The sequence below is a fragment of the Hevea brasiliensis genome, chromosome 2 (genome assembly GCF_030052815.1).
Source record: "Hevea brasiliensis isolate MT/VB/25A 57/8 chromosome 2, ASM3005281v1, whole genome shotgun sequence".
In the NCBI taxonomy this organism is placed as follows: Eukaryota; Viridiplantae; Streptophyta; class Magnoliopsida; order Malpighiales; family Euphorbiaceae; genus Hevea; species Hevea brasiliensis.
This window is the reverse complement of record NC_079494.1, coordinates 102,996,955-103,068,730: the sequence shown is the minus strand read 5'-3', so window position 1 is coordinate 103,068,730 and position 71,776 is coordinate 102,996,955. Positions and strand designations below refer to the sequence as shown.

The 71,776-nt window shown below is 35.5% G+C and overlaps 6 protein-coding genes across 12 annotated transcripts; 4 read left to right on the top strand and 2 right to left on the bottom strand.

The window, feature by feature from the left end:
- Nucleotides 1-13,414: 13,414 nt before the first annotated feature.
- On the top strand, nt 13,415-16,326 carry LOC110646862 (uncharacterized). Of its 2 annotated transcripts, none has more exons than XM_021800437.2 (4): nt 13,415-13,813; nt 13,969-14,090; nt 15,294-15,455; nt 15,909-16,326. In XM_021800437.2, exons 1-4 carry the CDS (start codon nt 13,586-13,588, stop codon nt 15,979-15,981), a joined length of 585 nt encoding a protein of 194 aa, XP_021656129.2. In that variant the 5' UTR covers nt 13,415-13,585; the 3' UTR covers nt 15,982-16,326. The 2 variants fall into 2 exon arrangements, with proteins under 2 accessions (XP_021656129.2, XP_021656128.2); XM_021800436.2 differs by having other exon boundaries at nt 13,442-13,813; nt 15,862-16,322.
- Nucleotides 16,327-16,328: 2 nt separating this feature from the next.
- Nucleotides 16,329-20,285, bottom strand: LOC110646865 (protein YELLOW LEAF 1, choloroplastic). Of its 2 annotated transcripts, none has more exons than XM_058136901.1 (5): nt 20,139-20,285; nt 19,837-19,917; nt 18,674-18,891; nt 17,903-17,981; nt 16,329-17,015 (listed from the first exon to the last, which is right to left on the bottom strand). In XM_058136901.1, the coding sequence occupies exons 2-5, from the start codon at nt 19,886-19,888 to the stop codon at nt 16,822-16,824; spliced, it is 543 nt and encodes a 180-aa protein (XP_057992884.1). In that variant the 5' UTR covers nt 19,889-19,917; nt 20,139-20,285; the 3' UTR covers nt 16,329-16,821. The 2 variants fall into 2 exon arrangements, with proteins under 2 accessions (XP_057992884.1, XP_057992886.1); XM_058136903.1 differs by having other exon boundaries at nt 18,674-18,882.
- Nucleotides 20,286-20,790: 505 nt separating this feature from the next.
- LOC110646860 (putative AC transposase) lies at nt 20,791-24,767 on the top strand. 2 transcript variants are annotated; one of them, XM_058136879.1, is made up of 6 exons: nt 20,791-21,361; nt 21,439-21,539; nt 21,645-21,713; nt 22,064-22,282; nt 22,534-23,402; nt 23,548-24,767. In XM_058136879.1, exons 3-6 carry the CDS (start codon nt 21,674-21,676, stop codon nt 24,460-24,462), a joined length of 2,043 nt encoding a protein of 680 aa, XP_057992862.1. In that variant the 5' UTR covers nt 20,791-21,361; nt 21,439-21,539; nt 21,645-21,673; the 3' UTR covers nt 24,463-24,767. The 2 variants fall into 2 exon arrangements, with proteins under 2 accessions (XP_057992862.1, XP_021656125.1); XM_021800433.2 differs by having other exon boundaries at nt 21,641-21,713.
- A 955-nt stretch (nt 24,768-25,722) lies between these two features.
- Nucleotides 25,723-35,169, bottom strand: LOC110646861 (uncharacterized). 4 transcript variants are annotated; one of them, XR_009144295.1, is made up of 8 exons: nt 34,364-35,169; nt 32,774-32,923; nt 32,202-32,566; nt 30,551-31,295; nt 30,348-30,444; nt 30,186-30,240; nt 26,603-28,388; nt 25,723-26,164 (listed from the first exon to the last, which is right to left on the bottom strand). XR_009144295.1 is itself a non-coding variant. In XM_021800435.2 (7 exons), exons 1-7 carry the CDS (start codon nt 34,875-34,877, stop codon nt 26,102-26,104), a joined length of 1,989 nt encoding a protein of 662 aa, XP_021656127.2. In that variant the 5' UTR covers nt 34,878-35,167; the 3' UTR covers nt 25,723-26,101. The 4 variants fall into 4 exon arrangements, 2 of the variants coding, with proteins under 2 accessions (XP_021656127.2, XP_057992869.1); XR_009144296.1 differs by having other exon boundaries at nt 32,774-32,908; nt 34,364-35,168; XM_021800435.2 differs by lacking the exon at nt 26,603-28,388 and having other exon boundaries at nt 34,364-35,167.
- A 1,147-nt stretch (nt 35,170-36,316) lies between these two features.
- LOC110646866 (protein CHUP1, chloroplastic) lies at nt 36,317-37,965 on the top strand. Its single transcript, XM_021800439.2, has 2 exons — nt 36,317-36,915; nt 37,139-37,965. The coding sequence occupies exons 1-2, from the start codon at nt 36,424-36,426 to the stop codon at nt 37,502-37,504; spliced, it is 858 nt and encodes a 285-aa protein (XP_021656131.2). The 5' UTR covers nt 36,317-36,423; the 3' UTR covers nt 37,505-37,965.
- Nucleotides 37,966-38,283: 318 nt separating this feature from the next.
- LOC131168740 (oleosin G-like) lies at nt 38,284-38,989 on the top strand. Its single transcript, XM_058136906.1, has one exon. It carries the CDS (start codon nt 38,328-38,330, stop codon nt 38,808-38,810), a length of 483 nt encoding a protein of 160 aa, XP_057992889.1. The 5' UTR covers nt 38,284-38,327; the 3' UTR covers nt 38,811-38,989.
- Nucleotides 38,990-71,776: the final 32,787 nt, after the last annotated feature.

The following is a 71,776-nucleotide window of genomic DNA, read 5'->3' as shown; positions in this document are numbered from 1 at the left end:
TTAAATGTACTCAATGTCACGACCCAACCTATGGGCCGGACCGGCACTAGGACCTGGGCCAGCTTAAAGCCCCCGAGGCCCGTAGTAAGCCTAACTATTCCTCAAATCCATAACCAGGCCCACAATTTAGACCCAATATGCATATAAGATAATTTAAATTAAACTGTTATAATTTCATTTTGGACCCACTTAGCCCAGAACTTTTCAGAAAACTAAAATCAGGGGAGCCCAGCTCAACCCTATTACCTCATTTATAACCATTTAAAACTCATAAAAAATTTTTTCTTTTCATTTATTAATATGAAAACTTGAATTCATACAGTCTCTGATAGGCTTAATGCTACTACTAGCACATGCGGAGTCCTAAATTACAAATTTAGAGAATAATAATACAATTAAGTAATCTTTTCATAACTTTGAGAGGAAAGGGACAGTTATTCGAAAAATGTCTCCTCCTGTAGTTTGGAAAATATGGTGAACAGGAGTGAGCGTTCGACTCGAGAGTAAAATATCAATTTTAACCATAATCTCTATAACTATCTAAAACTAATGCACCTGTAGAGTGAAATGCAACATCAACATCATTTTCACATCATAACATCAAAAGGTAATTTGGAGCACTCACACACCTGTAGTATCAATCATAACATATGGGAGCCGATCCCTATACGACTCTCTTAAATCCAACTGGTGCCGAATTACTCAAGCTCGGACTTCCACTTAATAACCAAATCGAGGTCAGTAATTACTCAAGCCGTGACTACCCCTCGAAGGATCGGGTCCCATGAATTACTCAAGCGTGACTACCGTCCTATCCATAGTCCACACCACATCACACGCACGCCAACGCACGCGCTGCTGCTCCAAATTACCACAACAACATCCATGGCACATCAGATTATGAATGCAACATAAATCGTGCCTAGAGTTTAACTACATAAATATATGCATATAAGTGATGCATGGGCATGCTTGAACATATAATAATATCGAAATTACAATTAAAATTAATATTCTACTCACGATTACACGATGACTATTGTGGCTGGATGCGAGAAAATAGTGACCTCGATCACCTAATAATTAAATTATAAATTTATTAGTACTAAGTTAAGATAAAACTCTAAAGAGGCAATAGACAACCTAATTCATACCGAAAATCCGGCAGAGTCTCCCCTATACCTGGGACCTACCCAACCTGCAAAAATGCTCAAATAACACTTCTAAATTCTCAATTCCCACAATCACATCTCATCAATATCACATGGCCCCTCCCAGGCCCTCCAAATCGACAATACTCAAAATCTTAAAAATTACGTTTTAGTCCCTATAATTGACATTTTTCAAAAATCCACTCAAACAAGCTCTAAAAATTCTAAAATTTTGCCCCGCGGTCCTTAATAATATTATAAGGCTATTGCAAAATGAATTGTAATTTTCTAGTCACCCATGAATATTTTATTCAAGAATCTTACTCAATTCCATAAGTTTCCAACAGCTAACATATTATTAATTCAACCCAATTTAATATTCACATATTTAAACCTCTATCCTCAAGCTTCAACCAATCATATAAAATTTAAACATCTTAATTTCAAACAATCTTATATGCCTATATGCTAAAAATTTAACTAAAATCCATCCATATTTCTCAAAAATATTCTACGATCACCCAAAAATTCAACTAACACCATAGAATATCTCCAAATAATTTTACTTTCATCATATATTTTTCTTAGAATTTTTCTCCAATTTTTCCTGTTTAAGAAACACTGTATTTATGCTCTCTGAGACAGAGAAATAATAAAAATTGTCTTACCCGAAGTTTATCTGTGTCTCAAAAATTCCGAAAATTTATGAGGAAGCCTCTGGAAGTTGAACCATCTCCATAGCTCACCGGAGCCACCGCCGGCACCACCGCGCACGGTGGCCGGCCGCCGGTCGCCGGCGACATTTGCCGGGTCTGATCATACCACCATGTTCCTCTCCTCTTCCTCAGTCCATATGTGGTCTCGGATCGTCGATCCAACGGTCGGATCGTCGTAGATCTGACGAAAAAGCTTGAAAAACCCGAAACTTCTCTCCTCCATATCTCACTCATCCGACCTCCATTTGCTTCAAAATTGGTATCAAAAGAAAGCTCTCGGAACAAGCTTTCCAACGCCACCGGAATCGCCTCGATCGGACGTCGGATGAAGCCGAAATCGCGCCGGAAAGCCGCTGCCCACTGTGCGCGCGTTTTCTCTCTCCTCTCCCTCTCTTGCCGCCGTTTCTGGTGGTCCTGGACGTCGCCGGCCGGTGGGGAGCTGCTTGGGATGTCGCCGGCCGGTCACCGGAGAAAGGAAGAAGAAGAAGGGAGGGAAGGAGAGGGAGAGAAGAGAAATGGGGGGGGGGGGGTTTCCTCCCGTTTTTCTTTTGAATTTTTTTTTTAAAAAAAATAAAAAATAAAAAGGCTGCTGTGACAGTGGGAAACCCACTGTCACACGCCAATCCCATTCTTCAAAATTTTTTTTTTTTTTTTTTAATTTTCTGGGTTGTTACATTCTTCCCCCCTTAAGAAAAATTCGTCCTCGAATTTTCGAATAAACAAGAGATATGGAAAAGAATATTATCGAAATAAGTGCAATCATTACTCCTCCAGCTATGCAGATATTGGTAAAACATTTATTCTTCGAACTCTTCGTATATTATATATGACATTCTACTGTTCTCTGATTCTACTATAGTGTCCTATTTGTCATCATCTCTTTCTAGAGATGCTCCTATCTCTTGGCTATTCATTGACTATTTTTCTGACATCTCAAGTATTCATTATAACTCCACTGCTCTTGACTTGATATCTAATAACTTTAATCGACTTTGGCGCTTATCTCACTTTTATTACGTCCTAACATGTCTCTTGGTGACTTTAGTCCTCATTCCTTTGTTTCGATAATCTCTGTTTTCCCAAAACATAACTTATGTTCCTTATTCCATGGTATCCTATGAGTAGCTTTCCTGTAACACCTAATCTAGGCATCTTATTCGAGATCTTCACTCTTCTTATGACCTCAGTGGTTAATACCTATAAATCTTCTCACTCCCATGATACTTTAAATTTTTAATCTCTTTTGTGTCATTACTAAGGTACTTAGACCAACCTCTGTCCATCTTATGTAACTAGTCAGGTAGAGTCTCCTCTCTTATATGACAAACGTGTTTATTTTCCTGACAACTCAATCCATGCAACTTTATCAATTCCCACTCCTTCTCTGGAATGGAAATATCTAGACTTCTTCCTATAGCTTCTTAGTATGTGGCCTACTTCTGACACATTGGCACTCAGATCGAGGCTCCACTACTCTTTTAATCTATCATCTCATAATAACTTATTTTAAACATCCCTTAGTGTGTTCCTAGCATAACTATTCCTCCTTATCCTCATTATTATAACTGGCTCTATCGAGCTCTTTTTCTGTTCTTTGCATCTTATCCACTTCCCTTTTCCTATTTTTTATTTTTTATTTATTTTTTTTTTTGGTATTGTTGATATCTTTTCAACCTGCTGTACTTATTCCTTAATTTTAGTCCTATCTCATCCTTACACCTTTTCCTTCAAAGATGTCTATCCCATCATCAACTTTAACTTTCATTTTGTTTCTTAGTCTTATCTTGATTACTAGTTCTATTACTTCAGGAATTCTAACCTTACCATTTACTCCTACCAGCACATTCTTCACCTTATGTAACACTTGTAATTAACCATAGAAAATTTTTCCTTGTATCCCTCTTTTCCCAACTTAACTATCAGAACATTATCGTTCCCTACCTCTCTTAGTAGGAAATTACACATCCTAAATGGATATGAGCCCTTGAAACTATAAGTTCCATCTGAACTAACACGGCTATGGGAAATGTGTGCCATGCCTTAATTCTAAACAAAATACTTCATGTGTTCATTCTCTTTAATATAATCACATATACTGCCTATAGCTTTCTAAACTTCAACCTCAAATTATCCATCAGCAACAATTTCATCTATTGAAACTCATCCATAAATAGTATTTCCTCTAGCTCATAGTTTAAAACAGTTGCAAGCCTTAGTAGCTAACTCAATTTAACTCTTGTCATTATTCTGATCATCCTTTCATACTTAACACTAGGTATGCACTTACTGTCATTCTCATATCAGGAAATTGTATATGAATTGGTGCCTACCAAACTCTCAAATAACTAGGTCTCCTTGACTCAGTCTCTGTTCCTTATATAACCTTCTAAAACCAAAAGCACAAGCTAAACTTGAAAAGAAAGAAAAATATCCTCTTATATTCAACTACGTCAATTGTCCATATAATAATGTTTAATCTATGTTTCTTGGTCTTTCTCTTCAAATTTCATCATCTCTTAGCACAATTGTGCTCTACCTATAAGGTATCATCTGCATGAACCCTTTACCGTACCATTGTCCTTCCTGACATAATATTTTATAATTTATTAACTTTACTTATACTCGACCTCTGATTCATATCTATCATCGTTTATATTGTGCCCTTAACTTTTGTTGAATTCTGAAAAATTTCTCTCACTAATAGATTCTTCCAACACTAATTCCACCCTTATATATGGTCATTAATTTGATCCTTGAACTTTCTAGTGATTTATTACCACCTATACTTGTCACTTTTCGTTCTACCCTTACTGTTGTTCTGTCGTTATTGCTTCACTGCAAAGTGATTATGTTGATCACACTAAAAATGTTTGCCTGACATTCATAACGAACCTCTAATTACCTTCTCACTATCTCAAAAGTCTAACCTAAAACCTATGTGTCATTATCTATCATTCTTTTCCTCTCATCATACCTATTTGATCCCTTAGATTAACTTTTATTCAACTTACTATTTACTAACTTCTTTTTCTCTACCTAATTAGGTAGTCCGCAATACCATCGCACACCTTCTAGCATTTACTCATTATTATGTTATTCCATACCTCCATCACTATTCTCACTAATGTGGTCCCATTTTGGGTTTTCCATCCTTGTCATGCACCTTGCCAAGAATAACACTTAGCCTACCCTATATCTTCACTTTGTTCTTTTTATTATGCGCTCTTCAGGTTGTCCTTCCGTTTATCTCCTTTGTCTTATCCAAAATAGAACTTGACTATTCTACCCCTGGTTCCATTCTTCTTCCTAACATGACAACTGTACCTGCAAACTATATCTTTCAGAGTTTCTACCACGTTATCACATGTCTATGCTACTCAGATTTGGTCCTTTGACCATTCTAGCTAGTACTTCCACTAGCATTTAGATTATATTGCATCTGCAATCAATTGTCCAAACTTTCATTCTGCACTTTCTCTATCCATTGGCCTTCTATAATTTATCTTTGCTAATTTATTACTCTTGACACTATTATAAGTAGATTATACTATTGTTTTGAACGATATGAAGTTAGAAAGGAACTCAGGAAATTGCAGTCATACCTTTATCGTATGATTTCTATTCTTATCCTTTAGTTTACATAATACCCTTACTACCTCGAGAACTGATTCTGCAGTAATTTTATTTATTTGTTATTATTATTATTATTATTATTATTATTATTATTATTATTATTTTCCATATTTACTCAATTAGCCAAAACTTAAGATTCCGGGCACCCAAACCCGTCATCCAATTCAAAGGATTTACATCCATCGTGATCTGATTATATATAATTCCTATAATGAAACTTGTATCCTCTGCGGGATACCCGAGCCAACTACTCTCTACCACACTCTCTACGGTCCATCTGGGTACTATTTGGTTGGTCACCATTATTAGTAATAACTTTCGATCCCTTCTGAAAAGATAGGACTACACCCTAACTTGCTGCAACAAAGGTACTACATTTACCACCTTGCCCAAACCATGTCAAATTAATGTCTCTCTCATCATATCATAGCTCTGTAAATCATCAATTCATAGTTTCGACCTTCTCTAGGTAGTAGGGTTGTACTTTATTCCATACTGATACACACAAGGTATACTATTCTCACTAAGTTCTAAGCAAAACGTCTATCGTTCTGCAAAAACCATCCAAAATTCCATACCAAAGACTAGACGGTCTCACTCTATAGGTGTCACCTTTACTTTGCAACTAGTCCGAAACCTCTGGTCTGATGGCAACTTTTACTGTAACTCTAGCTCATGCTGGGGTAACTGAGTCACTGACTCTAGTTATCACCCAACTGTGACCTTTCAATATTCTAACTCTAGACCCCTAATCAAGAGTTTCCAACTCCTTTGCAGATATAGAACTCTGTTCTGGTATTACTATATCAAAACAGAGACTGCCTGCAACATCCTCATCATAAGCACTACAGGGAAGTACGCAGCTCTACACAATAATCCCATGTCGGTACTGTAATCTGCAGCTTACAGAACATATATCGAGAACATTGTATAGTTACCACGATACGTCCTCACAGACTAGGTCTCCCAATTTCTTATCTCTCTTGAATCTTCTATTATTAAAAACTTATTCTGACTGGGTCATCTACTGATGATTGCCAGCAGTGGTATCCTCATCCTTATCTAGGGCAACTGTACTTTCAGGACTTACTTTTATGTACTCGTGCCTTGCACGAAATGGGCACACTATTTAAAGCCATACAGACAGAAACATAGCATTTCTTGGAGTACGTATCTTCATGATAGACCTCACATGTCTACTAACTCTATTTCACATTTCTATGTACTCCACGAAAATCAAGACGCTAAATGAGGAACTTTTATATTTCCCGAGATATAACGCAGAATCTAGAAACAAAGAATTACAGAAAAAGACGAAACAGAATCCTATACTCCGCATGTAACATCCTAACAAGACTCCTTTTAAACTCCCAAGTATATTCTTTCCCATGAATCTAGAGCCTAAGCTCTGATACCAACTTTGTCACGACCCAACCTATGGGCCGGACCGGCACTAGGACCTGGGCCAGCTTAAAGCCCCCGAGGCCCATAGTAAGCCTAACTATTCCTCAAATCCATAACCAAGCCCACAATTTAGACCCAATATGCATATAAGATAATTTAAATTAAACTGTTATAATTTCATTTTGGACCAACTTAGCCCAGAACTTTTCAGAAAACTAAAATCAGGGGAGCCCAGCTCAACCCTATTACCTCATTTATAACCATTTAAAACTCATAAAATTTTTTTTCTTTTCATTTATTAATATGAAAACTTGAATTCATACAGTCTCTGATAGGCTTAATGCTACTACTAGCACATGCGGAGTTCTAAACTACAAATTTAGAGAAAATAATACAATTAAGTAATCTTTTCATAACCTGAGAGGAAAGGGACAGGTTATTCTGAAAAATGTCTCCTCCTGTAGCCTGGAAAAATATGGTGAACAGGAGTGAGCGTTCGACTCAGAGAGTAAAATATCAATTTTAACCGTAATCTCTATAACTATCTAAAACTAATGCACCCTGTAGAGTGAAATGCAACATCAACATCATTTTCACATCATAACATCAAAAAGGTAATTTGGAGCACTCACACACCTGTAGTATCAATCATAACATATGGGAGCCGATCCCTATCTGACTCTCTTAAATCCAACTGGTGCCGGTAATTACTCAAGCTCGGACTTCCACTTAATAACCAAATCGAGGGTCCCGAATTACTCAAGCCGTGACTACCCCTCGAAGGATCGGGTCCCATGAATTACTCAAGCCGTGACTACCGTCCTATCCATAGTCCACACCACATCACCACGCCAACGCACGCCACGCTGCTGCTCCAAATTACCACAACAACATCCATGGCACATCAACAGTTATGAATGCAACATAAATCGTGCCTAGAGTTTAACTACATAAATATATGCATATAAGTGATGCATGGGCATGCTTGAACATATAATAATATCGAAATTACAATTAAAATTAATATTCTACTCACAGTACACCGATGACTATTGTGGTCTTTGGATGCGAAAATAATGACCTTGATCACCTAATAATTAAATTATAAATTTATTAGTACTAAGTTAAGATAAAACTCTAAAGAGGCAATAGACAACCTAATTCATGCCGAAAATCCGGCAGAGTCTCCCCTATACCTGGGACCTACCCAACCTGCAAAAATGCTCAAATAACACTTCTAAATTCTCAATTCCCACAATCACATCTCATCAATATCACATGACCCCTCCTGGGCCCTCCAAATCAGACAATACTCAAAATCTTAAAAATTACGTTTTAGTCCCTATAATTGACATTTTTCAAAAATCCACTTAAACAAGCTCTAAAAATTCTAAAATTTTGCCCCGCGGTCCTTAATAATATTATAAGGCTATTGCAAAATGAATTGTAATTTTCTAGTCACCCATGAATATTTTATTCAAGAATCTTACTCAATTCCATAAGTTTCCAACAGCTAACATATTATTAATTCAACCCAATTTAATATTCACATATTTAAACCTCTATCCTCAAGCTTCAACCAATCATATAAAATTTAAACATCTTAATTTCAAACAATCTTATATGCCTATATGCTAAAAATTTAACTAAAATCCATCCATATTTCTCAAAAATATTCTACGATCACCCAAAAATTCAACTAACACCATAGAATATCTCCAAATAATTTTACTTTCATCATATATTTTTCTTAGAATTTTTCTCCAATTTTTCCTGTTTAAGAAACACTGTATTTATGCTCTACAGACAGAGAAATAATAAAAATTGTCTTACCCGAAGTTTATCTGTGTCTCAAAAATTCCGAAAATTTATGAGGAAGCCTCTGGAAGTTGAACCATCTCCATAGCTCACCGGAGCCACCGCCGGCACCACCACGCACGGTGGCCGGTCGCCGGTCGCCGACGACATTTGCCGGGTCTGATCATACAACCATGTTCCTCTCCTCTTCCTCAGTCCATATGTGGTCTCGGATCGTCGATCCAACGGTCGGATCGTCGTAGATCTGACGAAAAAGCTTGAAAAACCCGAAACTTCTCTCCTCCATATCTCACTCATCCGACCTCCATTTGCTTCAAAATTGGTATCAAAAGAAAGTTCTCGGAACAAGCTTTCCAACGCCACCGGAATCGCCTCGATCGGACGTCGGATGAAGCCGGAATCGCGCCGGAAAGCCGCTGCCCACTGTGCGCGCGTTTTCTCTCTCCTCTCCCTCTCTTGCCGCCATTTCTGGTGGTCCTGGACGTCGCCGAAGGGTCGCCGGCCGGTGGGGAGCTGCTTGGGACGTCGCCGGCCTGTCACCGGAGAAAGGAAGAAGAAGAAGGGAGGTGTAACACCCCAAATTTTATTATTTATGAGTATTTTTGATATTTTAATTTTATTTAAATTTTAGGAATTTTTTTGAGATTTTTCGGATTTTAAAAATCGGGTTCGATTTTCCGAAAATATAAACTTTGATGATTTTTAAAAATTAATTTAAAGACCACGTGGCAAAACTAAAAATATATTTGGAGTCCACGTATTTTTCTGAGTTTTACGGAATTTTTTCGGAATTTTTGGACCTCGTTTTCGGTCCCGAGGCAGAGTAAAAATTCAAAATTTTGTATTTCGAATTGAACCGGCCGAATCGAATCGGACCGGATCGGACCGATCAAATCGAACCGGCTCCCTTTCCTTTTTCTTCTCCCGCGCGCGTCGTCCCTCTCTTTTCTCTTTCTTTTCTCTCTCCTCCCCTCCCCTGCGCGCGCGCGTCGCTCCAGTTTCTCCGGCCAAATCCGGCCGATCCGGCCACCGATTGGACCGGGTCTTGTGTCTAAAATCATCTACTCGGCGAGAGCTTTCCATAGACACCAAGAACGCCGAAATCCATCGAGCGGTTTGTCCGATTTTTGCTCGGGAAGATTTTAGCCCATTTCGACTTTTGGGCTAGATTTCTCGAAAACCGTGAATCCCACGAGGAAACCGAGGCCACCAGCACGCTCCATTCGTCGAGAGCCTTAGCGACATAAATTTCAAATTTTTCCGACACCGTTTTTCGGTGGGTCCCACGAAACTTCGCAGTGTAATTTCGAGCATTAAATGAGCTTAGAAAATTCTGAAAAATTTATGTGCTAACCCCCGTGTTATGGGCTTCGTGTAGGTATCCTCAATTCGCGGAAATTCGACAATTGACCAGTGCGCAAATTTTGGGCGAACGGACCGTGGCCGGAAAAGTCTCGAATTGGGCCGAGGTTTTGGCTAGCCCCATTGTCGACGTCGGCGCGTTTCAAGTCGGAATCGGCAAAGGTAAACCCGAACCTAGTTTTTACGTAATTTTCTATGCTTAAATAGGATTAAAAATCCATAAAATATTCGTGGTAGCTTAGAAAATTACGATTCTTTTGCAATAGCTTAGTAATATTGCTAAGGACCATGAGCAAAGTTTTATAATTTTTAGAGCTTGTTTGGGCGTTTTGCAAAAATGATCAATAATAAGGACTAAATTGAAATTTTGCGTATTGTGATGGATGATTGATTTGATGGGCCCGGGAGAGGGCTGTGTGATATGATTGAACTGTTGATGTATTGATTGTGAGTATAGAAGAGCGTTTTTATCCCTTTTGCAGGTTTGGTAGGTCCTAGGTATAGGGGAGACTCTGCCTGATTTTCGTTACGACTTAGGACGTAATTGGTCTTTTTCTTTATATGTATTGAGTCGATTGTATTAAATAAATGTAATATGATTGTCAGTGAGCCGATGACCTTCTTCCTCCGCCCACTACCACAAGAATTTGTCGTCAAGTCCTGTGAGTAAAATATTAATTTTAATTATAATTTCGATATTATTATATGTTCAAGATGCCCATGCATCACTTATATGCATATATTTATGTAGTTAAACTCTAGGCACGATTTATGTTGCATTCATAATCGTTGATGTACCATGGATGTTGTTGTGGTAATTTGGAGCGGTGTCGTGCGTTGGCGTGCGTGTGATGTGGTGTGGACTATGGATAGGACGGGGTAGTCACGGCTTGAGTAATTGGGGACCCGTTCCTTCGAGGGGTAGTCACGGCTTGAGTAATTCGGGACCCTCGATTTGGTTATTAAGTGGAAGTCCGAGCTTGAGTAATTCGGCACGGGTTGGATTTAAGAGAGTCAGATAGGGATCGGCTCCCATATGTTATGATTGATACTACAGTGTGTGAGTGCTCCAAATTACCTTTTGATGTTATGATGTGAAAATGTTGTGTATGTTGCATTTCACTCTACAGTTGCATTAGTTTGAGATAGTTATAGAGATTATAGTTAAGATTGATATTTTACTCTCTCGAGTCGAACGCTCACTCTGTTCAAAAATTTTAACAGGCCACAGGACGATATTTTGTTCTGGGATAACCTGCCTGTTTACCTCGCAGGGTGTTTATCAATATTGTATAATTTTAATTACTCCTAGAATTTCCGCATGTGTTAGCAGTAATTATTTGAAATTGGTCTGTAATATTATATTCATGTTGGACCTGTAAACTTAATATTTTAAGTCTGTTTGATGGATTGGATGAGGGAGCTGAGCTCCCATTTATTATTATGTTGATGAGTATGTGGAGGGTGAGCTGAGCTCCCCAATGGATTGTTTATTGTGTTTACAGGTCGGGTGAGTCGAAAACTCCCCGTTGGAAAGTCCATTTTATGGCCGGACTCTGTCCGTTTGTTTTCTTGATATTGGGCCCAAATGGGCCTTAGAGTTGGGTTAATGAATAGTTAAGGCTTACTACGGGCCTCGGGGGCTTTAGGCTGGCCCAGGTCCTAGTGCCGGTCCGGCCCATAGGTTGGGTCGTGACAGGAGGGAAGGAGAGGGAGAGAAGAGAAATGGGGGGGGGGGGGTTTCCTCCTGTTTTTCTTTTGAAAATATATATATATATATTTTTTTTTAAATAAAAAGGCTGCTGTGATAGTGGGAAACCCACTGTCACACGCCAATCCCATTCTTCAATTTTTTTTTTTTTTTTTTTTAATTTTCTGGGTTGTTACACTCAATTACTAGAGTGAGTTGGCCTAATATAATTAATTAAATTGATGCCATTTTCAATCATTTTCATTCTCAAAAAATAAAAAGATAGCAAAATAAATGCATATTGGAAGCCAGATTTAATTAGATATCGATTGGTAGGTTGATATATATATATATAAAATAATTTTGAGTGAATAAATTTTTAGATCTATCTTTAGTGATAGACTTTGAGTTTTTGTAGAGATTTTTTTTTTAATTGAGTTTTTATGTGTTTTTGTTGTTTAATTTTTTTTTTTTTAAGAAAAATGTAATTTATTTTTTCAATAGATTATTTAAATTTGGAGATTATCTGATAAGGCTTTTAAAAAAATCATAAAGTCGAAGAGGCACACACAGTCTATTTATTGGTCAATCTACATACTTTATCAATATTATTATATTTTTAAAATTTTTTATATTATATTTTTATATGAGCGTTAGTTTCATTTATGTAAAAATATAAATGTTGACTTGTATTTTTCTCTTGTATATTATTTCTAATTAATGAAATATTTTTTCATTTAAAAAATATATATTTTTTATTTTTATTAAATTATAAGATTATGAATTCTTATAAAAAAAAGCATATAAATATATTTAAATTATTTTTTTTCAAGAAAGCTTTATTGAAATTGATCTTTTAATTATCAATGTGCATCATAAAAGTTTTTCAATAAGATTTTTTAAAATTTGCACATATTAATATATAGTTGAAATTAACACAAGCAGCCTTGTGATTTGGAAAATAATAATAATAAAGCTTTAATTTAATTTCTTTTGTATTTTTCCCCTAAAAAATAAGTTATTTTCAAATTCACATATTATGAAACTATATGTTGTTTTTTTGTTGACAAGTTGACCATAATTTAATTGGATACCAAATCTTTCAAAGGATAGTGTTTGTATTTAGCCTTCCACAAGAACAATTGATGTCAAACAAGACCATACCTCCTATACAAAAACATAAAATTAGTATGTTAGATAATAAAAATAATTTATTTTTTTAATAATTTTTCTTTTTTAAACTGTTATAAATAATTGAAAAGTGTTTAATTTAAAATTAATTTGAAGATTTTAAAAATTTTTAAGTCAATTTAATTCGATTTAATTTGAATTAAATTAACTGATAATGATAGAGATTCAAATAAACTTGTTATGATATCTTGTGTAAATATATAAATAGAAAGATGATTTGAGAAATTAAAAAACAACTCAAAATGGTTCTTGTATTTTGATCGTTATTATAATTTGGTCCTTATATAGGTCAAGTCCTTCTATCTAATATTGTATTACTTCAAATAGAAAGATAAATACGTATTTTATTCAATTAAAAAAAATTACTATTTGATTTTTGAATTTTGATTGATATTATAATTTAGCCCTTATATTTTAAAATTTTTTAAGTCAATTTAATTCGTTTGGATATATCTTGTGTAAATATAAATAGAAAGATGTAAGATTTGCATGACTAGAGAAATGAAAAACAACTCAAAACACTTTTTTAAAACTTTTCTCAGAGAGAACTTGTTCAAGGCAAGGCGTAGGCTCCCCACACATTCACTGTCACAAGAGAGAGATCAAAGGTGAAAAAAGGAATGGATGTGAGAAAAATAGTAGTGGTAGTAGAAGATGTAGAGGTAGCAAGAACAGCTCTTGAATGGGCTCTCCACAATCTCCTTCGCTATGGAGATTTGATAACTCTTCTCCATGTGTTTTCATCTCCCTCAAATTCAACAAGCAAGAAGAAGATGAGGCTGCTTCGTCTCAAAGGCTTCCAGTTGGCTCTCTCCTTCAAAGATATATGTAACAGCAGCTTCTTTAATGTAATCTTGTAATAGATGCAATACAACTATTCTATATATATATATATATATATATATATAGAGAGAGAGAGAGAGAGAGAGAGAGAGAGAGAGAGAGAGAGGATTTGAAAATGATGATTTAGTTTATTCACAGAATTTCTGCTTGTTTGGCACAGACAAATGTTGAGATTATAGTAACAAAAGGGGATCAAGAAGGAGGGACAATTGCAGATTTGGTGAGAGAGATGGGTGCCTTTGCTCTTGTTGTTGGACTCCATGATCAGAGCTTTCTCTACAAGTAAGTTTGTGTTTAATTTTTCAATTGTGTAAAAACTCAAATTCTGCAATGTTAGTTAAGGCTATAGATTTTCTTTTCCCTGTCTGTTATTGGGAGGTCTAGTACTAATAGCTAGTCCCAGATTGAACAATGAGGAGTAATTATCCCATTTCACTTTTAATGATTCCATTCAATATTTTGATGGGTAGAAGTATTCAAAGACTGATGAAAAACCCTACTACTCATCAAAATCAGAATGATGATTGGATTATTCAACTGAATTGGAGTTAATGAGCTTCCAATAGATGTGGAGGTTAAGAAGTTCAACTGGCAGCTGGTGTTTAGGTAGTTTCCCAATCAAGTGTAAATGTAGCATAGCAGCAGCAAGATTGCTCTCCTATTAAGTATTGGGGTTTTGCCCATTTACAATGCCCTAGACATTTATGATTATGAACTATTGTACTTTTTATCCTAGGAACAGCTGTTGCCTGAGAGTGAGGGCTAGTGGCCTGGCCTGGCCAGGCCAGACTACTGACCTAGGAGCCATAAACCATCAGAGCGACAGCACATGACATGTCCATTGTAATGAAAGCGCCGTCATTAATGTTGGTGAAGAGCGACTGTGAATCCTCCCTGAGTCTATTACTTTAAAAAGACATTTTACACCAGAAGGTTCCCCTTGTCTTCATCTAAATTTCTTAAATTGGGCTCAAAATTTCCAACATTTGATTCCCCTCGTAGATGCCTTAGCATGATTAGCAAATTTTTAAGCCCTAAGAAAGCAAATTGCGGATCTGGTGTCTCATCTGAATGGCTGTCGTTGTTTGAAAGCAAATTCTTTCTTGCACCAAGGGCTTAAAAGGAAGACTATTCAGGTTCTTCAATTCCTAGATGAGGATTTAATGGCTTGAAGCCTATCAAATCTTAACTCTTGAACTCTAAAATGCCACAAGATAACCCATCCATAGCAAAATCAATCCTGAAAGAGCTAAGAAAACTCTTTATCATGAGGATAAGCCGACATTTGACAGTGGATATCACTCATCAAACTACACATTCCAAAAAGAAAATTCAATCCCATTAGGCACGCATTATTACCAATCCTGGGAATAATATGTGAAAATAATGAATGCATTGGTCCTTGTAAACTAGTCTGTATTGTATTATAAAATAGGCCAATGAAAGAACTCATAGCAGTGTTTTTTATTTCCCATTGCCGTATAGGTTGGCAATGGCCCACAGCAATATTGCAAGCAACTTTAACTGCAAAATACTAGCCATCAAACAACCAGCTGCAATACCATCACTGATAACCATGGCGACGCCTATGGTACTCAACAGTTTAACCAACATGGACTTGTCAAAGATCGAGATTACTACATTAGAGTAAGATTCTCATCATTTTCTCACATTTTAATGCATTATTTACCTGCTCCCTATTAGTTAAATTTTGTCTTTTATTATTATTATTTTTTCTTCCCAACAATTAGCCATTCCAGCATTCTCATACAGTATTTACCTGCCCCAAAACAACTTGTTCATGGATTGCATAAGCTCATCTTTTAATGGGTATTCTGGTCATTCGGCAAGCAAGAGAAAGGAATGGATCAAGTTGCAATTTTAAATTATATATATATATATATATATATATATATATATATATATATTCATCTTATTTTGTAATTAGGATGACAACGAGTTAAAATATTATTGAATATCCAGTCCCAATATGAAATGAGATTTAGAATAAGTTCAAATTTAATAATAACTTGAAGCTTGAGAGTTTTTCCAGGGTTCCCGACATGCCTTCACCTAAAGTTACATATAAAATCTGTCCAGATCCATATGCAATAATTTGGAGATGGAGGAAGTCCAGGAGGAAGAGCAGCTTCTAAAGGGTGGCCTGGTTTGAAATCATCTCAAATGCACAATTTCTGCTGTTCTTAGCTACAGCCTACAGTAATTTTTGGACTTGTCAAGGGCTATGGTTTCTAGCTCTTCAGGCTTGTCTCACATAGTACATGTCTTGGACTATGATCTCTAGCTCTTTTAAGACTTGTATCACACATCACATCACAGCATACGCATGAATAGTTGAATTGACAACAAATGGTTGATTCTGCTTACAATATTCCAAGTATTGAAAGATTTTTATCTTGTCATGGTCTTTGCACAGGAAGCAATGAAAGCTATCGCAATAAACGAAATCACATGTTTAGTAATGAAGTATCAGTGTCTATCTCATAATGTCGTAATACAGAAGATCAAAAGTTCTATCTCCTAAAAATATATTTGATATACCAAAAATAATTTTTTTTCCGATGCAGGGATGAATATTTATATCATGCCAGTCAAAAGTGGAGAGGCTTAAAAACCAAACATAACAATTACAAGTTTAAAATTGCTTCCCAGGCGACAAAATGGGGTCAGCAAATCCTATACCAGGATTTGCTTTTAGCAACCTTTCTTTTTCTTTTACAGCACAGAAATGATAGTAGTAAAGATTCAAGCTGGGGGATTGCAATGTGCAGTTGTGTACCATACTTGATAGTTTCCAAAGTTGATGTTTATCTCACCAATCAAGAAACATCTAATGCTTTTAACTACTTCAACCAGAGCTAGTGATGCACAGAAGATAAATGAGTTGATCAGTAGTCTATCTCATTCAAGCACTAAGCTATGAATCAATCAAAAAGAATATAGCAGAACGTAAGAATCAAGGCATCAAAAACAAAATTGATTTCAAGTGTTTTTATCTTCTCCTACTATCCCGGTAGTCCTCACTCTCTTTATCTTTTAAAAAGCCTAGAAATGCAAGAAAACCGAAAAGGAAGAATCCACCTGACCAGTTTCCTCCCCCACCACCCCCGCCATCTCCACCACCATCATCACCACCAGGTGGGAGTCCAGGTCCACCATCATCAAGTTTTGGCGTCTTGGTTGGTTCTGAAATGCAAATGACCATTGTTACCCATCTTAAAAAAGGCATGAATTTACACAAACAAATGGGCTTATATAAAATAAACTATTCACACAACCACAAAAAACCTAAAACTAGGGGAAATTGGATTTTATATTTATAACTCAAAATGAAATTCAAAACAATAATAATGGTGCTCTTTTTTTGCCTTGTATAATGGAAGGTCCACACAGCTTAAGCTAATACAATAAAATAAATCATCATCCAACCTAATCCCCATCCCATTCAAGATTTAAGTAGAACATCACTACTTGTCCATAAGAGAGTTGTTTCTTTGAGGAGCTGGTCTTAGATTTTCATGCTATTAAATTTTATCATACACAAAAAAAAAGGTTGTGAGATAGCTTTTAAATGGATATGGACCCTTAAGCACATCTATGCAGAATTCAAAAGAACCCTCCACAGGAAGTGGCCATAGCACACACTCCAACTTGAGAAGTAAAAATTTACATGTTTGCTACAATGCCTTAAAAGAAATCCGGAGAATTTGTATACTTAGCTAACTGCTATGAGTTAATGCCAGATGGTTGGAGTCAAAAGCTCTAGTTAGTCAAAAGGTTGCCCATGCTAAACTATGCGATTGTCAGCTTAATTATACACATGCAAGTGGCTACTACCTGATGCAGGAACCTTTGTTATTGTTAGCTTAACCCACAAACTGACCTATGGCAGAAGGCTGCAGCCAGGAATTCCAGTTGGGATATAGTTGGTAACGCTACATCAGTTAGTTATTATGCAAATAACTATTACTCTGCCTAGAAGCTTGCCTCAAATGACAAGTGGCTTATGCTAAAGCCGCAAGGCTACCATGCTACAGCGTGCGTTTTGTCAATTTATTAATACATTAAATCACCTCGTACAGGAGCCTTGGTGATTGTTGGTGCCTCACGGGTTATGGTTTGAGTTTGGCCTGAAGCAGAGCATCTTGCATTCTGCAGGAGAGAGACGGAGAGTTCAGACATAAGAATACCAAGTTTCTCAATACACTGAATCTAAAGATCTTGAAGTTGGGTAAAAAAATGGATTATTACTATGTATGTATATAGCTTTGCATATTTTGCTTGTATACTTCATGGCTTTTCCAAAATAAGCAGTTCTTTTTTTTTTTTAATACAGTTCCTTGCTTACCAAGATTTCTCTTCCAAACTAATAACATAAATGAAATACATGATTGCCTGATAAACTTCAGAAATTGTATGGTGAACAGGCTCAACTCCAGGCCAACTCATCAACATGGTGGAAATTGTAAAATTCCTTCATTTTTGTCCAAATTTACACATCCCAATAAAATAGATCAACAAAAACGTGCAAATTTCATAAAGAATAGCAATAACAAAACGTAAAAGCTTCTTGCGTTAGGAAGATCAAAGCATGGCTATGTCCCATCACTCTTTTTTATAAAAGCAAGCAGAAGAAAACAAAACAACCTATATAAAATGTCACAATTATTACTGCTTGCATAACTAATAACTATTAAAAACCATTACATGCAAAAATGTCAATCATTTTCAGAAAACTGCAACTTCACATATTCAACATATAATAAAAATGGACAAAGAAACAAATCTACTACTTGGCAACTTGGCATAGAAACATGTAAACAAGTATGGATATATAATCTTACCAAAGCAGCAGAACACATAATAGAAGCAGATTGTTTTCTATTGCCATGTTTCCTTCCATAAATAGGACGTAATTGCGTCCCAATCCATATTGAACTCAGAGCAAAATTATTAAACCCACTTTGGTGATCATAAGGTTGAAGTTGAGTGGAAACACTAATTGGACTATAGCTTGTTTCCTTTTGACCCTTGCATCCACTCCTAGTTTTAACTGCATAAACTAAAATTTAAAATCAACACAGAGAAATTAATCCATTTGACCCTTACATCCACTCCTAGTTTTAACTACATAAATTAATATTTAAAATCAATAAAGAGAAATTAATCTGTGAACCTAATAAAATTGACACCCATTGAACCCCAGCACAAAACTGTCACAGATGAGGTTGGGTAGAACATGACCCGTAACACCTAGAATACAAAGTATTACATCAAAAGCCCTATTCAACCCAAGACTTAATTATAACATATAATTGAAATTTATTGATGAGTTGAATGTTTCAAGGAAGATAAGCCTCTATGAACCATTAGAAACAGAAATGATATTAAACCAAGCCAGAGTCTAGAAAAGTCACAATTTTGAAAATAATAATTAAAAAAATAATCCTTTTATTATAACTCATTCAAGAAACTTCCATATATTAATTTACGCTTTACACTCAAGCTTCAGGACTTCATAATTGGCACTAACCAATGCAAACTTTCCTAGCTTATAATGCTCGTGAAGCACACTCATAACTATGCACCTGATCAAGTCCAAAACTACAAACAAGTTTTTACCATCAAACCTGCTCACAAATGTAAGATTAAGGCTTCCTTTGAAATAAATTATTTGCAAGAAAGAATTCAATTGCTTGATTTTCTTTTAAAATGATTTTTTTTTTTAAGTTAAAAAGAATTGAATTCTTTATGGGTTACTTTGGAATAAATCAATCATACATGAATTCTATTTCTTTTAAAATGAATTATTTTTTTAAATTAAAATAACTGAATTCTTTCATTTGAAAATTGAAAAAAAAAATAATTAAATTGAATTCTTACAAAATTATGGTTTTCAAATAGGAGATGATTCACAAAAAGAAATCAATTGAATTGAGGGTAAAGAAAATCCAAGTCACTACAATGCATTCTATATTTTCCAAGCTTTAAATTACAGAAAACATACCTGGAGCTGCTTGAGGTAAGGTTCCAAAAGAACTCGCACTAAATGCCAACATCGAGATGATAATTAATCACTGGAAGATATCTAATTTACAGTAAAAGAATCAAATATGTTTAAATGTAAATAAGATGCTAAGCCGAACATTCATTAGGAATAAGTCTTGAAATTTAAACACAGCTAAAATTTCCGCTAATTATCGAGAACAGGTCTATAAAATAACACTCAATTGAATTGTTATGAGAACCCTAACCTGTAAATCAAAACTTGAATTTGTTCAAAACATGAAAAAATAAAAGTAGATGTACCTGTCCGTCAGAGGAAGAGGAATTGGAGAGGAGGAATGAAAGAGGATTCTATAGCAAATGCATTATGCAATCGTAGCGTCGTCGCACGAGAATGTTCGGGTCCAATGCATTTAATACTGGATCGGGTTTTACTTGTGTTTGTAGGGTCGGCCCATTTTCAATTCGAAAACATACAAATTTCGTTTTGAAAAACACCATAATTTCTTTTTTAAAAAATTACCTTAAAATAAAATAAATAATTTAAATAAATTCATGGATAAAGTTATAAAATTTTATATTTAAAATATAATTAAATTAATTATAATAAAATTAATAAATGATTGGATCAACATATAAATTATTTTTTTATATTTTAATAAAAATAAAAATAATAAAAGAAAATTATTATATTATTATATATATTAAATAAATAAATTTATATTAAAAAATAAAAAATATATAAATTGATTTTTTATTTTTTTATAGAAAATAATTATTTTTCTCTTTAATTTTTTATAACTCTTAAATTAATAAGTGATTTATAAAATTATGAAATTTTAAATTTAATTAATAAATTTAATTATTAAAAAAAAAGCTGATCATAAATAAATATATGATATAAATAAATAAAAGTAAAATAAAGGCAAATCTGGCTCAAAAATGTCACCCGAGTCAGTCAAAGCTTTTGCTTAAAAGATTTTTGTATTGACTCGCTCCGAGCCACTCAGCTCGAGTTGCTTGTCTTCCTTGGTCCAACCTCTCACCCACTCCCACCAGCCGAGCCTCTCTTTCCCTTTCTCTCTCACATCACACCCACATGTGGCGTCAAAATAAGCCGTCTGAGACGGAGAGAGAGAAACAAGCAAAGAGAAGCCAAGAGAGGTTTTGATTTTAGATAGATCTTCCAAACATGGCGTAGCGGCTCTGCAAAGTTGAAAAAGCTGATCTCTTTTTTACTTTTTTTAATTTTTTTTTGTCTGACTGTCCTTGCTCGGCTCAGATCCGGCTTAATTAGATCTAAGCAGCCAAATCTTTCTTTCTTTCCTTGCTTTGATTGTTTGATCTCCCTCCATTTTCTCTCTCTCTCTCTCTCTCTCTCTCTCTCTCTCTCTAGCATCTGCTTTCTGTTTCAGTGTTGTTGGTTTTGTTTTGCTGCTTCTTCACTTGATGAATGCTGCAGCTCCCAGCACTGAGAGGGAGAGAAGAAGAAAGAAGAAATACCCAGTTGAATTGGGTGATCAATGGTACTATCGTTAGCTACTCTTTCCCAATTTCACTTCATTGATTTGGAATTTAACCTTTTTTTCCTTTATGTTTTCAGATTCTGCTTGTTACAATTGGGACTTGAAATCCACAGACAAAAAGAAAAGGAGTGGAGGATTTGTATTGTTGTAAAGGTTGCATTTTCTCATGAATTTTGAGGTAAGCTGTTGCTAAATAGCTTTCGTACAATATCTAAGTTCCAAGCAAAAATTTTTATCCACTAACGGCTGTGAATATATGTAATGGGAAATATGTCATAGACAGGAACTGTGAGTGGTAGAGCTGCAAACCAAATGGACTGGACTGTAAATAATGCTTTTAAAACTTACAAAGGTACTCCAAATTCTCACTCTCTATTATCATTATATACCTTTTGTTATTATCTACATGGGTTTCACTTCATTTTTGTCTCTTTGAAAGATTAAACACCTTGAATCCATTTTATTCTCTTCATTGCAATTGATATATGCAAGCTCTGCCCCAGCTTTAGTTTTAGTCTCAGCAATTTTTGCCTATTGAATCGGGAAGCTCTGCTAATTGTGATTGCAGGCATTTTTTTTTCGTTTGAATTGAGGATATTGAGCTTCCATTACTTGACTAAACCATTTCCTTTCTTGTTGCCTTAAACTCTTACTTTTGCATATGAACCTTTGACTGAATTTAACTGTTGCTTGTTGGAATAGATATCGAACCTAAATCAGTGATGGATATGGCAATCATGCAAAATGTTGATACGACAGATATTGGATTGGGTTCTTCGGACAAGGGAAATGCTGTTGTTCCAACAAAAAGAAAGAAGACAATGACATCAGTTTATCTCAAGTATTTTGAGACTGCTCCGGATGGAAAGAGTCGGAGGTGCAAGTTTTGTGGACAGAGCTATTCTATTGCAACTGCTACAGGTTAATTCCTTGGGCCTTCTCTGTTTCCCCTTGTCTCATGGGGGAGAAATACCCTGCCCCAAATGTTCATGTTCTGTAATGATGCATCATGAGTTCATTGTCCTGACATATCAAAAGCAGCTATGTTCTTAACTGGATTTTCCAAATTACACTTTCTTTTGCTTTCCATGTACTTTCTTTTGATGAATTTCACCAGGCTATATGATGATTAAAGCAATTTTCTTATGAACATATTATCTACAATGGTGAAGGCAATTTGGGAAGGCACCTCAGTAATCGGCATCCAGGATATGATAAGTCTGGAGATTCTGTCACCACTTCAGCACCACAACCCATCACTGTGATCAAGAAAGCTCAACCTCAGGGAAAAGCACATGTGGATTATGATCATCTGAATTGGTTGCTCATTAAGTGGCTTATCTTAGCTTCTCTTCCTCCTTCATCCTTGGAGGAAAAGTGGTTGGCTAACTCATTTAAATTTCTGAACCCATCAATACAACTCTGGTCAGGTGACAAGTACAAAGCAGTATTTCGTGAAGTTTTCAGGAGCATGCAGGAAGATGTGAGGGCATCAGTGGAACAGGTTTCTTCTAAGGTTTCAATCATTTTGGATTTCTGGACTTCTTATGAGCAGATATTCTATATGAGTGTCACTTGTCAATGGATAGATGAACACTGGTCCTTCCAAAAGATACTTCTTGACATTTGTCATATACCTTACCCTTGTGGCAGTTCTGAGATCTATCATTCCCTAACAAAGGTTCTTAAGATGTACAACATAGAGAATAGAGTCCTCTCCTGCACCCATGATAATAGTCAGAATGCCATTCATGCCTGCCACACCCTAAAAGAGGATTTAGAAGGTCAGAAATTGACGCCTTTCTGCTATATTCCTTGTGCTGCTCGTGCTTTGAATTTGATTATAGATGATGGATTAAGAACCACAAAACCAGTTATCTCTAAGATCAGGGAGTTTGTATTAGAATTAAATTCCTCAGTAGAGATGGCAGAAGATTTTATTCAAATAACTACAGCTTATCAGGAAGGCAGTTGGAAGTTCCCACTTGAAACTTCAGCACGGTGGAGTGGTAATTACCAGATGCTTGATCTTGTGCGCAAGGTACTTGCTCTTTGATCTGAGATCTCCTCTTTAGATATGACAAAGTTGCTTACACACACACACATGCATACATTTTAGATGCTGACACACTTTAAATATGGATGTGGTGAGTCATGCTAAACTGGGAATTTATTGGCAATTGCAGGCTGGTAAGTCTATGGATAGTGTTATGAGGAAGTACGAGGAAACATTAGGTGGTAGGATGTTGCTTAGCTCTACAGAAAAGAATGCAGTTAGTATTGTGCATGGATATTTGGAGCCTTTCTACAAAACAACCAATAACATATGCACAAACAAGTTACTAACCATTGGATTAGTTCTCTTCTTCATGGATCATATTTCTGAGATGATTACCATATGCAGAGAGTCTCGTCACAGTCCAGATTGGCTTAAAAATGCCGCAGAAGAAATGGCCAAGAAGGCCAGGAGTTACAACAGTCAGGTTTCCAACATATTCACCTACATGACTGCAATTCTTGATCCCCGAATAAAAAGTGAGCTCATCCCTGAGAGTCTTAGCACAGGAAATTATCTAGATGAAGCCAGAAACCATTTCATAAGAAATTACACTTCAAGCCATTTTTCATCCATGACAAGTGGATATGGTAGTCAAGAGATTGAAGATGGAGGCAGTGTTTCCTTTGCAGAGGAAATTGCTCGAAAAAAGCGCAGGGCAAGCTTAAGCAATTCTACTGATGAGCTCACTCAGTATCTATCCGAGCCTCCCGCTCCAATACCAACAGATGTTCTAGAGTGGTGGAAGGTCAACAGCACGCGTTACCCTCGGCTTTCTATAATGGCAAGGGATTTTTTGGCTGTGCAGCCAACTTCAGTAGCTCCTGAAGAACTCTTCTGCAGTAAGGGTGATGAGATCGATAAGCAACGGTTTTGTATGCCACATGATAGCACACAAGCCATTCTTTGCATTAGATCATGGACTCAAGGAGGGATCAAGTTAAAGTACAAGTCAACAGAAATAGATTATGAGAGGTTGATGGAGTTGGCATTAGTTGCTGCAGCAGATAACAGCACTACTGGGTCTGACAAAAAACAAAAATGACAAGACACATTGAAGAATGAGAAATGCTGATTATAATTAGTGGATGGAAGCAGCAAAACGATTTCTGCCAGTGATCTAGTTTGTATCCTGCTTAGTCTGTAATTTAGGTTCCACTCGCAAGAGGAAACCGTTTTTCAATATTTTTCTTCTTGATGTCGTATGTATCAATATAATGTATTTGTGTACAGTTCAAGTAACTAGAGAGGCTGACAGGTTAATCTCATGTGATGATGTAAACATACAAGTAATTTATTGAGATTCTCATCATATCAGACAGCTTAAAAAAAAAAAATGGTTTTATTAAATGCATGGAGTGACTCTTGCCCTGTTGGAAGATGCGTCTTGATGTTGTGAGCCTTTGCGCTAGGAAATATCGTTGACATTTCCTTTGGCTGCAAGAGAAGGTGCTCAAAGTAGATTTTAAAATGGTAGGGTATGTAAAAGCGTTTAAAATAGTGGTGTTTGAGAGAAGTATATTTCAAAGAGGTAAGATTTTGTTATCTCATCTTGCTTTAAAGGTCTCAATACACTCCATCCAAATATTATTCCTTTACATATCTAATAAGTACCTTAATTTTTGTAAGAATTTCATATAATTAATTGACATTCAAATGGTAGGAACGTACCAGCGTGAGGCCAGTGAGCGTCTCTTCACTGATGAACAAACCCTCAAATTTTACACAAAAGTTTTCTCTTTCTTATTTTTACAATAATGGTTGGTAGCTTTGTCAGTCAGCAAGCAAAACCCAGGAATTGTCAGCCGGGTGATTCGCTGTGAATCTACAGTAGAAAGCAGTAATACACTTAGATCTTAAAAAATGAAAGACTATCTTTTTCTCTGACCCTAAATTAAATAACTTCCTGAAAAGTAGAATTTCTAAGAAGTAATTCATTTCAACCAATCAATCCCTAGCTCACTAGTGAGTGGCACCGTTTCATTTTTCATCTTAAAAAACAAAAACTAAAAACCCTATTATAAGATGGGCCGCATCATGAGAAGGGATTAATGCGCAGCCATTAAAGCAATACAAAAAAACAAAATTTGAAGGAAAAAGTAGCCAATCCATTGCTGGTTACAACATTTTTTTTAAGGTTTAGAAATACCTAACATTGTAAAATCTAATCTAACGTTTACATGCAATATGTTGATCAATGTGGATCCCAACCAGCTCCAATACCCACATAAAACAAATTGAATAATCCAGTGATGGACTAGTTTAATATGCTTTGACAAGTGAAAGGACTCATCTACAAATAAAATTCAAGGACTTCCTGGGTAGTTGTCCCCTCTAAAGGGTGTTTCCTTCATGTGGTTGTTGAAATTCAATATTGATGATGGGTAAAAAAGCAAAGGGGGAAATTTTTGTTACAAATATAACCACCTCCAAAATCAAAACTGTCATGAGAGGCAACAAAACGCAACCTTTCTACACAATTACTAAGAAAAACAAATAATACAAAGTAAATTTGACAAGGCACAAAATCATCATATGGGCAAAGCCCATATCACAACTAAATGCTGTAGAATTTATAGGTCTTGTTATCATCTCGTGTTCAATTCCACAACTGTGAGCTTGGTTCCTTAACTGAAACTCAACATGAAATCCCTTACTAGCCCAATAATAATGTCCATGCAAAACTATATCCACAAGTGCTCCCTCCGATACTCCCGCACAATAACAGGGACACTTGTTGGTGGGATCTGCAGTAAGAGCGAATAAAATATAAGTTTGGAGGATATATTCCTTCCACACTAATGAAAATACAAGGAACTAGTTAAAACAAAAGGTCAATGAAATGCCTATCATGGTTAAGATCCACCAAACTTAGCCTCAGGATCTCATGTGAATAATAACTATTTTGAGTATTATTGTCCTAGCTCTGAAGTTACAGTATCAGGTACTCAAATAGATATTTGATACCTAAATGCACCTTACTATTGGACTTAATTGCACCAACCGTCCCTGAACTTAAGGGATTATTTCATTGCTATCTTTGAACTTCAATTTCTTAAAATAAAATCACTCAAAACTTTAGTTTTATTTCAAAAAAAGTCACTTTTACCTGCAATATCAGGTTTACCGGTTAAAAATATAAAAATTTTTGCCCCCATTTTGCCCTCTCTAAAAAATAATCTTACCTGCAACCTCCTAGAGCTCCTGATTCATGCAGGAACCAGTCCTGCAATTAGTGCAATGGCCAGTTTGCCTAGCCCTCATTGCATAGCGTCACTCTGCGTTGCCTGTGGAGAGGTAGGGTTGACGCTAGACACCGGCAAGCTTCTCCTCGTGGCATCACTGGTCCTGGATCCCACTCCAAAACCACATCACCTACAGCTAAGACATCCTAACCACAACACCGCTGGGCAGCCGACCACCTGCACATTTTAGAGGTGTGCCGTGGGCAGCCAGTAGTAGAGCCTCATTTTGGCATGTTGGAGCTTGGGACTATATTAGGTTCATGGATGGTGCTAGGGTCCACCAAGTTTACAAAATCATTGAGGGCTATTCACTTAGATCTGGTGCGCTTGGTTCATAGTTGTTTGCCTTCTGCAAGGTTACTATTATCGCATTAGGTACTCTTATTAATTCATTTGGCTTTGTTTTGTATATTATAATCGTGATTGATTACATATTGAATAATCCAAGCTTTGTTTCTGTATGTGTGGGATTTGCTTAATAACGGGTACTAAAAATTGTTAAATCACAATTCACAATCTTCAACTTGTAGAAGAGGGAATGAAATGACAAAATCAGTAATTGTATAATTGACAGATTAAGGATTGAGGAAGAGTGCTAGGCTTGCTCCTCTATAATGCAACACCTATATCAATTTCATCTGACCCACTTTTCCTTGCTTTATATTTCATAGAGAAGAGGAAGAAGAGAAACAATGAGATCCAAAGAAAGAGATGGAAAGAGTATTGGAGAGAGATAATCACCAGATAAGAGGTTCTTGTTTGAGTTTTAGAGGTTCTAGTTTTTCCATTGAGGATTGAGTTTTCTCATTCTTGCTTAAATTGGTTTATTTGTTGGTTCTATCAGGGAAGTATTGCAACCCTTGCTTGCTTTTTGTAGCCTTATTGCTCTTCCATTGAAGTTGAGATTTGGCTCTTCTCTCTCTCTCTCTCTCTCTCTCTCTCTCTCTCTCTCATGTGTGTTGCTACTTCATGTATTTTTACATTGCTGTTGGTATTTGGCTTCGTTGAATGTTAGTCTTCTGGTTTTCGTCATTCACACTCTCAGCCCCCGCACCCCTCTTCACGCAATTTTCTTCATTATTTCTGTGCAAAGAGGTCTTAGGTGTTAGCTTGTTGCAAATATTTCTTCTACTTCCTGAGACTGTGTGTTCTCCATATCATTATCTCTGCTTCACTTTGCTTGATCTTGCAGCTCTGGCTTGATTTTGTGGTAATTTTAATGGCTTGTGGATTTTAGTTGCTAGTTTTTTTCTCTTGGTGGGGTTCTTTTCTATTAACTTGTTATAGTTTCTTTTTATTTTTGTTTTCTTTATGGGGTATTCTGGTTTTTTTTTTTTTTTGCTTGTTCCTATTTTGGGTTACTTGGCTGTTCTCTTTTGGTTCTCTATCCTAGGTTCTTTTGCGACTTGTTCTTATTATTCTCTTAGTAATTTTAATTAATTTTTTTAGCTTATTTAAAAAAAAAAAGTGAAGTTAAGAGAGAGAAAAAAAGAGAAGGGGGCAAACTAGTAATTTTCTTTGAGAGATGGATAAAATAGTAATTTTATATCTTTTAACCATTAAACTTGTTATTGCAGGTAACAGTGACTTTTTTGAAATAAAATTAAAATTGAACGATTTTATTTTAAGAAATTAAAGTTCAAGGACGGAAATGAATTAATCCCCTAAGTTTAGGGACAGTTGGTGCAATTAAGCCCCTTAATATTGCAAGCAGCTTCAAGTTCATCTGTTCATGGTAGGTTAAAAAAAGCTAGCATGAGCTACACTTATCCATTCATTGATGCTTTCTAAATGCATATGCATTTACTCTCAGAACTTGTACACTAAATAAAATCTCTCCCTTTACCATAGCAGTAGCACCATATTTGCAAAATAAAAATCAAGATCTACCTTGCATAGTTCTATGAATTCACATTGGCAAATAGCTAAATAGCTAAACCAAGTTTATATGACATCAATTGCACAAAATATTCCAAGGAAAAGTTCAAAATTATATCTTGTGGTTCAAAGCTTAACACCTTTTCAGTGGGGCTGTGCGCGATTCCTAAAGGTTCCGAAGCAAACCGAAGAATCGTACTAGAATTGAAAAAGAACAATTACTGTAAGAACCAAATTGAACTTATTTTTACTGTTTTGGTTTTGATTCTTCATCAGAAATCGTACCGAAACAAAACCGAAGAATCAATTTCACACAATTTATTTAATACATTTTTAAGATGTACTTTATAATTTCACTATATATATATATATATATATATATATATATATATATATATATATATATATATATATAACTTAATTTATCTCAAATTATAAGTGCATATAATTCAATATTATTTTTTATTTTTCAAACTTTTTAAAATAATTTTAGTATTAAATACATTAAATCATCTTATAATCCTCAATTATATGAGTAAGTTATATGTTAGTTATATAATATACCCTTTAATTCTAATTATATATATATCTTTTATTTAAATACTATATAATTAAGAAATAAGTAAAAGATAATATACAGTTCTTATTAAGGAATATATTTTTTATTTTAATATTATTATTCTAATGCTAGTATTATTTTTATTGTTGTTTTCATATTAGAAATTTAAGATTATATTTTCTATTTTAAAATGATGAACACAAGAATATTATAGTTTTGAATGTAAAAAATCAAGACTTGAAATGAAATTATGACCACAATTGAATAAAAAAAGAACAGAAACCATATTCAAACTGCTTAGAACCAAACTGGAACCAAAGTTTAGCTTCAAGTCTGATTCCTAAAATTAGAAGAATTGAAGGTTTGGCTCCAGTTTTGGTTCTGGTTCTTGGCTAGAACCATAATGGAACCAGAACCAAACACCACTACTTTTCACTATAGAGACTTTTTTTAATTATTTCAATACATGTAATTTTCATATTTTATTATTTTAGTACTATTTTTGGCTAATATCATTAAAACAATACGTACATGGCATAAGCACAACATATACAGAAATTAAGTTTGACTACCATGCATGTGGCACCTGTGGATGGTTGAATGACATCACATTGATGTTGTTTTTTTTCTTTTTCTTTTACAATTACAAGTTAATCTCTCAAGTGAAAAAGTGCTAAACCACAGGGTTTTTTTTAATACTTCTCCAGCTACTTCTGCTCGATTTCTTGTGGAGTCAAATTCTCATCAGTATGATTCAAAGGAATGCCACCCCGCGCCCCACCCCACCCCCCAACCCCCACCAGCCTAAATGATATCAAGGGCCTAGTAATTTATAATTTTTATATTACCCTAGAAAATACAACCAGTCAAGATTCCTAGTGCCTACATGCATCCTATACATTACAGGCTAGAAAAGAGAGAGTGGTACATTACAGATTTCATGAGTATCATATCATTTATTTTGATAGTTTTGGTCATACTATGATTCAATATCAATTTTTTAAACTATGTATTACAAAAAATTATGCCACCCATAATGTTGATCACGCAAACTAACAACAATAAATTTGCAACAATATAACTTACCATGCCATAATCGGTGACAATCATAGAGATATATTCTAAAGGAGTGGCATCATACCTGTCAGAATATAACATCCATATAAGTCATCACCATTTATAAAAATAGATTTGTCTTTCCATCTTTTTTTTCCTATTCTTTTTGTCATAGAACATATAGAAGCTTACATCAAATTTAAAAGCTGAAGATTTTCTTTATTAGCCAGATTATCCACGTAATTTACATCCATTCTTCCAGAAGCCTTTGCAATGGCATCTGGATCACCTGCAGCAAATTGAAGATACTCTGTTACAATTGTTTCCAGAACAAAGCATATGGAATCAGTTGAGAAAGAAATATAGACATTGGTGCACATGGTAACGCAAAATACCTAGTTCATTGGAGCATATTGAATCCAGTTGAACCCTTTCATGAAACTTATATGCTTCACAGCATATTAACACTGGAACACGGAATGCATGAGCAACCATAGCAACACATGCAGTTCCAACCCTCGAATAAACAGTTCCATTGGACAATACTGAGGAAGCCCCAAGAAATACTCTAGTGACTTCATGCATGATATAAGAAACTGCATTTATGTGAGTATATGTACAATTCAGGCCCTTTGCCACCAGCCTACGAAGTAAAGCTTGGCCTTCAAGTTTAGGGCGTGAGTCCACTATCACAACCCTGAACTGTTTCCCAAGCTCATGGGCATATAACAGAATCATCTCAACAACACATGATGATCCATACGTAAGAAGAACATCCCCGTCCCTGACTTTTGAAGCAGCATGTCTAACTATCACCTTGTCAGCAAGTACTATCTTCTCATTTATGAAACGATTGATATCTGAACAAAGGGATTCTTTTGCTTCTGATTCAGAAAGACTTAAAGGCAGCTTTGCAATACGATTCTTCAAAAACCTAATTGCATTTCCCATACTCATAGAAAGTGGTCGGCATTCAATCAAAAAGGAAACATAACTACCAACTTTTGCCGTTAAATCCCTGGTAAGAGATTTTTCTGGTGGTGTGGAGTAGTCTTTAATGACTTCCTGAAATGCCTGTAGCATTGCAATACAACGAGCATTACCTCCAGAGATATCTCCCGCCAAATACTGTAATCCAACCTGACAAAATTGCATAATTGCACCATTAAACAGGCAGAATTACACATCCCTACGTCAATATCATAAAATGGTGTGAAAGCCTATAACATGCGTGTACTTAAAGTATTTATATATTTCTTCACAAGAAAAAACTAGATAATTTTTCCATCACTTCACCACATCTTTCATCTAGTTTCCAAAATATTGTTACTGCCCATTTGATATTTATTTTAATGCCTCATAGCCTTTCAGCAACTAACAGAGGGAGAAAAAAAAAAAAAGGCCGACAAATTCATGAATTCCAAATTACAGGGATTACTAGGCAGATATGAGGTGCTCAACATAGCAACCTCAAAAATTCAAATACAGAACCTACAAAAAATCTGAACGTTCCAGAGATATACACTCCTAAAATTTAGATTTCATTATTGAGAAAATCATTCTCCAAAAAGGGTTTATGGCCCATACAAGTGATTAATAGACCAGGCATAAAGCAGACAAAAAACATATGCATCTACTACCTAATAAGTTGCAAGATACCACTGATCAAGGAGCATTTTTGCATTGGCACCTGCTAAACAGACTTCTCTAACATGTTCCAAGTGCAATAATAAATTTGGAAATGCTTATAGGATATAATATTAGATGACACTGACAACACTGAAAATCCACATAATAGAAAAGGGGGAATTATTCATTAGATTAGCATTTAGAGGTGTGCACACTTTTCATTACAGCCATATGTTAGTTCATTAATTTCTAATATCTGTATCTGTGTTATGCTGCATTTGTTCCGGAGCTTGTCAAAGCAAAAGTAACCGTAAGTTAGCACTCAATTTTGGAGTTAATAGTTTGATAGTTGATGAATTGAATTAGAAAGTTTGACCGATGAACTGAACATAACTAGTTACCTAATTGAAGTACTACCTTGTAAACAGCAGGATGCATTGGATCAAGTAGGAAAAATTTTGACTCAAGATCAGGAAGCTGGCTTCCACGCTCATACTGAGGCAAGTGTCGGAACAACTCAACCCTATTCCTAGCTTCAGTTTGATTGACCACTGCACGCTTTTTAGCCTTTTCCACTCGATTTTTATCATCAAATTGCATGCGTGGAGGAGGGACTTCTTTCTTCCTCTCTTTCTCTGGTGGACGATCTACTCCTTTCCTGTCAGAAGCTGCAACTGATGTTGCAGCAGGAAGAGCATCTTTCTTTCGTGATGGTTGCTGCTTCACAGGTTTACTGGTCGCTGCTCCCTCAGATGAGATAGCAGGTTTACCGGTGGCTTCTCCTGATGAGTTAGGAACATGAAATTCAAAAATTATTGCATAAATTGTACTAAAAATGTTCATGCAAGCATGTGGTCCAAAAGGATAAGTAATAAATGTGAAACAACTTAACTGCTGAGCTTATTTCAAATTGAGCTAATTAATACTATGGTAGGATAGAAAAGATTGTTTCAGAACATCTAAAATATAAGAAAGTTGATCTTTCAGACCTTTTGCAGCAGCTTTGGCAGCTCGTTGGGATTCCTGCAAGGCACGTCTTTCAGCCTTTGTTGTTTTAGCTTTCAATGGCTTTGAACTTGATTGTGATTCAGTTTGCAGCTCTGCACCAGCCACTCCACTTTTTTCTGCAATATTTGGTCCTGGTTAAACATTCAGCAAAATATTGAAACAACAAATTCCCAACCTCAGGACAAAACCAGCACAGAGATCAAAGCCAGATAAAGAAAAAATAAACATATAAAAACTTTGAGAAGTTTTCACTCATATGTAGCCATGCAGCTAGCTACCAAGCTATCAGACCAGAAATCAAGATCCATAATAAGAACATTAACAGATTTTAAACAACAGTTAGCCTGACCAAAAAGATTAATTTATCACCTATCAGTATGATTTACCAGTTTCCTGAATGCTCTTAAAGGACACAGGGATCTCAAAAGCATTGCAATAACTAATATTTTTTACTTAAAAATTGTAAATGGGACCATTGGGGAATTCTCTGCCCCAAAAAACAGATTAGGACCTAATTCTCATCATGGAATCAAATAACGGCCCCGTTACGTAACGTAACGGCCGTTATTTACAGGTTTTAGAGGAGCCCGTTACCCGTTAGGACGTTATTTACAGGCCTATTTTGATTTGCAGAATAACGGCCGTTATCAATGTGACAGAATTTGTGGGCTGGTGGAGGGTAGAAATCACATGATTTCAGCAGTCCAAAATAGTCCAAAAACCACCTAATCTCAGTCCAAAATGGCAGATAATAATTCAAAATAATAATTCAGTCCAAACTCACTGTTTACTTCAATAATGCTCCATTCCCTAGTCTCCACTTTCATAACTCATTTTCTCTTAGTTGGAAACAAAAGAAAGCAGTGGCAACCCCTTATAGATGATAACGTCTTTATTTGATATATAAATGCTTAGTATATAGTTGTATATCTTAATTTTATTTATTTCTACCAATATCTACTCATTTTATGAACTTTGCAAATTTTTCAAAAAAATTTGCGTAGCGCCAGGCCGTTACAGGGTAAAGGCCCGTTTTCGTTACCTGTGACAGTGACCACGATTTAAAACCATGATTCTCATACAAACCAGTTACTCCTATCGCTCTGTTGAAGATAAAGGCATTCTCCAATTAAAATCACTATACACTTGGAAAGGAAAAACAACTCCTGAAATCACATTTATCATATAGAGAATTGTGGATCACCCACAGTGTGTGGAAGACTAGAAGTGATGTAGATTCCTTTCACCAAGACAGATGCCATATAAAACACATTAGCATTAACAATTTAAAAGCTTTCAATCACTTGGGAACAAAGTTCTCTTTTTTTTGCCCCCTCTAGGATTGGGACAACCGTGGTGTCATATAAGCCCAAGACACTGCACAGATGCTAGGTAGCAAGTAATCACAATGAAAGCCTCTACTCGTTATGCAGGAGCTCGAGTTCAGTTACATGCCAGTGAAAGCCACAGTAAAATCACCATTAAGGAGTAAAAAGTATGCGCACAAAATGGACAATAACCACTAATCATATCGTGATTTGAAAACGAGAAAAAAAGCAAATAAGGATTACCAGGTACTTCAACAGGCTTTTTCACTTCAACTTCCAAAGTCTCCGATGACTTTATCGACGTCAAATCGAATCCACCACCAGGGAAACTCGAGGCGAACTTAGCAGAGTTGCTCCTGCGAAACCAACCAGGAGACGATTCCTCCGAAAATTCTCCATCGCCGATCCTACTTGAAGGCGAGGTCAGCGGCGGCGACGCTCCAAGCATCGAATCGGTCGGGTTGTAGCTGCCCACCACCGCCACACGGTCGCCGCCGGGGATAGGTCGGCGGAAGGCCGATGTCTCTGGGACAGGGAGTGGCGAAGTGGCGCGATGAGCAAGGTTATCAGAGAGGTGACGTGGCGGGGGGATCATAACTGGAGATAAGGAGTTGCCCGCAGGAGAATTGGAAAGCGGCGGCGAGTTAGAGTCAGGCGGCCCAGACTGAGTCCGAGCAGGCGGCGGTGGCTCATTGGGAGTGAAGAATCCGACCTGGCGGACCTTGGGAACGGCACGCCAACCTCTACGAGCTTCCATGGAGCGTGAATATGAATCACCAAAGCTTCAGTTGTTGTCGTTATTGATAATACTGATAACAGGAGAGGAGTCGATAAGAGTCCATTGAAATGAAAACTAGAGCTTCATGGTTATGGAATTGTATTGAATTTGGCAAACAAACGCATCGTTTTGGGAGGCAAAACGATTAGGGTTTTGTAGAAAGTTGGCCAAAATAGGAAGGTGAAGAATCAATGAGTTAGGCTTACGATTCTATCTGTGTCAAGCACGCAATCAAATTCAAAGGTGATTTTCTGATTCGTGTACTGTGGAATGTGATTTATTATTATTATTTGTTTAATTTAGCATGATAAAAATTATAATTTAGTCTCAAACTTGTATAAATTTTATTCTCTGTTATCCATATTCATCTCAAGTTATAAAAATATATTTTGATTAATGATTTATATTTTAAATTTTCATAATTCTATAATAATATTTAAATTTTATTTTTTCAAAATATAGTATTTCAAAATATAGAATTACCTTTTTTTTTGGTAGGATTTACTTTTTATTTTTTAATTGCAAATTGCTTTCTTGTAGTTGATATTAATGCACTGAATTTATATATTTTATATTAAAAAAAATAAAAACACCAGCTTTTCAAAAGTAATTTTATAATATTACCGAAATTTTATATAGGTAAAATTATATGAAATGATAAATTAATAAATGGTTTATAGTAAAATTAATTATTTTTACTTTTTTTAAAATTTATTTTAAAAATAATTATATTTTTTTTAGATTTAATAATTATTTCTGCTTTACCCATTAGTTTATCATTTCGTGTAAGAATGCTTAATGAAATATTCTGTGGTAGTATTTAATTTCTCCAGAACCAAAGGGGAAACTCTAAATAAACTAAGAAAAAAAATCTAATGTGATGATGAAAAATAAGAAAATGACCAAAAAAAAATGTCCTCACTTAGTAATTGTACTTTATAACATGTTGTTCCAAAAGCATTAAATATCCATGTTTGCAGGGAAAGAAAAATCAACCACTGCTTAGTGATGAGATTTTATCTTCTGCTACTCCATGAGAAGCATATGTACAACAGGACCAGAGTGAGTAAGAGGATATGGTGCTGAAGACACAGAACAAGTAATTCCCACTAATTAGGAAAATTTTCTGTTCTGATCTGTGACAACAACTACGTGATATCAGGGTAAGCTTTCTGGCGGTGGCTGCAGTTTCAGCTATTGCAGTTTCTCAGAGTAAAGAGAACTCTTATGCAAAGCACTCAGGTATTACTTCCATGGCTTCCCAAATATTAACTTGTTGTTTATAGACCTCCACGGGTTTTGTTTTTTTCTGATCTTTTTGTTCTGGTGATATTTGTTAAGGGAAAGATGTATCGAGACTCCAACAGATTGAAGAGGAAGTAAAGCATACAGATAACTCATCAATATCAGTACTCTCTCTCTCTCTCTCTCTCTCTCTCTCTCTCTCTCTCTCTTCTTTCTGTTACAGAACAAGAAGTTGAATGATACTGATATAATAAGGAATCTAGTAAAAGAAATTGAACAGATGCAAGTAACACTTGACAGGAAATTGTTTGAGCTTTATAGTCTAAAAGAACAGCAATCTTACATTGCCCAGTTGCGAAAAAACTTGGAGGAGAAGATGAAGGAGATGGACATGCTTAATATCACCTTTAATTCTTTGTATAATAAGATTAATCATCTGCAGAAAGAAATAAAAGAGGAAGTCTCGGCGGAAAAGCAAGTAAAGGTGGCAAAAGAGATGATAGAGAAAATTGAGAGGAAAATGAATGCCAATGAAAGCCATTTGAAGGTCCAATTGATGATGCTTCAAGAAAAAGTTTCTGGATTTCAAAGAGATGAATTCTCTTACAGAGATACAGCGATTGTGGAGAGAATGAAAGCTCTCAAAGATGTTGAATTAGAATATTATGAGATGAGGAGGAAAAATAAAGAACTTGAGTTGGAAAAGAGGGAACTGGCAGTTAAGTTAGTTACTGCTCAAGCAAGAAAAACTTCCCTCTCCAACTTGACAGAGGTAAATATAATTTTAGCTCCATATAGATACAATGAAAGCTTGAGCATGTATGTAGGTATATCTACGCCTTACATCTGTAGAATAACTTCTAATATTCTATCTTTTCATGCACTTCCAACAAATTAATTGATAATTAACATTCTTGGTGACTTGAAAATTTTACAAAGAACTAATTCTTGAAGCTTCTTTGCATTTATCTATGTGTTGTTTGAAACTGCTGCAGAGCAAAAGTATTACCAAGATTGAGGAGGAAGTAACTACTTTGAAACTTCACAATGAGTACCTTTGGAATCAAGTAGAGAGATTGCAGAAGAACAGATTCAGCATGGTAGAAGAGCTAGTATACCAACGCTGGCTGAACACTTGCTTGAGATATGAAATCCAAAACTATGGAAGGAGCCCTTCAAAATGGGACCTTATTAGCAAAAACCCAAACCAAAAACCCCATGAGAAATCCAAACAACTTCTGTTGGATGACAGCAATTCCTCGCACCACTCGTCAACTGAGAGTGATAAAAATGACAGTACTAGTACTACTGAAAGCTCTTCAAGTAGCCAGAGAAAGTATAAGGAGAGTTTCGTTTACTGACTCTGCTACAACTGTTATCTCAAAATTTCAAGCGTTGCCAGATTTAGCTAAAATTTCTAGCCACAGGGTCTCCAGCTCTGGATCAGAATTGGCCAAAGAGGATGTACAAGAGTTCTCACTGCCAGAAACATCTGTTGTAAAGACTAGCAGTTTAATTGATGCTAATGAGCAGCAGCCTCTCGGGAAGACCAAATTAGACAACAGGAAAAAAAATGCATACACAGAGAAGGATAAGCAACATTCCAGGATTCCTGATATACTTACTACTGAAAATAAGGTTGATAATGATGTCCACGTTATAGTTGTTTTCTTCATATTTGGATTCATATTAGTTGCTTGTTTTCTGCTCCTTGCTGCTGGGGTTCACCAACATCCACTTCTGTATCCGATTCGTTGATCGAGGATTGTAACAACTACAGTGGTATACGTTGATCAAAATAAAAAATTTCTAAAGTTATGAATTTGCTCATTAATTGGTTTTGAAAAGCACAGCAATTGTAGAATCCTTTCCAGGCCGATTCAAGCAACATAACAAGACCTTCAGGGATTCTTTTTCCAGGCCGGGCCAGATGGGCCAGGACCAAGACCACCTTAAAGCAGGGGAAAAACTCAAGAAACCAATCTTGTTATTGAAAAAGAAAAAGTCAATAGGTCACACGCAGATCTAGGAGTTGTAAAAACTTGATCGCTCCACGTGTGCCCTTGTATGTCTCCAAAACCCAGCCCTCTTTAACACCTGTCCCCAGCCCTTTCCGCCATCAAACCCCTGCCCATCTCTTCTTTTAACACTTCCCTCTCTCTGTCTCTCGTCAAGTTTCCTATCATGGCTGACCGCACTGCTCCCCATAGAACTTCAAGACCTTCAGCCACAACCAACACCTCCACCTTTCTACGTAAACTGCAAGCTCATGCTCCCAACTCAACCCAACTCTTCAGTTTCTTGACCCTCCTCATCTCCGGTTCCATTCTTCTCCTCCTCACAGGCATCACCGTCACAGTCACAGTTCTTGTCCTAATATTTTTTGCTCCTTTGATCATCGTTTCCAGCCCTATATGGGTACCCGTTGGAATCCTCCTCTTTCTTTCCGTGGCCGGATTCTTGTCTGTTTGCGGAGTGGTGGTGGCATTTGTGGGTGGATTATCATGGATGTATAGGTATTACAGAGGGATGAACCCACCGGGTTCGGACCGTTTGGATTATGCCCGCAGCCGAATCTACGACACGGCGAACCATATGAAAGATTATGCCAAGGAGTATGGTGGGTACCTCCAGAGCAAGGTAAAGGATGCAGCTCCTGGTGCATGATGAGGTGGTGATGAATCGGGTCAGATTTGTGGTAGGAGTGGATTTTTGATGAAGTGGGTGTTCCTTATTTTTATCTTTTTTTTTTTTTTTCCTTCTGGTGTCCATTTAGAAAATGGAATTTATTATATTGTTTGGTTATTTATTTATAGCTAATTATTGATTACTGTTTTTGCTTGGAAGTAATTTGGATATATTTTCTTGGTGAGATTCCAATCAGGTCTTGTATTAGCACAACTACCCAAATCAACAGACCCTCTCTCTCAGGCACAAACACTTAACCCATAACAACACTACTCCAAGTCCGCTCTGAAGCAAGGCCTCGCCTTTAAAAAAATTTCAAAGCTCATCCTATGAATTAGTAAATGGTCATCTAAAAACAAGTTATTAGGCTTTGTGAGGAACTAAAAGTAAGAAGAATATGATAAAATTCCAAGTTCTTATTATAAGGACAATCAACAAATTTTCTTATAATTATTGATCCAAATGATCATCAAAGCTACTTTAGATGCAATCTTAGACATTTTCGAAATATTTTGCATGCTATTTGTTCACTGACTAAGCAAGCGATTGTTAGTTTTATCACTTGATGGAATACTTCAGAGATAAAAGAACAATCTAAAGTAGGGATCATTTCTTTAAAATTCTCTTTTATTTATTTAAATCAGTAGTTAGATTTTTTTTTTTTTTTTTTTTTTAGGTTATATTCAATTTGAGCTGAATTTATAAGAGGTTTCTCTTTTGTCCAACTCACTAGCCTAGTGCTGGAGCTCAGCATTTGCAGGCCCAAGCTTTTCATCAAGCCCATAATAGGCCCAAGCTTTCCAGCAAGGCCATAATCAAAACTAAACTGAAAAACCAAATCAAATCTAACCAAATTGATCGAATGCTCACTAAGTGAAACGTTATTATCTCTAGGGGAGAGCAATTTTCGATTTAAATCAAAAAATAGAACCGAACTGAGTCAATTCGGCTCAATCGGTTTAGTTTTAAAATTCAATCAGTTCGGTTCGGTTTATAATTTTTGATAATTTCGGTTAATCGGTTCGGTTCTGTTATTTTCATAAAAAATAAAAAAATGAACCGAACCGAAATTATTAATATATATATCAAGGAAATCAAAGAAAATCGAACCGAACCCTAAGATTTAGGTTTGATCAGTTTAAAATCGAACTGAACCCAGTTGAAAATCAAATGCTCAATTTATAAATTTCGGTTTGATCGGTTTAAAACTGAACCGAACCGATATTTATCAGTTTGATTCGGTTTGACTTTATCTTACTAATCAATTTAGTTCGGTTTTTAAAATTTTTTATTTTTGATTTTGGATTTTATCAATTCGGTTCAGTTCGAAATCGAACCGACCGTTTGTACACCCCGAATTATTTCATAGCATGTGTAACGCTTATTTGACATGCAATTTACTTTTGGTCATGACTTAGATGGGAATGGACAATAAATGATTTCAATCTTTTTTTTTTTCAAATGTGTTAGTCATGCAGTAAATGAGAATACTAAATATTTGATTGATTCTAAATAAACTAATGCGCATGATTTTTTTTTATTAGTTCACAGATTTTTTTTTTAATTCAATCGACTATAAATTTAAAATATATACATATATATAAAATGAGATTAATTTATTAAGTATATAACTGTAGTTTCATGGATAGAATCTACATAAAAATTTTCTTAATTAATATTATATTGAATGTTATCATTTGTGAAATTATAGAGATGGATTAATTCCAAAAGAATGATCCAATGCCTTCATATAAATTTAAGTGTTGAAAATATATACCATAAGGTTGTGTTTGGTAGGGTATAATGTAATCAATTGTGTAATGCTTCAATGTTATAATGTATTGTAAATTTAGTTGTAAAATAAAAATGTAAATAGTGTAATATAATAATAATTTTGATTTTAATATTAATTTATTTATTGTGTTCATAACAAGTGATAGTGATTGGTAGTCGAGTGGCAGTGATAACTAAATGAAGGTGGTGATGGCAACAACGATGGTTAGGTGGTGGCAGTGGCTATGACAAGATAAGATAAGATAATGGTTGTAGTAGTGGCGATAGATGTGATAGTGGTAAAGTGTGATTTTCTATTAATGCCTTGGCCCTTGATTATGAGCTTTTGCTTCTATTTAAGGCTATCTATGAGGGGAGAGTATGGTGGTGATAGTGATAGTGATAGTGATAGTAATAGTGGTAGCTAGATAGTAATAGTGGTGGTAATATTGACAATAAATGAAAAAAAAATCAAAACAAATAATCATTATTACATCTATGTTTGTATACAATGATCATTATGTTACTTTAAGTATAATTGATTATATTATGTAATTGTTATTCCATTAAATCAAATTTTTATGTTATAAAATAATATAACCAAATATGTAATGTAATCGCGATTACGCTACAACTTTAATTACATCATCCTAAATATGGCCTAAGTTTTTGTCACGACCCAACCTATGGGCCGGACCGGCACTAGGACCTGGGCCAGCCTAAAGCCCCCGAGGCCCGTAGTAAGCCTTAACTATTCATTTACCCAACTCTAAGGCCCATTTGGGCCCAATTTCAAGAAAACAAACGGACAGAGTCCGGCCATAAAATGGACTTACCAACGGGGAGTTTTCGACTCACCCGACCTGTAAACACAATATATAGTCAATTGGGGAGCTCAGCTCACCCTCCACATACTCATCAACATAATAATAAATGGGAGCTCAGCTCCCTCAACCAATCCATCAAACATGCATAGCATATTAAGTTTACAGGTCCCAAAATAATAATTTTATTTACAGACCCAAATCAAATAACATTTCTAACACATGCGGAAATTCTAAGATTTAACAAGTTTATACAAACAGTAATAATTGACCTGCGAGGGAGAAAAGCAGGTTAACCAAAATAAAATCCTCCTGTAGCCTGAAAAAATATTGAACAGGAGTGAGCGTTCGACTCAGAGAGTAAAATATCAATTTTAACCATAATCTCTATAACTATCTAGAACTAATGCACCATGTAGAGTGAAATGCAACATCAACAACATTTTCACATCATAACATCAAAAAGGTAATTTGGAGCACTCACACACCCTGTAGTATCAATCATAACATATGGGAGCTGATCCCCTATACAGCTCTCTTAAATCCAACCTGGTGCCAGCGAATTACTCAAGCTCGGACTTCCACTTAATAACCAAATCGAGGGTCCCAGCGAATTACTCAAGCCGTGACTACCCCTCGAAGGATCGGGTCCCAGCGAATTACTCAAGCCGTGACTGCCCCGTCCTATCCATAGTCCACACCACATCACACGCACGCCAACGCACGCACACTGCTCCAAATTACCACAACAACATCCATGGCACATCAATAGTTATGAATGCAACATAAATTGTGCCTAGAGTTTAACTACATAAATATATGCATATAAGTGATGCATGGGCATGCTTGAACATATAATAATATCGAAATTACAATTAAAATTAATATTCTACTCACAGACTTGACGATGGTCACCGAGGTGAGGCGGAGGAAGAAAGGCATCTGGCTCACCTGACAATTTTATTACAATCATTTAATAAATTTGACTCAATACAAACAAAGAAAAAAGACCAATACGTCCTAAGTCGTGCCGAAAATCCGGCAGAGTCTCCCCTATACCTAGGACCTACCCAACCTGCAAAATGGTTCAAAACACACTTCTATACTCACAATCCATATATCCACAGTTCAATCATATCACACAGCCCCTCCTGGGCCCATCAAATCAGTCATCCATCACAATACGCAAAATTTCAATTTAGTCCTTATTATTGATCATTTTTGCAAAAACTGCCCAAACAAGCTCTAAAAATTATAAAACTTTGCCCCGCGGTCCTTAGCAATATTACTAAGCTATTGCAAAAAGAATCGTAATTTTCTAAGCTACCACGAATATTTTATGGATTTTTAATCCTATTTAAGCACTAGAAAATTACGAAAAAGCAAAATTCGGGTTTACCTTTGCCGATTCCGACTTCGGGAACGCGCTCGGGATGCCTGACAATGGTGGGGTAGCCAAAACCTCGATCCAATTCGGAGACTTTTCCGTAGTCGGTCCTGTTCGCCGGAAATTCACAGATCCGGACAACTGTCGAATTTCCGCGAATTGAGGAAACCTACACGAAGCCCAATAATAATATATAAAAATCAGGGGTGTTACATTCTTCCCCCCTTACAGAAAATTCATCCTCGAATTTTACACAAGGCAGAATAAAGCACATGATTATACATTGAATAGATAATGGTACTTGCTACGCATGTCCCGTTCTGACTCCCAGGTGCACTCTTCCACTGACTGGCTCCTCCACAAAACCTTAACCATAGGGATCTGTTTTGATCTTAGCTGTCTCACTTGGTAGTCCACTATGGCTACAGGTTGCTCCTCAAATGTCAAGTTCTCCTTTAGTTCTATTACATCCGACTATAGTACATGAGAAGGATCGGGAATGTATTTCCTGAGCATAGAGATGTGAAACACGTGATGAACGTGAGAAAAGTTGGGTGGTAGCTCCAACCGGTAGGCAATTGCTCCAACTCTATCAGTAACCTCAAAAGGTCCAATATACCGAGGTGCCAACTTGCCCTTCTTTCCAAATCTCATGACTCCCTTCATTGGAGAAACCTTCAGGAATACATAGTCGCCCACTGCAAACTCCACATCCCTCCGTCTGGGGTCTGCATAACTCTTCTGCTTCATCGAAAGCCGCCCTCGCGTTCCCTGATTAAAGGAACTACCTCTGAAGTGTACTGCACTAGGTCTACATCATGCACCTTCGCTTCCCCCATTTCTATCCAACACAGAGGAGACCTACACTTTCTCCCATATAATGCCTCATAGGGTGCCATCCCTATGCTGGAGTGATAACTGTTATTGTAGGCAAACTCCACCAAAGCTAGCTGCTCATCCCATTGACCTCCAAAATCCAAGACACTCATGCGAAGCATGTCTTCCAGTGTTTGGATTGTCCTTTCGATTTGTCTGCATGCGAGGGTGGAAAGCCGTCTTCAAGTTCAACTGTGTGCCAAGTGCCTCCTGCAACTTTCTCCAAAACCGAGAAGTGAACTGGGGCCCTCTGTCAGATATTATGGAAGCCGGAACTCCATGCAATCTGACTATTTCTCGAATGTAGAGCCGGGCATACTGTGCCACAGAGTATGTAGTCTTCACAGGTAAGAAGTGAGCTGATTTGGTCAAGCGGTCTACAATTACCCATATCGAATCATATCCTCACGTGGTACGAGGCAACCCAGTCACAAAATCCATAGTGATCATTTCCCACTTTCATTCTGGGATAGGGAGCTCTTGCAGCTTTCCTGACGGTCTCTGGTGTTCAAACTTCACCTTCTGACAAGTCAAGCACTTGGACACAAAGTCTACTATGTCTCTCTTCATGCCATTCCACCAATAGCTATCCTTCACATCATGGTACATCTTGGTGGAACCTGGGTGGACACTGTACAGTGTGTAGTGTGCCTCTCGCATGATTTCATTCCTGAGGTTGTCCACATCGGGCACACATATCCTAGAACCTTGCACTAGGGCGCCATCATTGGCAAATCCAAACTCACCACCTTCACCTTGCTGTACTCTTTCTATGATCTTCATCAATTGTTGGTCTCTGTGCTGGGAAACTCTAACTCTGTCCCTCAAGTCTGGCCTCACTGAAAAGTGAGCCAATAATACCCCCTTATCTGAAAGATCTAGGATTAAACCTTGATCCATCAACTCATGTACCTCCTGAATCAATGGTCTCTTCTCTACTGAAATGTGCGCCAAACTGCCAGAAGATTTTCTGCTCAAGGCATCTGCCACAACATTGGCTTTTCCAGGGTGGTACTGGATGGTGCAATCATAGTCTTTCAGAAGCTCCATCCATCTCCTCTGTCTCAAGTTCAAGTCCCTTTGCTGGAAGATGTACTTCAAACTCTTATGGTCGGTGTATATCTCGCACACTTCACCATACAGGTAGTGTCTCCAGATTTTTAGTGCAAAGACTACAGCCGCCATTTCCAAATCATGGGTGGGATAGTTCTGCTCATGCCTCTTCAGCTGCCTTGAAGCATAAGCCACTACTTTTCCATTCCGCATCAAAACACACCCTAGGCCAACTCTGGAGGCGTCACAGTACACGGTGTATCCTTCACCGCTCATAGGTAGTATTAACACAGGGGCAGTGGTTAGACACTCCTTATCCTCATCATTATAACTGACTCTATCGAGCTCTCTTCCTGTCCTTTGCATCTTTTCCACTTCCCTTTTCCTATTTTTGGTATTGTTGGTATCATTTCAACCTGCTGTACTTATTCCTTAATTTTAGTCCTATCTCATCCTTACACCTTTTCCTTCAAAGATGTCTATCCCATCATCAACTTTAACTTTCTTTTTATTTCTTAGTCTTATCTTGAATACTAGTTTCATTACTTCAAGAATTCTAACCCTATGATTTACTCCTACCAGCACATTCTTCACCTTATGTAACACTTATAATTACCCATAGAAAATTTTTTTTTTTTTGTACCCCCTTTTTTCCAACTTAACTATCAGAACATTATCATTCCCTACCAGCCTTAGTAGGAAATTACTTATCCTGGATGAATATGAGCCCCATAAACTATAAGTTCCATCTGAACTAACACGGCTGTAGGAAATATGTGTCATTCCTTAATTCCAAACAAGATACTTCACGTGTTCATTCTCCTTAATATAATCATATATACTGCCCATAGCTTTCTAAACTTCAACCTCAATTTACCCATCAGCAACAATTTCATCTATTGAAACTCATCCATAAATAGTACTTCATCTAGCTCATAGTTTAAAACAAGCAAGCCTTAGTAGCTAACTCAATTTAACTCCACATTACTGATCGTCCTTTCATACTTAATACTAGGTATGCACTTACTGTCATTCTCATATCAGAAATTGTATATGAATTGGTGCCTATCAAAATCTCAAATAACTAGGTCTCCTTGCCTCGCCTCGCTCCTAATATAACGCTCTGGAATCAAAAACACGAGCTAAACTTGAAAAGAAAGAAAAATATCCTCTATATTCAACTACGCCCGATTGTCCATATAATAATGTTTAACCTATGTTTCTTAGTTTTTCTCTTCAAATTTCATCATCTCCTAGCACAATTGTGCTCTACCTATAAGGTATCATTTGCATGAACCCTTTACTATACCATCGTCCTTCCTGACATAATATTTTATAATTTATTAACTTTACTTATACTCGACCTATGATTCATATCTATCATCGTTTATATTGTGCCCTTAACCCTTGTTGAATCCTGAAAGATTTCTCTCGCTAATAGATTCTTCAAACACTAATTCCACCCTTATCTATGGTCATTAATTTGATCCTTAAACTTTATAGTGATTTATTACCATCCATACTTGTCACTTTTTATTCTACCCCTACTGTTGCTCTGTCGTTATTGCGTCACTGCAAAGTGATTCTGTTAATCACACTAAAAATGTTTGCCTGACATTCATAACGAACCTCTAACTACCTTCTCACTATCTCAAAAGTCTAACCTAAAACCTATGTGTCATTATCTATCATTCTTTTCCTCTCATCATACCTATTTGATCCCTTAGACTGACTTTTATTCAACTTACTGCTTACTAACTTCTCTTTCTCTACCTATTTAGGTAGTCCGCAATACCATCGCACACCTTCTAACATTTACTCATTATTATTGTATTCCATACCTCCATCACTTTTCTCACTAATGTGGTCCCATTTTGGGTTTTCCATCCTTGTCATTCTCCTTGCCAAGAATAATACTTAGCCTATCCTATATCTTAACTTTGTTCCTTTTATTATGCGCTCTTTAGGTTGTGCTTTCATTTATTTCCTTTGTCTTGCCCAAAATAGAACTTGACTATTCTATCCCTGGTTCCATTCTTCTTCCTAACATAATAGCTGTACTTGCTAACTATATCTTTCAGAGTCTCTATCGCGTTATCATATGTTTGTGCTACTCAGATTTGGTCCTTTGACCACTCTAGCTAGTACTTCCACTAGCATTTAGATTATATTACATCTGCAATCAATTGCCCAAACTTTCATTCTGCACTTTCTTTATCCATTGGCCTTCTATGATTTATCTTCGCTAATTTATTACTCTTAACACTATTATAATTAGATTATACTATTGTTTTGAATAATTTGAAATTAGAAAGGAACTCAGCAAATTACAGTCATACTTTTATTGTATGATCTCTATTCTTATCCTTTAGCTTACATAATACCCTTACCACCTCGAGAACTGATTCTGTAGTAATTTTATTTATTTGTTATTATTATTATTATCCATGTTTACTCAATTAGCCAAAACTTAAGGTTCCGGGCACCCAAACCCGTCATCCAATTCAAAGGATTTACATCCATCGTGATCTGATTATATATGATTCCTATAATGGAACTTGTATCCTCTCCAGGATACCCGAGCCAACTACTCTCTACCACACTCTACAGTCCCATCTGGGACACTATTCCATAAGTCATCATTATCAGTAATAACCTTCGATCCATTCTGAAAAGATAGGACTATATCCTAACTTGCTGCAACAAAGGTACTACATCTACCACCTTGCCAGAACCATGTCAAGTTAATGACTCTTTTATCATATCATAGCTCTATAAATCATCAATTCATAGTTTCGACCTTCTCTAGGTAGTAGAGTTGTACTTTATTCCATACTGATACACACAAGGTATACTATTCTCACTCTATAAGTGTCACCTTTACTTTGCAACTAGTCCGAAACCTCTGGTCTGATGGCAACTCTTGATGTAACTCTAGCTCATGTCAGTAATCGAGTCACTGACTCTAGTTATCACCCAACTGTGACCTTTCAATATTCTAACTCTAGACTCTTAGCCAGGAGTTCCCAACTCCTCTGCAAATATAGAACTCTATTCTGGCATAACTGTACCAAAACAGAAGCCATCTCAAACACCCTCATTATGGAGCACCACGGGGATGCACGCAGCTCTACACAATAATCTCATGTCGGTACTGTAATCTGCAGCTTACAGAGCAGACATCGAGAACATTGTATAGTTACTACGATACGTCCTGACAGACTAGGTCTCCTAATTTCTTATCTCTCCTGAATCTTCTATTATCACAAACTTATTCTGACTGGGTCATCTACTGATGACTGCCAGTAGTGGTATCCTCATCCTTATCTAGGGCAACTGTACTTTTAAGACTCACTTTTATGTACTCATGTCTTACACGAAATGGGCACACCATTTAAACCCATACTGACAAAAATATAACATTTCTTGGAGTACGTATCCTCATGATAGATCTCACATGTCTACTAACTCTATTTCATATTTCTGTGTACTCCACGAAAATCAAGACACTAACTGAGGTAATCTTATATTTCCCGAGGTATAACGTAGAATCTAGAAACAAAGAATTACAGGAAAAGACGAAACAGAATCCTATACTCCGCATGTGACTCCTAGTAGACTCTTCCCAACACTTAGATAATTTTTCCCTATGAATCTGGAGCCTAAGCTCTGATACCACATTTGTCACGACCCAACCTATGGGCCGGACCGGCACTAGGACCTGGGCCAGCCTAAAGCCCCCGAGGCCCGTAGTAAGCCTTAACTATTCATTTACCCAACTCTAAGGCCCATTTGGGCCCAATTTCAAGAAAACAAACGGACAGAGTCCGGCCATAAAATGGACTTACCAACGGGGAGTTTTCGACTCACCCGACCTGTAAACACAATATATAGTCAATTGGGGAGCTCAGCTCACCCTCCACATACTCATCAACATAATAATAAATGGGAGCTCAGCTCCCTCAACCAATCCATCAAACATGCATAGCATATTAAGTTTACAGGTCCCAAAATAATAATTTAGTTTACAGACCCAAATCAAATAACATTTCTAACACATGCGGAAATTCTAAGATTTAACAAGTTTATACAAACAGTAATAATTGACCTGCGAGGGAGAAAAGCAGGTTAACCAAAATAAAATCCTCCTGTAGCCTGAAAAAAATATTGAACAGGAGTGAGCGTTCGACTCAGAGAGTAAAATATCAATTTTAACCATAATCTCTATAACTATCTAGAACTAATGCACTCGAGAGTGAAATGCAACATCAACAACATTTTCACATCATAACATCAAAAGGTAATTTGGAGCACTCACACACTGTAGTATCAATCATAACATATGGGAGCCGATCCCTATACACTCTCTCTTAAATCCAACTGGTGCCGAATTACTCAAGCTCGGACTTCCACTTAATAACCAAATCGAGGGTCCCAGCGAATTACTCAAGCCGTGACTACCCCTCGAAGGATCGGGTCCCAACGAATTACTCAAGCCGTGACTATCCCGTCCTATCCATAGTCCACACCATATCACACGCACGCCAACGCACGCACACTGCTCCAAATTACCACAACAACATCCATGGCACATCAACAGTTATGAATGCAACATAAATCGTGCCTAGAGTTTAACTACATAAATATATGCATATAAGTGATGCATGGGCATGCTTGAACATATAATAATATCGAAATTACAATTAAAATTAATATTCTACTCACAGACTTGACGATGGTCACTGAGGCGGCTGGGCGGAGGAAGAAGGTCATCGGCTCACCTGACAATTTTATTACAATCATTTAATAAATTTGACTCAATACAAACAAAGAAAAAGACCAATACGTCCTAAGTCGTGCCGAAAATCCGGCAGAGTCTCCCCTATACCTAGGACCTACCCAACCTGCAAAAGGGTTCAAAACACACTTCTATACTCACAATCCATATATCCACAGTTCAATCATATCACACAGCCCCTCCTGGGCCCATCAAATCAGTCATCCATCACAATACGCAAAATTTCAATTTAGTCCTTATTATTGATCATTTTTGCAAAAACTGCCCAAACAAGCTCTAAAAATTATAAAACTTTGCCTCATGTCCTTAGCAATATTACTAAGCTATTGCAAAAAGAATCGTAATTTTCTAAGCTACCACGAATATTTTATGGATTTTTAATCCTATTTAAGCACTAGAAAATTATGAAAAAGCAAAATTCGGGTTTACCTTTGCCGATTCCGACTTCGGGAACGCGCTCGGGATGCCTGACAATGGTGGGGTAGCCAAAACCTCGATCCAATTCGGAGACTTTTTTTCAGAGTGGTCTGTCTGGCCGGAAATTCACAGATCCGGACAACTGTCGAATTTCCGCGAATTGAGGAAACCTACACGAAGCCCAATAATAATATATAAAAATCAGGGGTGTTACAGTTTTTGTGTTATTTTAAACTTTATCATAATGAAAAGGTGATAAAAATATCATATTTTAGGGATGAGAAAAGAAATTGAAAACGAGACTTCAGAGAAACTATTAGCATTCTCTCAAGTCATCTTATCAAATGAACAATAACAGTGATCAAGTAGTGTCAAAAGTTTCACATCGAAAGATTAAAATAAATGGTCAACTAACTAATTTGTTAGTTTTAACTTTTTAGCAATGATTTGTTCAAACTCAAGTAAGCTCCATGTCATAGACTCTTGATTTTAGAAGAAGATTTCAAGTTCAAACGTTAACCAAAATGGTTGCCACTTGAGAGAAAGTATCGAGAGTCTCACATCAAAGAATGGATGATTAACAAACTAATTAGTTAGTTTTAACTTTTTAGTAATGGTTGTTCCAAATCCGAGGAAACATATCTCACATGTCACAAACTCTGGTCTCGATTCACTCATTCGCCTCCATCCATTCAACTCAGTTCAGTAATAAATAGGACATATATTTTTTTTTTTAATTATAACATCCAGTAATTTTATATTTAGAATATTAAATATATACGATATTTCTTTATAAAAATATTACATAATTTAAAAAAAAAAAAAAACTAAACAAATCTGAGAGAAAAATGCATAGATAAATCTCATTCTATTAGTGAGATGTCCTGCTATAACAGAAAAGGGCCAAGAAAATGAAAATATAAAATGATGAATTGAAAGGAAAATTTTAAGAACAAAGAGAGCAAGGGAAAAGGGATGAAGCTACCACCAAAAAAGAGAGGCCGGCAAGGTAGTCCGAAGAAAATACTTTGAAAAAGTTTTCTCTGTTTTTGCAAAAAAGTATCGAATGAGAAATAAGAATATTATATATTATATTATATTAAAAATAAAATAAGTATTTATATTATATATTTTATATTATAATATTACTATAACGATCAGAACTTTTTTTTAATTTAAATTTTCATTTTTTTGTTTTAAATAAAACTATTTTTTATAATAAAAGTATATACATACGTTAATTTGTATTTAAATATGATTGGCTTAAATAAATTATTTTGAATTTAAGAAAATTAATTGAAATATTTTTTGGGGCTCATTTGAAAGACATCAAACAATTAGAGATTTCTTTGTAATTTTCCCAAAAAAAAAAAAAAAAAAAAAACCCTCTCTTAATGTTGACGACGCTGGCTACCAACTCCAACAAAGGTTGAGCCGACTCCAATATGCTACCCAACAACATCAACAAGTGGCAATCGATCGAGAGTTTAAATGTCGTTTCCCAATGATCTTGACATCAAACGGATGCGCGCTTCCACTATCGCTAGGATTTCGTGGTGTTTTATAGCAAGCAAAGGACAAAGAAACTCCTGGCTTTCCAATTAGGCCAACTAGTGACTTGCATAGATGATCAGGCCTTAGGATCGCGATCTTCATCCCTTAAGTTTCATTTGAGCACCAACCATGTCTTAATCGGACACTAATGGATGAAGAACCATTGCGAATAGCTGAAATTAAATCAATCGATCTTTAGTGATCCTAACAAAATATTATCAAAATATTATTAGCTTGGGACTTTTATAAATATTTTTAGCCGATGACGAATATTTTGAAATATTTATGAGAACAAATAATAATTTTTGGATTATTATAAAATTTAAATACTTGAGCTAGATTATGACAATTATAGCTTCTGTTATGGTGCTTTATATATATATATATATATATATATATATATATATATATATATATATATATATATATATATATATATTATTCAAATGAATTTATTAAATTTATAAAATTAACTAGCAGAATGTCATGCCATGCTCAGAATGTAAAATAAATTATTTAATTTTTTGTATACATAAATTAATAATAATTTCTATGATTATTTTGTTTATAATGTAATAAAATTACTTTATTAATTCACAAAAACAATTTAAATTTTATAAAAATTTTTACATTTTATCTCATAAATACATGTATAGTGTTTTTTTTTTGTGAAGTAACAATTTTATAGAAAATATATTAGATTAATGGAAAAATAATGTTATTTTATATAAATATAATATTTTTGTAATTAACATAATGAAATGTTGTATTAAATTAATAATATTAATTGAATTATTTAATGTTAATAATAATAAAAATATATAAAATTATTATTAATTAAAAACAATATTTATTATATATTTTGTTGAAAAATGCACAATCTTTATACTTTTATAAAGTGTAACTTTTTTTTTATTAATCTAATATAATTTTTTTGTAAAATAATTTTTCACAAAAATTGTTGTCACTTTACAATGATATAAAATACATAAATTCATAAAAATTAAAATTTTAAAAACATATATATATATATCACTATTTTGTATTAATCTAACAAATTTTAAAAAATAAATACCATTAATAGCAATATAATAAAAATATTTAGTAAAAGTATTGTATAATTTAAGGTTAATTAAATTATATAGTCATTTTCATCATTTTAAAATGTCACATTATTTATATCATCTTAAAATATTAAAGAAATATAATATATTCAAGTATTCTTTATTTAGTAATATTAATATTACTCTATAAATAATATTAATAATAAAAAAAGTATAAGGTAGTGCAAAAGCAAAAAAAAAAAAACTAAAAACAAAATTATGTATGTGCTAACAAAATTATAGAAAAATGGAATAAATATATCTTAATATATTATAAGTTTTCTAATAATAATGGCTATTTATTATTGCACTAAGTGGGCAATCATATAGTAATTTGTAACTTATATATATATAATAAGAAAATTAATAACTTAATTATAATTTTAATTAATTGAATAATTAATTAATAAAAAATAGAAAATATTACTAAAATTAAATTAATTAATTTTAAAATAGAGAATTTTTTATGCTATATAAGAATTTTACTATATAAGATATTTTTAAATTATATATTTTTAATTTCAATATATAAAAATAAAATTATAATTTAAATTTATTATTAATTATTTCATATTTGATTTTATTAATTTTATGCAGACTAACTTTTTATTTTTCAAATTTTTAATGAAGATTTCATAATAAAAATATAACAATATAATATAAATATTGATTAAAGATATAGAATAATTTGTGATTGGTTAAATCATATGATTATTTTTATCATGTTAAAATATTATATTTTTATATCCTCTTAAAAATAATACTAATAATATGAAAAGCATAAAGATAGTGTAAAAGTAATAAAAAATTATGTGCATTTACCATATAAAATTATAAAAATATAGAATAAATATATGATAATATATTGTAACTTACTTAACAATAATGGCTACTTATTATTAAAAGTATAATAATTAAATTACTTATACATTTTATTAAAATTAAAATTTTAAAGTTTAAATAAATATACAATATATATATATAATGAAATATCATCATTTTCTATTAATCTAATAAATTTTAAAAGATATACATCATTTTTCAAAAAAATAGTTTCCATAATTTTGATACTATGACTTTAATTTTTCAGTCATCTTCAAATTTTTAATATAATTATATTTGTTATTTATCTTGGAAATTTTACCACTACACAAAAATATAGTTGAAAGATGAGTTCTGAATAAAAATAAAGCTATTTAGCTAAAATTGAAAATTAATTTTGTTGAAAGCTAATGATAATAAATGATAAATAACTAAAATATTAATTTAAGGTTTGATGACATCATTCTAACACAAATCACTATTTTTTAGGATTCAATGAACTTTTCATAACATTTTAGGAAATTAGGAATTTATAGAAATATAAATAAGTTTTGAGAATCAAAACTAATGAATCTTCAATAAAAATAATAAAAATATAGTAAATCAAAGAAATAATTTAAGAGCAAAATATGAAAATAAAAACTTTTTCTAATGACTTTTTTTTTAGTGGTGTGTCCCAAATGCCACAACATGAATTATTTATAGGCAAAGAATAAGAAGTCATTTAAATTAAAATTTTAAATATTAATCATTAGTCATTTAAATATTAGTGGGGATGAGCCTAGAGATGTAATTCAATTTTCCCAGAAAGCTACACACATCCATTTTCTGTCTTTGGGGACTGCATTTATTAAATAGCTTTGACTTTATCTGGGTCAATTTTTATCCCTTTCTCACTAACTATAAACCCCAGCAGTTTTCTCGACTTTGCCTCAAATACACATTTTGCAGGGTTCAGCTTCAGCTTGTACTTCCTCAGCCTTTCAAATACTTTCCTCAACACTTCTACATGGCTCTCCACCCCTCTTGACTTAATGATCATATCATCCACCTAAACTTCTATTTCTTCATGCATCATATCATGGAATAATGTGACCATGACACGTTGATTGGTTGCCCCAGCATTCTTCAGCCCAAAAGGCATAACCTTGTCATAAAATATCCCCTATTGAGTGATAAAGGTGGTATTTTCCTTATCTGCATTATCTATCAGAATTTGATTATACCCTAAGGCTACATCGATGCATGAACATCTCCTCAGTCTTGCTGCATTATCAACCAGCACGTCTATACGTGGAAGCGAAAAATCATCTTTCAAACTAGCCTTGTTAAGATCCCTATAGTCAACACAGACTCTCACCCTACCATTCTTCTTCATTACTAGAACTACATTTGTCGTCCATTCAAGGTATTTTACAACTTCTAGGAACCTCGCGTTGTACTGCTTTTTGATTTCATCTCTGACCTTCAATAGTGTGTTAGGATCCATTCTTCTCAGTTTTTGCTTTAGCATTGCCCCTAGAATCAACGGGATCTTGTGATTTACAATTTGAGGGTCCAGACCAAGCATATCATCGTAGCTCTAAGAAAATACATCCATGAATTCTTGTAACAAATGAATCATATCCTCCAACTCCTCATTATCTACCACCTTGAGCTCCTTCCTATTATGTTTTCTCCTTAAATTTAGGGTGTTCATCCTTTCTCCATAGGGCGTAAGACTAGGTTCATTTGATTCTTGTCGTTCTAATATTTCCCTCAGGGGCATACATTCTTCCTCTTCCTCAGAATCACTAGTACCCATGGCAATTATGGATCTTTCAAAGTTAATATGAGGAATATCAATGTCGATTGAGTTATTATGGTTTGGTTGATCATCAATCCTGAAGAAATTGAAATAGGGTGATTAAAAAAATGGAATTTAACAAACGATTAAGCAAAGAAAAGGCAAAACAAAAAGGAAGCAATTGGACTTAAAATTTTGGAAAATGCGCTGTTAATTCATTAATGTTTAATTATAAGAGAAGGTCCATTTACAAAATTCCACTTGACACCATGGACTAAGTAATCAAGTATTGGTAACTAAATATATATTACTTTAACAAGAGCATTGGGATGTCCTCTGCTTCCCAATTATCGAGCTCCTGGTTCTCCTCCATTGGCAAAATCAGCATTTCCGGTACAGGACTCAGCTACAGGACATTGATGGATATATTTGACAAAGGCTTTTCCTCTTCTTCTTCAGCTTCTTTAATAACTGGCAATGGATGGGTAAAAATATCTTGAATTTGGGGAATAACCCCCTCTTGTTCAGCCAACTAATCAAATCGCTAGTCACGGAGCATGTATCTCATCCATAACCTTCCATCCATCAAAGCGTCCACATCATATCCTAGCCCAAAGCACCCCCTTTTCTAGGTAGCAGTTATGGGCTCAACAATCCCTTGTAATCTAGTGTCTAATCCTTTCCCTTCCTCATAACCATTCCTCAACATCACCTTCGCCACCATGTTAGTGATTCCCTAGTTAGTCCTGGATGACCCTTGTAATTCCAGAGCTTGGAAAGAGCTCTCCAATGCTTGTTCAGTCATCTCTATATATGGAATAGACTAAAACTTAGTGACCAGTATAGCTTCCCTCCCCCCCCTCCCCCCCTACCTGACAGTAACTATCTTCCCGTTCATGACATACTTGATTCTTTGGTACAGGGAAAAGGGTACAGCATTGGCAGTGTGAATTCATGGTCTCCCTAGCAGCATGGTGTAGGCTGGCTTAATGTTCATCACTTGGAAAGTGATGTCAAAAGTACAGGCTCCAATCTAGAGTTGCAGCTCTATATCTCCTAACACATCTCTTTTCATCCCATCGAAAGCCCTGGCTATCATGCTGCTTTAGCACATCAACGATGGTTCGATTGGGAGCCTAGCCAAGGTGGCACTTGGTAACACATTGAGCGCAGATCCATTATCAATAAGAACCTTTGCTACCATGCCCCCTTTACATTTTACTATCACATGTAAAGCTTTAGTGTGCTTCAAGCCAGCTGGGTCTATCTCATCATCCGAAAAGATGATGAAATTTGATGCTTGAATTTGTCCAACGATCTTCTCAAACTGTCTCAATGTGATGTCATGAGTCATAAAGGCATGATTTAAAACCTTTTGCAAGGCTTGGCGATGCACATTTGAACTCAATATTAGTGACAGTAGTGAAATTCTGGTAGGTGTTTTCTTCGACTATTCTATGACATCATACTCACTCTGTTTCATTATCTGTAACAATAGCTCATCTTCATCCTTCTTCTCCCTGGATTTCCCTTTCTCTGCTTCCCTGGCACCCTCATCACCACTTTCTACTAATTCTCCAGCCTTCCCCTTTCCTTTCTTTTTTTCTAGATCCTTTAGGCCATAACATCTCCCACTCTTGGTAATGTACTCTACATCTCCACCTAGTATAGGTGATGGAAAATTTTACCTGCAATGGGCTCTAGTGGTGATGGGAAGAGTGTGTTTTGATGTTTGATGCTTAGAAAGGGATCCCCAAGACTATCAAATCAATATTTAGAGGGGGTGGGCTAGGGTAATTTGGGAAGAGTGAGTAATGTGAGCTTTCTAATATTATGAAGGAGATTCTTCAGAAAACTAATGTTTCTAAAGCCTCTCTCTTATATTCTCTAAGTTCTTTTTGTAGAAAAATGACCCTTTTAACAGTGAAAATTTGGGGTATTTATAGACAATGGGGGTCCTAAAATGGAGAGTCAGGATTCAAGATGGAAAAAGAAGAGGTTTAGATTTAAAAGGATAAAATCTAAGGGTTAGGAATTAAAGAGATCTAGAATCATGGGCAGAGATCAATTCAGGGCTTCTTTGTCCTTTTCTTCTTTGATCTAACGATTGGGGATCATGCCTTACAAATCATATTAAGGGTTAGGGTTAAAAGGTACTAAGTTTGTCAAGGTACTAAGTTTGTCTTTATCACATTAATCTAATGGCCTAAGATTTGTCATTACAAATAAGATTAAGGGCACAAATTGAAATGTACCAAAGTGCTTTAACTATTTCAAATCCAATGATCTGGATTTATCCTTACAAATGAGATCAATGGTGAAGATTGAAGTGTACTCTAAATGCTTTAACTAACTCAAATCTGATAGTGAGAATTTGATCTTATAAACCAAGGGCTATGATTCAAGGGCAAAGTGATGTCTTTGAAATTTTAATTCGCTCAACCTTTTTCTCTTTACTTAACATTTTTCCAACCTGGTGGTTTCCTTTATCTGATCTCTTTATTAGGTCCCTTCATCTGATCTCTCTCAATCTTATCTCTGTAGTTAATCTGAAAACTCTTCATCCGATCTCTCTTTATGCTCTTCACTCGTCCTCTGATCTATTTTATCTAGTTTTAACACTTGTCATTTGATATCTTATCTGATCTATTCCTAAACCATTCATCTGATCTCTTTGTCTATGCTGTTCACTTTCATCTGGTCTCTCCCATTACCGGTTCCCTCCCGAAGCCAGAAATAAAGAAAAATCTAAATGGCATGTCCGGGGGCTATCCCTTGGATATCGAAAAAGCATTAAATATTTTGTTTAATCTAGATGTCTCCTCGAGTTATGCAAGCATTAAATGTATAGGGCTATATATATATGGGGGAGGGGTTGTCATTTAATATATCTATACTCTCTCTTCTCTTAATTCTCCGGCGAGCTTTCTTTGGTTCTTATTCTCCAGTGATGAAGTTTTCATTGAAGGTATAATTTTGATCCTTTTTCATTTACATTTTTTTCTTCCTTTGCCTGAAAAAGAGTAGTAACGACAGCGAGAGGACAGTTATCCCACCATCAGTGAATATTTCTTGGACCTCTGATGAAGGGGAGGTGGGAACCAGCGGCCAAAATGAAGTGCAAACTGAACCAATTTCTAATTAGCCCAATGGACTGAGCTAAGAATAGGCTTCGAGTCTTCGAAAAGAATCTCTCCTAGTGGACAAACTCCCTTTGATTCTCAAAACTTCCTAGCTAAATCAAATAAGCTAAGAGTTCAATCTCTCCACCAACACATTCGAGCTCATTCGATGTCATGGATATCTCCAAGAAGATCACTTTTTTAAGGAGGTGCATCAGATAATGGTTTATGAGGAACAGTTAAAGGCTGGGCTGTAGTTTCCCTTTGAGCAATTCTATAAGGCATTTTGAAGCACCACCGCGCTTGCGTGGCTTAACTGCACCTAAGCTCTTGGCAAACTCTTATCGCATTCTAAGGTTTATTCCAAGACAGAGGCCTAGAGCCCACGGTGAAGGTTTTTGCTAAACTACACTGCCTAGCCCGATGGAAGAACCATGATTATTGGTTCTTCTAGGCAAAGCTGAATTGTGGGCTCTTTGCCAAACTCCCCTCCTCCTTGAAGAACTAGAAAGATTAGTTCTTCATTCTGCGGAGTTAAGATCCCTGTGGCTTCGAGGGTATTCCACAAAGTTGGAATTATCTGGCCGTGAGGCCCCAAGAAAATATCATTCTCAACGAGGACGAAAAGTCAGTAGTCACTAAGCTGAAGAGCCAGGTAGACACTCATTGTTACCTATGCTCGGATGTAATCTCAATCGAGGTGAAGTGATGGCTTATGAATACGATTGCCTAGAAGAGCGTTCCACTCCAGCTCTCTGATCTCAGGCTCGGAAAGGGTAAAACCCCTTGTCCCAAGTCTTATGATCAATATAATCTCACTAACTTTCTTTTTATTTGCAGATATAGTGGGAGGCAATCCTGACAAGGCAGCTCAAAAAAGGAAAAGAGAGCTCGCCAAGAAAGTCCTCGAGAAAAAGAAAGCCACTGCTGCTACTGTCAGGGCTGAGCTAGAAGCCCAAAAACGATCTTGGGTGGAAGGAACGAGCTCCCCAACCCAAGTTGAAAATGAAATAGCTGACGTGAGACCAGCTCCTACTCTAGGTCCGCCCATGCTTAAATCGCGGGTCTCTACAACTCCTAAGGGCGACTCTTATGGGCAAGCGGGTTCATCCAGATGACCACTCTCCTAAGGCACTTACTAAGTTCTTTAGAGAGAAATCATACAGTGAGGGGGAATATTGATTTTGCTTGAGTCACCGGTGCTACTATATGCTTCCCAAAAGACCGAACCCTGATGGCTCTCAAAAGCATTGAAGATCTCCTCTACCAATCCATGAGCCTGAGCTTATAGATGGTTGCTAGCCAGCACATGGTTAAGGAAAAGGTTAATTTCTTGGGGAGAGAGATGTCGACGGTAGTCCATGAGGCCTTAACTTACAAGACCCAACTCTCTACTGTCAATACTCAAGTGCAAGAGCTCGAGCAACAAGTGCGATCTTCTGAGGGGCTTATGGCTCAGCTATGGAAGGAGTTGGAGGATGCTCAGGCAAACCAAGCTATTGACTTGGCTAAGTTCTTCGAGGAGCTGAAAGCGAAGAGAATGAAGGCCTCGAGAAAGAAGTTGGCGCCTATGTGTAGGCTCACAGCGATCTCCTAACCGAGCTACTCATGCGCTACCCTCAAAAAGACTTTTCTTGGCTTGAGAAACTCGCCCCGTGTGTTGAGGGCGAGGGTGAGAGCTAGCGAGAGGAGGATAGTGTAAATGTATCTGAAGCTTGGGCTGGGAAAGACCAGCCCATTAATTAACTTTTGTAAATTTTTGAAAGGTTGAATAAAATGTCTCTTCTTTAAGATAGATCTTTTAACACTTTATGCTTTCCAACCTTTACATTTTAACTGAGATCAGATAGTTATAAGATGAGTCAATTTAAACTTGTTTGAACATGATAGAGCTTTATTGAGATTAGATCAACAGCATAAAGAGACCGAACTTTAAAACAAAAGTGAACTTCAATTGAAACAAATGAAATATGAAGTTGAACTTTATTGAGATCAGATAATCTTAAGACCAGGCTTTAACTTTAAATTAAAGCTTGCAACAAAATTAAAGCAAAATATTATTAGATCGAGAAATTTGCATACGGAAATTGAACTTAAACTAGGAAATCAAACTTCATTTAAAACCAACTGAAACTCAAACAAGAATGAGGTTAAGCTCGGAGATAGGATAATCAGCACTCAAACTTTGATTAAAACTGAAACTTGGACAAGTATATAGGATTGAGCTTGATTGAGATTGAGTAATCTTAAGATTGGACATCAATTAAAACGAAATAATTTAAAACCAGTATTATTGAGTTTAGGCAATCCTAAGATCAGGCTTCAATTAAAACTTGGACAATTGAAACCAGTATTATTGAGATCAGACCTCAATTAAAAAAATTAAAATTTGTGAGTACATGAAATTAATTAATATTAAAACTTCGTCATAGCTTATAGAATCAGCCAATTGCATGTTAATTAAGCTTCAATTGTTATTTTTGCCAAATGAAGAATTTATTGACCGGCTAAAATATGGTGTGTACAATAGTGAAGACTTAAAGAGTAGTTTTCAACTTTTTAGGAAAAAACTATATTGACTATATAGAGAGTAACTTGTATATTTAAGTGAACTTTTAATAATAGATAATTTTTTATAAAGCTATTATAATTAATGATTAAAATTATTTTATAAGAAAACGTGACACAATATAATATTTTTCACTAATAAATATAATATATAAATATAAAATTTATATATAAGTTATAATTCAATATCAAATATAATCAAAATTTGGTCAAGTTTAAAATAAAAATTGTTGATTGTTATTTTATTTAATAAAATATTATTTGATTGGGAGTTATCATTGATATCCTAATAATTATAGTTTGTAAAATGATAGATTTGGAAGCTATTTGTATAGCACAGTATTGCACGTGATGAATAAAATTCTATTTGAAATTGTATTGGGAAAGTTAAATTAATTAAAAATTAATTTTTTTAAAAATATTTATTTTGATGTGATTGAAAAAACATTTAGAAAATATTTTATTACTTTAAAATTATAATAATCAATTAATTATATTAAATTTAAAGCTTTTAATAAATAATTTTAATAGTACAAAATAAAGATTAAATATGGACTTGATGTGTACATTTACAAAAATAGAACTCGGGAAATGATACTATAATATTAATGTATCCTATTATATATGATGTATTTTAAATTAGCAAAATTTAGTTGAATAAAAAATTTGTTTTAATAAAATTAAGGTGTAATAATTATATTAAATTTGTTACTAAAATTAATAGCCTCAAATTAATGATACATACAATTCCTATATTATGTTAAATTTTATTTTATTATATATCTCATACATATATAAATACATAATTACATAATTATATCATTTATCTCTCTCATATATAAATACATAATTACATAATTATATCATTTATCTCTCTTCACACACACATATATATATATATATATATATATATATATATATATATATTTCGATAAATCATTTTTTAATTAGTTTTAAGATATATAATTCTTATATTTTATAATAAAATGAAATATTAAAAAGTTTAAGAAATATTAAATAAGAAATTGATAAAAAATAATACTTAAAAAATATTATTTAAATATATTTAATATTTTCAACTATTTAGTTATGAAAATTGAAGTAACAACAGTAATACTAAAAATACTTAAAAAGAAAATTAAATAAAAATTTTATTTTTTTTATCGAGAGATAGACACATGCACACACAACTCAGTGATAGAAATAGAAGCTTGTTAAAATCATAGCAATTTTAACAAATTCCTTATTTTCATATAAGCCACATACGCACGCTGTCCACAACTAATGTGAGATCTCAAAAGACTAGCCTCTCGACACACCCGACCCATTCACGGACCTCAATCAGGGCCACACTGAGACACTCAATCTCACCTTTTGTTTTCACTTAATGTCACGCCTTTTTTTTGTCAAGAGATAGACACACACACACATAGCTTAGTGATGGAAATAGACACTTGTTAAAATCATGAAAATTTTAACAAGGTCCTTATTTCCATATAAGCTGTAATACCCATATTTGCATAGCCTGGTGTATTTCACTATTTCGGTGACCGGTGTCGGTCCGGATAATTAAGGGGATTAGAATCACATCTACGACAACTAGATAACCCTGAACACAAATAATTATTAATTGTCAATTAGTTAAGTATAAATAAGAAAAACAGAACATAATAAGTTAAATGAGCCAAGAGTCACAGCGATGGATGACCTTCTCGGGAAGGATTGCGAAGTCGATTTAAACTCAAATTTTGAACCTTAAAATGTGACGTCACGGTCCTTAGGACTATTACGAACACAGTGGAAAAGAGAAAATCACAAAAAAAAAAAGAAATGTTAAGCCAGTCAAATAATTAGGTCAGGAATCCGAAAAAAATATTGAATTATTAGCAAATCGGGTTTAACCGGCGAGGGGCAATTTGGTCAATTGACCCCTAGAGCTGACTCCTGACCTAACTATCAAATAAAATCTGAGAAAAGAAAATTTCAGAATTGGGAATTAAATTAAAGAACTAATGAAAAAATAAAAAAAAAAAAAAGAAAAAGGGAAAAGTGAAAAGTGATGACATCATGCATGATGCAATAAATATTATAATTAAAATTTATTTGATTTAATTTATGGTCTTCCTAAAGGATAATTCATAAAAAGAAAAGAAAAGAAAAAAAAAAAAACAAAAAGGTCCATCTTCTTCAAAGTTGCCGTCCTCCCTCTCTCAACTCTCCCTCTCCACAAAACTCCATTGAAGCTCATTGTTTGAGCTTGAAGAACCAAAAATTCCACCATAGAAAAGTTATCTACCATAGATAAAACTTGTTTGGGCAACTAGAAAAGAAGGTCCAAGGGAAAGAAAGAAGAAAAAATTGAAGGAAAGGAAGATTAAAATTCTGCATTCAAGATAAGTGATTCAACTTCAAATTTTTAGTTTAATTAATGTATTTATAGCGTAAAAAACTTAGAAATATGATTAAAATGAAATAAGAGCAAGTGTGGAGGACTAGAAGTAAATTCGGTCAGCTAGGGTTTTCCATGGTAATGTATGAATTTGCTTGAATTAATAGTGTAGATAAACTTGTATGAGTGTGGAAGTGATGTTGATATGCTTTGATTTAGTTAAATGTAACAATTAGTATAGTTAGGGTTTTGGCACCTAGGGTTTGGAAGAAAAAAATTTGGAGAAGTGGTCAAATGGTGTGTTTGACCTTATTTGAGGTGAGAAATGGTCATTTGTGACCAATTGGGGTATGTTGGAAGTGTTGGAATTGAGTGGAGATTCGGATTGGATGTGGGCAGTATGTAGGCAGCATGATCAAGGTCCCTTTCAGGGACCAAAACTGAAAATTTACCAACCTAATTGGTGTGAGGCCAATTAGGAATGAAACTAGACACAAAATAACACATTTTTCATTTGGGAATCATGCCCAAAAAGTGACTAAAACCTAGTGAACAAATTGACCAAATCCAGACTTAGGTATTCTGCCCTGTACAAAAATGACCAAATGACCAAATGAATTGGCCATAACTTGGGCTAGGCAGGTCTAAATGACCTAAAATTTTACTAGTAGAAAGGTGAGATATAGACCTAAAACTTTCATGAAGAACACAAACCCAAATTATGCGCTTAACCAAGTCATCTAATCACCCAAAGTTGGTGAATTAAAACTGCAAGAACCAAGAATTTGCTCAGAAAATCTGGGTTAAGTCCAATCGGGCAGCTATGATTCAAATGGCTATAACTTGAGCTAAAAAACTCCAAATGGAGTGATTCAAAAAGGAGAATAAATTTAAGATAATAAGGAACAATTTCCATGAAGAAAACTTAGCCCAATTCTAACAGCAACATGACCAATAGAATAGTGCAACATAGGACACTAAAATTGAAAATTTGCAAATTTTGCCTAAAAGACTTCAGTTTTGAGAAAACAACCAAAACCAACAAAATTGGTGACCAAAATGTGGTATGTGAGTATAGTTAGAATTTCCATACCTATTAAGCCTTAGAAAGTCAACAAATTGACTTGAATAGTGTAGTGAATAGTAACCCGAAACACAAATTTTAAAGAACGTCAAGTTTAGTAAATTAAAGCTAGGTATAAGTAGAATTGAATTTATTTTTGGATTTATGATGAGTTATGATACTGAAACACTGTGAAACTGTGTGTTTCAGTAGAAAAGAATACCGAGAAAGAACCTGAGGGATCGAGTCAAGGCCAAGAGACGACTCGCTTAAGGTTTGTGCACAACATCAATATGCTTTAAAATTCATTTACAAAGTGCATGAAATGTGTATTATGCTTTTGCTTTGAATTGTTGAAAGTTTATTTGTGTATGTTTGAAATGGTAATAAATGTTTAGTAAATTGTTAAGATAAGTTTTGAAACCACAGTGTCATGACCATATATTTGAACACCTCACTAACATGACTAATGGGGAAAATCAGTTTCAAATTTTGATTCCTTCTCTAGCTGAAGTGTTGAGGTGTGTGCCAGTAGAAGAAGAAAAAGAATGGGTTCCCATATAGCCTTGTGATGTGACTTCTCCTTAGCCTCTGGCTATTGAGATGATATTTGTTTCGAATGGCATGATATAACTGTGTGTTTTTATGAAATTTGTTTTGAGACTTTTGCAATGAAATTGTTTGGATTAAAATCTTATAAATCATGTTTTCAATTTATATTTCATGTTCAGTTTAATTTTTGAATAAATATGATTTAAATTCTACATAAATATTATTTTAGTATGTTGTGCACCACTGAGTCATAGTATTCAGCGATGGCTGTTATTGCTATCGCAGATATAGAGACTAGAGAAGCAGCAGAGTAAGCTGCTGAGGATTAAGGAGCTACCTGCCTTGAAGTCTATCGGGTATATTTTATACCCTGATTGTAAAAATTATTTTGATGTAGGTAAATATATGTAAATGTATGGACATGTAAAATTGGTTATGAGCAATTGTATAAAGTGGTATAAAGTTGTATAAAGCTTATAATAAATTTTAGTTTGGATTTCTCTTAATGTAAATTTTTGGAATGTTGTATATAAATTGTTTTATCTTTAATGAAATATAAATGGAAATATTTTGTTTTAATTTGAATGAAATTAATTGGTAGTATTTTGATGATTGTTGAATTTTGAAAATTGAGAAATGATATTGAAATTGGTTGGGATGGTTGTAAAATTGATGAAGTTGTTGAGATAAATCTTTGAAAGTATTTTTTACAGGTATTTGAAGAACTGTTTTCTCAAAATACAGACGGCACTCTGCCGAAATTTTTATAAAATTTGCGGAAAAATAAAATGGGATAAAAAATTTTACTAGTTTTAAATCTTTGAATAAATGATTTTAATACCTATTAGAAAATACTCACCACTTATAAAAGTAAAAAAATTATTTAAAAATCCCTTGTAGGGTACTTAATGAGTTATCGGTAGGTGAAGTTCGGTAGTTTATTAGGTATTCTACGGGATCATGTTATGTCTTACAGAAGGGTAAGGTGTGACATGTTTTAGTGGTATCAGAGCAAATTTTTGAAGTAAGTTTTAACTTGTGAATTTGTGTCTTTTCTTGTTAAGTACAACTGCTCAATGTCCTTATTTGTTACATACAGTGCATTACATCATAAATATGAACTAACATAGGGAAATCTCCATGTGTTACTTGTTTAGGAGATATCCTACTTCAGATTGCTATGGAAGAAGAGGATCGCTCAGTTGAGCAATCTATTAAAGCTGAGGCACAAGGGGAAGCCCCAGCTCTACAAAATATCAGTGAGTCAGTGGCACCAGCCCCACAAATGCCGCAGTTTCCTGCACAGTTCGCACAGCAGATGGCTGCGATGTTCCAACAAATGGCTGGGGGTATGCCTGCTCAAGCTCCACCCTAGACTTCTGTAGTGCAATCTCAAGCCCCAGTTAAACAATATGATAAGCTGTTGAAGTATAGGGCTACGAAATTTAAGGGTACAGTAGACCCTTTAGAGGCAGAGCAATGGCTTGAAAGAATGGACAGAGTATTCAAGAAGCTGCACTGCCCAAATGAGCTGAAATTTGAATACTCCGTGTCACTACTGCAAAGGGATGCGTATGATTGATGAAAGACCATCCCACATAGCTTGGCTGAACCACCAGTACTGACCTGGGATGACTTCATCAGAGAATTTAGACAGAAATACGTCCCAGATGCATATGTGGATCAGAAACTACAAGAATTTCTGAGTTTGAAACAAGGCAACAGAACAGTGGCTGAATATAAGAGGGAGTTCTCCCGCTTAAGCCACTATGCTGGGAGTCTCCTTTCTACTGGCAAGGAAAGGTGTAAGAGATTTGAGATGGGTTTGAAGCCCAGTTTGAGGATGCAAGTTGTGGGATTCAGACATAGTAATTTTTTAGAGCTCATCTCTCAAGCACTTGAGTTGAAAAGAATTGAATCAGAAGGGACCCCAGCAAAAAAAAAATCAGAGAAAGCCGAGAAATCAGAGAAAGATATAGGAGAAAAGTCAGTAGAGCCAAGTCCTAGTGGTACTTCTGGGAAGAGGAAGAAATTTGGTGGACCTAGCAGAGGTCAAGGTGGAAGGTTTGGAAGGGGCCGATTCTCTAGACAGAGACCTCCTAGGTCTGGTCAATAGTCGAGCAGGAGTTCACAACCTCCCCTCCCCTGTGAGACTTGTGGCAAGATTCATGGGGGAGAATGCTATTGGGCAACAGGAGCCTGCTTTAACTGTGGAGGCAAGGGCCATCTTGCTAAAGATTGCACTAGTGCTCCTAGATTCGGTCCAGCTCCTATGATAGTAGAAGGATCTATTCAGAGTCCTACTCCCAAAGGTTCACAACCGGTTGGCAGAGGAAGAGGCAGAGGTAGAGGCACTGATTTTGGCAGTCAGGGCACTATTGGTCAGTCAGCACAAGGAAGTGCTTCAGCCAGGGTTTATACAATGAGACAGTGAGAAGAGGCTGAGAATTTCGATGTTGTAGTTGGTACATTCTCTATCTCTGATCAAGAAGTATTTGTGTTGTTTGATCCGGGTTCAACCCAATCGTATGTTAGTGCTAGCATAGTTAGTTCACTTGCTGTTCTGTGTGTCAAAATGGGTTTTGAAGTGCTAGTAACTAGTCCGTTAGGACAAGAGGTACAGGTCAACAGAATCTATAGAGACTGTCCTTTGGTGATCCAAGGACATGTTTTTCTGTCAGATTTGATTGAAATGCCCTTTAGAGATTATGATATCATCTTGGGCATGAATTGGTTAGCCAGGCATCACGCCATGATTGACTGTAGACCAAAGATAGTCACATTTGGTCTCCCACTGTACGGTGATGTGGTAATACATGGGGAGAGGCATTTACTGCCATCAAACATCATTTCAGCTGCACTAGCCAGAAGGATGATCAGAAAGGGGTGTGAAGCATACTTGGCACATATGATAGACATCCAAGTGGGGAGTCTAGCACTGAGGGACATCCCTACAGTATGTGACTTTCCGGATGTGTTTCCTGATGAATTGCCAAGATTACCTCCAGAAAGAGAGGTACAGTTTGAGATTGATGTTATGCCTGGAGTGGTCCCAATTTCCATAACACCATATAGAATGGCTCCAGCAGAATTGAAAGAGTTGAAAGTACAGTTGCAAGAGCTGCTTGATAAGAGTTTTATCCGCCCTAGTGTGTCACCTTGGGGAGCGCCAGTGTTGTTTGTTAAGAAGAAAGATGGCACTTTCTGGTTATGTATTGACTATCGACAGTTGAATAAGGTGACAATAAAGAATAGATATCTATTGCCCCGCATTGATGACTTGTTTGATCAGTTGAGGGGTGCAGTTGTGTTCTCCAAAATTGACTTGAGATCAGGTTATTATCAGCTAAAAGTATAAGAGTAGAGTATTCCTAAAACTGCTTTCAGAACCCGCTATGGCCATTATGAGTTCTTGGTCATGCCATTCGGGTTAACTAATGCTTCGGCTGCTTTTATGGATCTAACGAACACTATCTTTAGACCATACCTCGATCAGTTTGTTGTGATATTCATAGATGATATATTTGTCTATTCGAGGAGTGCAGAAGAGCATGATAGACATCTGCTGATTGTATTACAGACTTTGAGGGAGAAATAGCTATATGCCAAATTGTCGAAATGTGAATTTTGGCTGAAAGAAATATCTTTCTTGGGGCATGTAGTATAGGTAGAGGGCATCAAGGTAGATCCAAGTAAGATAGAAGCAGTCCTTAATTGGAGGCCACCTAGAAATATCACGGAGATTCGCAGTTTTCTGGGTTTAGCTGGATACTACCGTCGATTTATGAAGGGATTTTCTATGTTGGCATCTCCATTGACTAAGTTACTTTGAAAAGATGTGAAATTTTAGTGGATGGATAAATGCTAGTAGAGTTTCGATGAATTGAAGAGGTGTTTGACTGAGGCTCCAGTCCTAACTTTACCTACCCCAGGTAAAGAATACACAGTTTATAGTGATGCTTCTCATAATGGGTTAGGCTGTATATTGATGCAAGATCGAAATGTCATTATCTATGCATCACGCCAGCTAAAACCGCATGAGAGGAATTATCCGACACATGATTTGGAGCTTGCAGCTATAATGTTTGCTCTTAAGATTTGGAGACACTATTTGTATGGGAAAAATTGTTACATCTATACAGATCATAAGAGTTTGAAGTATTTGGGCACTCAGAAGGAGTTGAATTTGAGATAGAGGAGATGGTTAGAGTTGATAAAAGACTATGATTGTCTGATAGACTATCAGCCAGGGAAAGCTAATATTGTGGCTGACGCCTTAAGTCACAAGACTATGGCAAGTCTACGGGTTACTCCTTTGTCTATGGTACATGAGTTGAGATCATTACATGCCAGCTTAGAGATTAATGATGAGGGGCAGACAGCAGTTGCATGGCATATACAGCCAGTGTTGATTGATCAGACCAAAATGGCTGCTCAGAATGATCAGAAGTATTAGAAGCTGTTAGAAAAAGTCCAGCAGGACAAGAAACCAGAATTTTCCATTAGAGATGACGGTCTACTGCTACACCAGAGCAGAATATGTGTTCCTAATGATGTTGATTTAAGGAAGATCATTTTGAAGGAAGCACATGAGTCTCATTTTGCCATGCACCCTAGTGGCACAAAAATGTATATAGGGCTAAAGGAGCATTACTGGTGGATGGGCATAAAAAGAGATGTGGTAGAGTTTGTTTCCAAATGCCTAACTTGTCAGCAAGTGAAGGCAGAGCATCAAGTACCAGCTGGTTTGTTACATCCACTACCAGTACCAGAATGGAAATGGGAAAGAATAACTATGGATTTTATTATGGGACTTCCGAGGACACAGAAGAGTCATGATGCAGTATGGGTCATAGTTGACAGACTGACCACATCTGCTCATTTTTTGCCAGTACGAATGGACTACAGTTTAGAAAAATTGACCAAATTGTACATTGATGAGATAGTAAGACTGCATGGAGTGCCAGTATCCATCTTATCTTACAGAGATCCTAGGTTCACTTCTAGATTCTGGGGTAGTCTTCAAAGAGCCCTAGGAACTAGATTGAACTTCAGTACGACATTCCACCCACAGACAGATGGCCAGTCTGAGAGGGTAATTCAGATCTTAGAGGACATACTACGGGCTTGTGTGATTGGATTTGAGGGCAGTTGGGACACACACTTGCCTTTGATTGAGTTTGCTTACAACAACAGCTACCAATCAAGAATTGGGATGTTTCCATATGAAGCTTTGTATGGAAAAAAATTTAGAACCCCATTGTGTTAGGATGAGGTAGGCAAAAGAAAGATGATTGGGCCAGAAATTGTTCAGCAAACAGAGGAGAAAATCAGATTGATCAGATATCGACTTAAGACTGCATCAGACAGTCAGAAGTCCTACAATGATTTAAACAGAAGGGATATTGAGTATGCAGTGGGTGAGAAATTATTCCTCAAGGTTTTCTTTTGGAAGAAAATTATGAGATTCGGCAGAAAGGGAAAACTGAGTCCTCGTTTCATTGGGCCATATGAGGTTCTGGAAAGAGTGGGTCCTTTAGCATATCGTTTAGCACTACCTCTAGAGTTGGAAAAGATACATAATGTCTTCCATGTATCTATGTTGAGGAGGTATAGATTTGACCCATCTCATGTACTACCATTAGAAGAGATTGAGGTGAATCCATACCTCACATATGAGGAAGAACCCATAGAGATTCTGGCTTATGAGGTGAAGCAGCTACGGAATAAGCAGATATTGCTGGTAAAAGTGCTGTGGAACCATCATTTGGGCTAAGAAGCTACTTGGGAACGAGAGGAGGATATAAGGAGACAGCACCCACAGCTGTTCAGAGACTGATTACTAGGAAAAATTTCGAGACGAAATTTATTTTAAGGGGGGGGGGGAGAATTGTAACACCCCTATTTGCATAGCCTGGTGTATTTCACTATTTCGGTGACCAGTGTCGGTCCAGATAATTAAGGAGATTAGAACCACATCTAAGACAACTAGATAAGCCATGAATATAAATAATTATTAATTGTCAATTAGTTAAGTATAAATAAGAAAAACAGAACATAATAAGTTAAATGAGCCGAGAGTCACAGTGATGGATGACCTTCTTAGGAAGGATTGCGAAGTCGATTTAAACTCAAATTTTGAACCGTAAAATGTGACGCTGCGGTCCTGAGGACTATTGCGAACACAGTGGAAAAGAAAAAATCCAAAAAAAAAAGAAATGTTAAGCAGGTCAAATAATTAGGTTAGGGATCCAGAAGAAATATTGAATTATTTGCAAACCAGGTTTAACCGGTGAGGGGCAATTTAGTCAATTGACCCCTAGAGCTGACTCCTAACCTGACTGTCAAATAAAATCTGAGAAAAGAAAATTTCAGAATTAGGAATTAAATTAAAGAACTAATGGAAAAATAAATTAAAAAAAAAAAGAAAAAGGGAAAAGTGAAAAGTGATGACATCATGCATGATGTAATAAATATTATAATTAAAATTTATTTAATTTAATTTATGGTCTTCCTAAAGGATAATTCATAAAAAGAAAAGAAAAAAAAAAGGTCCATCTTTTTCAAAGTTGCCGTCCTCCCTCTCTCAACTCTCCCTCTCCACAAAACTCCATTGAAGCTCATTGTTTGAGCTTGAAGAACCAAAAATTCCACCATAGAAAAGTTATCTACCATAGACAAAACTTGTTTGGGCAACTAGAAAAGAAGGTCCAAGGGAAAGAAAGAAGAAAAAAATTGAAGGAAAGGAAGATTAAAATTCTGCATTCAAGGTAAGTGATTCAACATCAAATTTTTAGTTTAATTAATGTATTTATAGCATAAAGAACTTAGAAATATGATTAAAATGAAATAAAAGCA

Bases quoted from the DNA above. Each gene is read 5' to 3' on its own strand.
- LOC110646862 (XM_021800436.2), top strand. From the start codon at position 13,586: ATGGATGTGAGAAAAATAGTAGTGGTAGTAGAAGATGTAGAGGTAGCA. The intron at 14,091-15,293 runs GTAAGTTTGTGT...ATTGCCGTATAG, and splicing joins GATCAGAGCTTTCTCTACAA to GTTGGCAATGGCCCACAGCA. The intron at 15,456-15,861 runs GTAAGATTCTCA...GAGTTTTTCCAG, and splicing joins ATCGAGATTACTACATTAGA to GGTTCCCGACATGCCTTCAC.
- LOC110646865 (XM_058136901.1), bottom strand. From the start codon at position 19,888: ATGTTGGCATTTAGTGCGAGTTCTTTTGGAACCTTACCTCAAGCAGCT. The intron at 18,892-19,836 runs GTATGTTTTCTG...TTTAAATTTTAG, and splicing joins CTTACCTCAAGCAGCTCCAG to TTTATGCAGTTAAAACTAGG. The intron at 17,982-18,673 runs GTAAGATTATAT...TCTCTCCTGCAG, and splicing joins TTATGTGTTCTGCTGCTTTG to AATGCAAGATGCTCTGCTTC.
- LOC110646860 (XM_021800433.2), top strand. The intron at 21,714-22,063 runs GTACTCCAAATT...TTGTTGGAATAG, and splicing joins TGCTTTTAAAACTTACAAAG to ATATCGAACCTAAATCAGTG. The intron at 23,403-23,547 runs GTACTTGCTCTT...TGGCAATTGCAG, and splicing joins TGCTTGATCTTGTGCGCAAG to GCTGGTAAGTCTATGGATAG.
- LOC110646861 (XM_021800435.2), bottom strand. From the start codon at position 34,877: ATGGAAGCTCGTAGAGGTTGGCGTGCCGTTCCCAAGGTCCGCCAGGTC. The intron at 32,924-34,363 runs GTAATCCTTATT...ATGTTTAACCAG, and splicing joins AAAGCCTGTTGAAGTACCTG to GACCAAATATTGCAGAAAAA. The intron at 31,296-32,201 runs GTAGTACTTCAA...CAATTTTGTCAG, and splicing joins TGCATCCTGCTGTTTACAAG to GTTGGATTACAGTATTTGGC.
- LOC110646866 (XM_021800439.2), top strand. From the start codon at position 36,424: ATGCAAGTAACACTTGACAGGAAATTGTTTGAGCTTTATAGTCTAAAA. The intron at 36,916-37,138 runs GTAAATATAATT...AAACTGCTGCAG, and splicing joins CCCTCTCCAACTTGACAGAG to AGCAAAAGTATTACCAAGAT.
- LOC131168740 (XM_058136906.1), top strand. From the start codon at position 38,328: ATGGCTGACCGCACTGCTCCCCATAGAACTTCAAGACCTTCAGCCACA.